Below are 70,884 nucleotides of genomic sequence, written 5' to 3' on the forward strand. Positions count from 1 at the left end.
GGGATCCATACTCTTTGGTTCTTTCGGTAAAGTCACGTAGGTAGAAATTAAATTACGTTTCGGGCGCAACACAAGCGTCCGTCATCAGGTGGGACAACCACAGCAAGAAACAATTGCCCTTTTGCCAACTTCATAGGCGCTGCGACTCGCTACGCACAGCACTTGCCACCGCAGCCTGCTAGAGGCTACACGGGGGAGCTTTGCCTTTGTGTGCGGCTCGCTGCATCCGAGTGAGGCGGCTTAGCCTGCACCAAGCCGCTCCGCGTCGCTTCGGGGTTGCCGACTCACCACGTGACTCCCCCCCCCCCCCCCCAGCGCGAGACCCCCACCCCCATTACTCAGATCGCCAGGTGCGTAGCTACAACCACTCGCTCAGTACAGCCACTCACTCACTACAACCACTCACTACAACCACTCACTCACTACAACCACTCACTACAACCACTCACTACAACCACTCACTACAACCACTCACTCACTACAACCACTCACTCACTACAACCACTCACTCCAACCACTCGCTCAGTACAACCACTCAGTACAACCAATCACTACAACCACTCACTCAGTACAACCACTCACTCACTACAACCACTCACAACAACCACTCACTCAGTACAACCACTCACTCAGTACAACCACCACTCACTACAACCACTCACTCACTACAACCACTCACTACAACCACTCACTCAGTACAACCACTCAGTACAACCACCACTCACTACAACCACTCACTCACTACAACCACCCAGTACAACCACTCACTACAACCACCCAGTACAACCACTCACTACAACCACTCAGTACAACCACTCAGTACAACCACTCACTACAACCACTCACTCACTACAACCACTCACTCAGTACAACCACTCACTCAGTACAACCACTCACTCAGTACAACCACTCACTCAGTACAACCACTCACTCACTACAACCACTCACTCACTACAACCACTCACTCACTACAACCACTCGCTCAGTACAACCAATCACTACAACCACTCACTCAGTACAACCACTCAGTACAACCACCACTCACTACAACCACCCAGTACAACCACTCACTACAACCACCCAGTACAACCACTCACTACAACCACCCAGTACAACCACTCACTACAACCACTCACTACAACCACTCACTCACTACAACCACTCACTCAGTACAACCACTCACTCAGTACAACCACTCACTCACTACAACCACTCACTCAGTACAACCACCACTCACTACAACCACTCACTCACTACAACCACTCACTCACTACAACCACTCGCTCAGTACAACCACTCAGTACAACCACTCACTCACTACAACCACTCACTCACTCCAGTACGGTCCGAGTATCCGTTCATCCTGAGGGCTTGGTGTACGTGCTCCAACTCACTAGCTAGGTGGTGCTGGTCGTTGAATTCTTCTGGGCTGGATGGTGGTGGGAATCAGGCTTTAGATAGGCATCCGTGTGGGTGGCTTTCCTGTAGACTGAATGTCCCAACGAGCCATCAGGTCTCTTCTCGATCACTACATCCAGGAATGGTAGCTTCCCATCCTTTTCCACTTCCATAGTGAATTTGATAGACGGGTGTATGGAATTGATGTGGTTGAGAAATTGGTTCAGTGCTGGAAGACCATGTGGCCAGATGACAAACGTGTCATCTACGTATCTCTTCTACAAGGAATGATGTAGGGTGGATGTCTGGATGGCATCTATCTCAAAATATTCCATGAAAACATTCGCTACCACTAGCGATAAGGGAGAACCCATTGGGGTACCCTCATCTTGTCTGTAGAATGTACCATTCCAGGTGAAGTATGTGTTGGTAAGACAGTGCCGTACCAAAGTTGGTACATCTGCATTCAGTCCCTGTTGGACCAAGTGTTCAACGATTGCAATGGTGTCAAGTACAGGTGCATTGGTGAACAGAGAAACGACATCGAAACTGACAAGCAAATCATCCGGAGAGAGTGAGATGTCCTTGATTAGATAAACCAAGTGAACTGAGTTAAGTACAGCTGAGGTGGACTTGCCAGTGAAAGGAAGCAGAGTCTCAGACAGAAATCGGGCCAGTTTGTAGGTGAGTTAATCGTGGAGACGATAAGACGGAGCGAGGTACCTTCTTTGTGGATTTTTGGAAGGCCATAAAATCTGGGTGGTCTAGCAGCCGAAGGTTTTAGGCAGCTCTGCTTGGTCTGATCGATTAGAGAAGTCGATTTAGTGATGATATTGTTGGTTTTAGTAGCTAGTCAGTTGGTGGGATCTCTGTTTATTTTGGTATATACAGTGATCCCTCGTTTATCGCGGTTAATGGGGACCGGAACCCCTCGCGATAGGTTAAAATCCGCGAAGTAGGATTGGCCCCCTAGGAATTTCCGTATATGTGTGTGTGGGTACCAGAATGTTTAAAATATGTATATTTATACTTTATATATATATATTTTACTTAAATCTATTTAATTATAAAACCTTAATATTATACACTCTCTCTCATACGATACGTATTATGGTGTTCTACACTCACCAATGACAGTAGTATCTTGAGACTTGACTCCAGTAATGACGACGATGACAACGTTGATGCGCAGCCAATCAGCTCACGGGATACATCCACTCGTGCTCTCATTCGTCGATCTCGCGCCGGGAACCAATCACGTGCCTTGTCTGAGTGCCCGTGGGTATGTACAAAGCCTCTGAGAGAGTTTCTCTTTGTCTGGCAACCTGGGAAACCGTTTCTCTCGCGCATCACGATGAAACAACGCTGCTTTCCGCAATACGGCTGCCGATATGGCGGTATTTTTGAATTTTTTTTTTTCGATAAATATTTTTGAAAAATCCGCGATGCACTGAGGCCGCGAAACTTGAACCGCGAAGTGGCGAGGGATTACTCTACTACACTACTAAACACTACACCACTATACTACATTGAAAAGTAATTTCTGAAGAACAGCTTTTTGTGTTTAATTTGTTGTCCTTCCCCCGCACGCTCCGATTAGCTATGGTTGGTTATGTACAGTGTGAAATAAGTTCAACATACATACACACATACGCTCAGGGGTAGGGACAGACGAACCCATGCTCAAACCCGTGCGCTCACCCACGCTGGAACCCATGAACCCAGTTCGGGCTATGGGTTAGCGCCAGGGTTGTGGTTGCGAGAACGGGTTCGAGCATGACACCCCTGTGCAGCAGTGTGTAAACAATGATTTTGAAGCAACTTCGGATGAGTTCTATGATCAGTTTAACACGGCTTTCGTGACCAATATTATCCATAAAAGGTTTTTGGGTTAGAGTGCGTAAATATACAAAAGTGTCGTTAAACACGCCGCCACCACCCGACAGCCAATTAGTAAGGTTTGTCACATAAATAAAACGTGACAATTCGTTGCTAGTTTACAATTATAGGTGTTGCAGGTTTATTCTCCAACACACCGGTGTGCTGTTCGTAAGTCAATTTGTTGGAAGTCCAACTTGACTCCTGTCGATTACAAACGTGTTGTACGGCATGTACACTCAACAGGGGGAATGGCTTTAAAAGTTGGAAAATCTTCCTTAGATTTAGATGCCACTGCCTCTTCATGTTCTGCAGATGTAGATGCCACCGCCGTCTATTGCGCGGCAGTTGAACTCATAGCTCTCGGTCCGTGCAGGCAACTCGACATAAGGACATGTTTGTTCGTATCTCTGAAAGTTTGTAAGTCGAATGTTCGTAAGTAGAGGAGTCACTGTACTTGGGTGGCGAAGCGTTTTTTATATGGGGGTGGAAGCATGGCCTGAAGGTCTGTGGGGCAGTGATTGGTGTGCTTTTTCTAGTTCCCTAGCTCACCCCCACGACGTCCAGAGATCTCCCCCATAACCAACACCACTACTATTCCCTCTTCATGTTCTCATTATATGGCTATCACTCATTAACCCCATTCATTCAATCTATTCGTCATCATTGACTGTCAAAATAATTATTCTCTATATGGCTATCACTTATTAAACCTCAACCATTCGATCAATTCATCATCATCCACTGTCATGAATTTTACTTTCACCGAATTCACGCATCATTAGAGATTCGCACACCACATTTTATTCATCACATCTCCCACCACCATCACATTCGCACACACGCACACGTTCTTACACCATTCTTAATTCTCTCTGAAAAGCGCCTTTGGTCAAGGCGCTGTATAAATCTATGCTAAGATGAGATATGATCATTCCGATTTGTCATCTTAGCTGTGGGAGACTTCTGGATTTACTCTCCAACACACAACCAGTTAGTGCTGTACTAGCAACTTATTGGCCACGTTTTGATTGTGTGACAAACGCCTTAACTTATTGGCTGTGTCGGGTGGTGGCGGGTTTAACGACACACATTTATATTTATGCGAGCTAACCCAAAAAAATAACCTGTTGTGGATTTCATCTGGGTAGCTTACGTAACTACATTTTTAAATTCAATATCATTAGTAAAATATTTAATAATTCTGACAGTAAATAATAAACATCGTCGTAACTTTTTTCCAGATATTCCTTCTTAGCTGCGGGAGGGGAGGTTTTGCTCGGTCGAGGGGGCCCTTTGGTGCAAGTGGAGGAGCTTTGGATGAAAGGGGAGGAGCTTCAGATGAGAGGGGAGGAGCTTTGGACAAGAAGGGAGGAGCTTCGGGCCGACGGAGAGAACGTCAGCTCTGGTGGAGGAGAGGTCCTCATGGTTGACATTAAAGCAGAGGACCTCCCTGTTGAAGGGGAGGACCCCCACATCAAATTGGAGGACACCTGGGGTGGCGGAGGAGGAGGAGGTGAGCCGCAGAATGGCAATGGTGACCTTCAGGCGAAAGCGGACGACCTTTGCGCTCGCCGGGACGGCGACGCGTGGCCGAGCGGTGACCTCGGCGTCAAGCAGGAGGACGTCCGGGCCGACGGGGATGCCCTTGGTAGGAAAGTTTCGGAGCTCACGGTGGAAACGAGGCGACCGCCGGAGCAGCTTCGCATCAAAAAGGAGGAGGAGGAGGGCCTCCTCGAGGCTGACGCAGTGAACACCGTGGTCGGCGGCGAGAAGCCGCCCATTAAACAGGAGGTCTTCGTGAGCGGTGGAAACGAGCCGCGCGTTAAGCAGGAGGATCTCCACTTTGACATCCGTATCGACGGACGCAGCCCTCGGACGACGGGGCAGGCTCCGAGCATTAAGGTGGAAGAAATTTGTACAGAGGGGGAGCAGCGTCTCGACGGCAGCGTGCTGGACCTCCCCCGGGTTAAAGAGGAGGGCGTCCAAATAAAAAAAGAGGACCTTCGAGACGACGGAGGAGAGGACCTGCGGGCCGGAGGTTCAGTTGCAAAGCGGGCGTTCCCAGATGTGGTGGAGGTGGAGGTGATGATGGAGCACGTGGATGAGATGATGGAGCACGTGGATGAAGGTAGGTAGGGAGGTAGGTAGGCAGGGAGAGAGGGAGGGGAGGGGAGAGAGAGAGGGGAGGAAGGGAGGGTGGGAGAGTGGGAGGGAGGTTTGCGGGAGGGTGGGAGGGAGGATGGGAGGGTGGGAGGGAGGATGGGAGGGTGGGAGGGAGGTTTGCGGGAGGGGGGATCACCGGGGAGGGAACGAGTCTGGCACAGAGGCTGTGGGGCACAGCTCTTCAAATCGACGTTCCATTTGCGGCCTCCAGGCAGCGGGACTGGAGTGGCTTTTGGTTTGGGTTGACCCAAAACTCAACTGTAAACCGATTATGTTTGGGCTTGTTTCAAGAGGGGCTTAAAACAGTTGGGTTCTGGCTATCCGGTTGAATCAATCGGTTTTATATCCAATTCGATATGCACAATACAATTACTAGTTTTAACCAAGAGTGGTTACGGATCACAAAATCTCAGCGGTTATTTGAAACACAAGTAAGTTGTAACTTAATGTGCCCCGTGCTTAATTTGTGTTTTCGATGATTGGCCTTCGAATAAAGAAAAATCTGGCCATGTCTCTTGCCCAGAAAGGGCATCACACACCCCCAGGGTACATGATGCACCCCAGGTTAAGAAGAACCACTGGCTCATTAAGATAGCGCGCTCGCACGTCACTGATGTCACAACGACGCTGCCCGGCTTCTGCTTTGCCACCAGAGTCGAACGGAGCGGGCGAGACGGCCGAACGGGGAAGGCACCGCTGCTCCGTGTGCGCCAGGGAGTTCAGCCGGGAGCGTGGGCTCCAGGTCCACACGTGGCAACACTCGAGCCACCGCCGCCACCGTAAGAAGGCCCTGCAGTGCGACCTCTGTGCGTACAGCACGAGGCTCAAGAGCGACCTGGAGAGGCACCTACGGACCCACCATGACGACGATGAGGATGAGGAGGAGAGTTCGGCAAACTGGGAGCCGTCGGCGCTATCGGCCGTCTTGAGACGCACGGCACCAAGTGGACCCGTCCCTCGTAACCGCCGTGCGACACGTGCTGCAGCGGAGAGTGGGCCCGTCTCTAATAACCGCCGTACGACACGTGCTGCAGTGGAGAGGGGGCCCGTCCCTAATAACTGCTGTGCGACACGTGCTGCAGCGGAGAGGGGGCCCGTCCCTAATAACCGCCGTGCGACACGTGCTGCAGCGGAGAGGGGGCCTGTCTCTACTGACCGCCAGAGGAAAGCCACAGCAGCAGAAGGTGAGTCCGTCTCGAATAACCGCCAGACGAGACACGCACCGAAGAGGACGACGGAGGCGCATGAAGGGACGGATAACGGAGGAGGCCCTGCGGAGGCGCCCCCCCGGGCGAGGCTCCACGATTGCCCCACGTGCGGCAAGGCGTTCTCGCGCGCCGCCCACCTGCGGCGCCACTCGCGCGTCCACGCGACCTCGCGCCCGCACGGCTGCCCCGTGTGCGGCAAGGCATTCGCCCACGCCGACGACCTGTCGGCGCACACCCGGGTCCATGCGGCCGACCCCGGCGGGCACCCCTACCGGTGCGCCCACTGCGGCGCCTGCTTTCGCCGGCCCTCGCACCTCCTCGCGCACGAGCGGACGCACACGGGTGAGCGGCCATTCGTGTGCGCTCACTGCGGGAGGGCGTTCGCCCACGCGGCCAACCTCCGGCAGCATGAGCGGGCGCACGCAGGCGAGCGACGGCACGCAAGTGAGCGATCGCACCGCTGTGACACGTGCGGGTCGCTGTTCTCGTGCAAGAGCCACCTGCGGCGGCACCGCGAACGGAAGCACACGCGCGGCAGGGAACGCCACGCGTGCGCGCTCTGTCCCGTTGCGTTCTACTCGGAGGCGGCGCTGGCCAGACACGAGGAGCGCCACCTGCGCAAGGGGGCGGCTGGAGGAGCAAGGGGGGAGAGGGGTTACTGCGAAGCCGTCGGAGCGTCGGAGCGGCCGCGGAGACGGAGGAGCGGCCGCGGAGAAGCCGGCAACGACGACGCGGAAACGGGAGTAGCGCCCGAGACGCTCGCTGTGCCTGGGAAGCGACCGCTCCCTCCCCTCGCCCACCCCACTGACGGAGACGAGAAGCTGGCGTGAAATGACCGGACCGGTAGCGCCGACTATCCTCAACCTTCGTGTGCATCCCGTTCCGTTGTAATGCATAATGTACTGTATGTGTGTTAAATGTCTCTTTTGCACCGCCGTACATAGCTGACCATAGCTGATTGTAGGTGCGGGGAGAAGAACAACAAATCAAACACAACAACAACAACAACAAGCAGTTCTCAAGAAACAAGTTTGTCAATCTCGATTATGACTTAACACATTCCTGCGGAGGGAGCTGGTAGGAACGTTGGGTTGCTCGGTCAATGGCCAGGGTCAACGGCGGCGTGGTGTATTCCGCAAATATGCCCGACTGTGAGGGCGGGCACAAGCCGGCATGAGTAGGTAAAACGTTGAGTTTTATAAGGGGACCACGGGGTGACCAGCCCCTCCCCACCCAGCCCCACCCCTCCCACCCCCTACACAGCCCCACCCTCCCCACCCAGCCCCTCCCCACCCAGCCCCTCCCCACCTTCCCCACCCAGCCCCTCCCCACCTTCCCCACCCAGCCCCTCCCCACCCAGCCCCTCCCACCTGTTGTATATATGAGCCTTTTTCCAAAATTCATGTTAAGAATAATTCGGCCAATATATATATTTTTTAATCAACCGCGGGGTAGCACGAGGCAAAGACAAAATTGTAACAACCACCATCACCACAGCTGCCTTTCGGAACAAAGAGCCTCCCAACCGCCTTTGTCTCCCAGCAACATGTGGTGGCAATAAAACTTCCAAAGACGAATGTGACGCCCTCCCCTCCCACGACGGAAGGAGCCAGTCATAAAATCAGAACAACACACACGTCCCGCCCCCCCCCCCCCGACGAAGGATAACGAAACAGACGTTTTTTTTGGTGAACTTTTTTCATGTTTCTTCTAACAACGGTAAAAGTTCAAAACTTGGCGACAAAGATTAAGTGAACATTATCGATCCTCACACTCCAATTAAGAACCAGGCTACAATCTACATCAGTGGATTATTATTTCCCATTCATTATTTTAATACTAATGGCATTTATTTTTATCTTTATCTACGCGACCTGACCAAAACTAACTCGAGAACAAACAGCAACCCAGAATGCAGGCTGTGGAACGAAGGTTAGTAAAACCCTATGAATATACGTGGTAATAACAATGCTAAATCACAAATCTTGAATAAACACAAACCAAATAATAATTATGAAGTATTAGACCAAGGGTCGTCCAGGAGAATGAAAGGCGAATTAAGTCCATCAGACCTAACCAAGATGTAATATACTCCATAGGAAAAGAGCCTCCCAACCGCCTTTGTCTTCCCACAGCACGTGATAGCAAGATTTGCACACAGGCAAAAAACATCTCCCCATAAAAGAGAGGGGGAAGGGGGCTGAAAGGACGCACGTGGGGGCAATCTGGGACAGCTGCTTCCATTGATGAACTTATATTACCAATAAAATCAGAACACACACACGGACACACCGGCAGCTGTTTCCACAGGGGGGGGAGCTAACACAAAGAATGGTTCCGGTCCTTTGTAAGAAGGCGTGCCAAGGGGAGAGATTTTTTTCAGATATAATCAGAGACTCGGCCCATACATTTCAGAAGCTTGCCAGCAGAAGGGGAATCCAGCAGAAGAAGAAGACTGCAATCAACCAGGATGGTGAGGCTCGCTGAGTAGCAATGTGTTACCCAGTGCGAGTTCAGCACCAACAGAAGTAGTATCGCTCGAAAGTCATTCTGCTCTGGGTACCGACTCCCACGTGCCACTGCAGTTCGAGTTGAGCTGACGAGAATTCCAGCATCGTCCTCGAGAAGAGGCGGAAAGCGCCAAACATCGACCAAGCCAGCATCACAGCACCAGCCGCGCTATCGAGCAAGAGTGTCCGCGCCAGCGAGAGCGCCGTGTGTTCGAACACACATACCGACCTGCACCAGCTGGGAACCAGGACATCCAGCAGCGGACGAGCTGTGCGCGCTGTCTGACGACGGAATCATTGCGCACCGCCAACGGCGAGCGTCGCGTCGACTCGTCATTTAACAACAAACCCGCCCGGGCGACAGAGCGAGAGAGAGAAGCCGCTGTTCGTATGCCCCTCCCCTACCCTCACAAGCTCACGACGCAGCGCCCGGCGTCTGCTTAATACAAAGCATTTATCAAGGAGACAATACACACATGAACCATTAGCTGATCGTGAAGACATTGGTGCTCATTGAGTGATAAAAAAAATACGGTCGTTTAGAAGTACATCAGTCGTTATATATACTTTTTATTTTATTTTTTAATCGCTTAAAATTACCAATAGATTAATCGATGCAAACTAAACTTTTGAAACCTTCGTTACGAATCTACACTCTCAAAGGGAGAATATTGTGTTAAACCTTTCTTTTGAACACCGAATCTTGCCCAAGAATTAATTGAGGCTTAGCCAAAAATTAAGTATCTGCGTCAGCAGACACACACCACCGCACCCCATTGTCCCAAGACATTTCGTTAATTATATAATCTTGCCGATGAATCTATTGACGTATACCTTTGCCTTCGGCATATCATAATTTGCTTGTATTGCCTTTCGTATGAATATCGTCGCATGCATGTTTTAAGGACTTTCCCTATCGCCGTATATGCTCGCGTTACTCGGAGGAATTAATCAACTGTTCGGTTGCCCAGTGAAACAACGCAATCATTGATGGTTAAATGTACTGCTCACCGAGGGAAAATTCCCCGATGATACTGTGGATAATTCCAAGCATGAGAGTTCGCATATTAGAGTGTTATGTTTTTGTTTAAAATTAAAATTGTTTAACACAGAAGAGTGCTTCCTTCCTGAGTTCATGCCTAATAATCTTATTTATAAGAACTATATCCTGCGTTGAGATTTGAATTTGGAGACCTGACATAAACACACTTAGGCATAATCAGTAAATGCTATAGCATGAATAATTGCATTATCCCGATTGATATAATACAACCCTAGACAACGAAGCTAAGCCTAATTATCACAACTGCCCACATTAGCATAAGCACATACATTCGCAGAAATTAATGAAATTAGCCGCCTAATTAGCATAATTACATAATTTAGCATAATTTTCGATAATGGCGCATTTTTTCAATCTTCATTTAATTTTTATTATGAATTTTTTTTTAAAAGACATACAACACTCCCCACCCAGCCCCTCCCTGCACGACGGACGGACACAATAATCCCCTGTGGGCTGGTGTAACCAGGAGGTTCCATATTCTTAGAAAAAACCAGGAGGTTCCAACCAGTAAAAGTTGCATAGCTCCCAGTGGCGGCCCAATATCGGAACGAAGAGCATTCCAGAAGGCCGCAGAAGCAGCGCATCTGAAAGTGCGGTTGATCATCTTTGTTCGATGGTTAGTGAAAAGCCGCTGCTACGATTATGACCGGAGTTTGCATGATGATGGTTTATGGAGAGACAATGCTCATTTGATCATAAACGAGTGACTTGATTTAGTTTTTCCAGATAAAGTTATAGTTTTTTTATCTAGGCATACTCATCACGTGACGAAGCATCCATTCAGAAGTCTCGCACAGCAAGTGCGTCACTGTGCGTGAGCCAACGGCCCGTGAAAACGAGACATCACAGACCTCATTAAGAGCCCTTTCAAGTGACCTCTTAAACATTACCTGGGGACTGCTGAAGTTTTTTTTATTCATCCTGCTCCAGAGATGTCCTGTGGAATGACGGACAAACTTTTTTTAAGTCCTCGGATACGGACGTAATTGCAAATAAAGTGAAGACGTAAATTTTATCGTGGGTTTGGTCGTGCATTTGTTTTGGTGCCTGTTTCTGAAAGTGTCAACTCTTTCGAGTTTTGATTATCGCGCTGCTACACATTTCCACATGATGATATCAGTCACTTTTGTTGAACTATCATTTGTAAAGGCCAGGTCGCTTCTAAAAGAGAAGCTACACAGCTCAGTGGGTCCTAACCTGCTAAGAAAAAAAAATAGTTTATTACTTTAGTTTGTGTTTTTTTAAGTTATTTGTTTACCTTTCCTATACTTTGCACTCCTATCGTGCTTGTGAGTATTGTGTTGTTGTTATGTTCTGACCCCGTGCCCCCTACTGGACATCTGAACAAAGAGCTTTATAGCTCATCGGATTCCTCCAGTATAAATACAAGAGTCTGATTGTAACATTGGAGTACCCGTTATAATTTAGCTGGGCGGCTGTAATTCAGTGCTGTGGAGGCCAACAGCGAGGTTCAGGGCCCGATTAAGCTTCTTGTAGGCCCCAGGCACTTGTTTCGTAGGCCTTTAGTGATAACTTTCCAACAGTTGGTACTGCTGCTGCCCCATGGTGACCACTACCGCCCCTGTCATTCCACTTGTTTCACGTGGTACTTCGTCCAGCCACTGGACAGATGTCGTAACGGCAGATTTCTCGCCTACTTCAGCAGTTTTTTCTTGCTGTGGTTGTCCCACCTGATGACGATTGCTTGTGTTGCGATCGAAACGTCGTGATCTATTATTTCTCTACCTACGTGACTTTACCGAAAGAACCAAAGAGTATGGATTCCTGCAGTCACGAAAGCTTCAAATCAAGATTCCCCACAAACTTTGCTTTTGTGACCAGAACAGTGATATTTTGAAATTGACCTATTTTCCAGAACATTCCAGATAGATTCAGTGCTGAGTAAACTTGGAGTAACTTCTAGAACATTCTAGAACTTTCCAGTAATATACATACTATAAATACAAGGGCCTTAAACCCACCAGTTCAGTTTAGTTTCAGCTGCCTAAGTGGATACATATCTGCATTTTTCTGAGATGGCATTAAGAGGCTGCAAGCATCCGGCAGACGTATTTTGCTATGTCTGCGGCCAATTTATCAAGACAAGAGCGAAAAAGTACTCTGTGGAAGCATCTGCTAAGATGTGTGAGGCCTACAAGGCATATTTTGGCATGCCTGTCGGGGATCAAGATAAAACTTGGGCACCTCATTTCACCTGCGAGCAATAAAAAAAAAAAACTCTAGAAGGTAAAATGGACAATTGTTTCTCGGAATTTAATGTTAAACAATTTGTTAAAAAAAATTAAATTGTAAAAAGTTTTTAATTTTAAAATGTTTTACAATGTTATTGAAAAAATATCATATATGAAAAACTTTGCGAGAATCTCTTACACATTAGTCATGGGTGAAATGTATTTTTGTAGGATGGTACAGAGGGGAAAAGAGAGCCATGAAGTTCGCTATCCCAAGAATTTGGCGGGAACCCACTGACCACTCAAGCAACTACTACTTTTGCATGGTGGACCCTTCCAAACGTCGAAGTGGCAAGAATGCACCGGCTATCACGTATCCGGACCTTCCTTCATCCATCACCCCGGTAACCACATTGCCATGAGCTCCCTGTACCCACTCCTCCGGAGAGAAAGCATCCGTCTTTAGAAGAGAGCCAGCAAGTCAGAGCGAGGAAGACGTAGATCCAGATGACAGTTTCAGAGGTGGAGCTGAAGAGAGAAACCCATACTACCTCAACCAAAAATACCTCAACGACTTGATCAGAGATCTTGGTCTCACCAAGTCCAATGCCGAGCTTTTGACGTCTAGGCTCAAGCAGTGGAACTTGTTGGATAAAAGTGTGCAAGTCGCAGATCAGAGGAAACGTCACCAACCTTTTTGCAGCTTCTTCACCCGCCAAGATGGGCTCTGCTTCTGCCACAATGTGACCAGTCTGTTTGAGGCAATCGGAATCGCATGTAACCAGAATGAGTGACGCCTCTTCATTGACAGCTCATCCAGGAGCCTCAAAGCCGTGCTGCTCCATAATGGAAACAAGTACCCATCTCTTCCCCTGGCTCACTCGGTGCAACTCAAAGATGATTACAGCAGCATCAAGACCTTTCTGGATGCCTTCAAGTATGATGAGTACGGCTGGGAGGTTAAAATGGTGGCATTCCTGATGGGTCTCCAAGGCGGTTTTACCAAGTTCCCTTGCTATCTTTGCCTTTGGGACAGCAGGGACACCAAGGCGCACTACCACAGGCAGGACTGGTCACAGTGGACCGAGTTCTCTGTGGGGAGGAACAACGTCAAGTCGGAGCCACTGGTGGACTCCCAGAAGGTGCCGATGCCACCACTGCACATCAAATTGGGCCTTATGAAACAATTTGTCAGAGCTGTAGATAAGGAGTTAGCAGCCTTCAAGTACCTTCAAGACTTAACATTGGAGCTTTCGTGACTGCAGGAATTATTCTTTGGTTCTTTCGGTAAAGTCACGTATAAAGAAAACATAATAAATTAAATAATAACATACGACGTTTCGATTGCAACACAAGCAATCATCATCAGGTATAATGAAATAGCGACATAAAATCTAACCAGAAAAAATTATAGACAGACATAACATTTCGATACTTTGCTAGGTTATTTAATTTTAGTGTGTCTCTTTCTCCCCCTAAGCCTGCTCACTCCTTTTTGTTGTACTCATTGACATGTAAATTTTGTCTCTAACCCCTCCCTCTCGCTGCCTCCGCCCCCCTCTGTCTATTTAAGGCCACCCCACAGAGACGATCACCCCTCTCTGTACCTGTGTTGCCCGCTGTGTGTATCTTGGTGATATCTGTCTGCTTGTATGTCTGTCTATAATTTTTTCTGGTTAGATTTTATGTCGCTATTTCATTATACCTGATGATGATTGCTTGTGTTGCAATCGAAACGTCGTATGTTATTATTTAATTTATTATTTTTTCTTTATACGTGACTTTACCGAAAGAACCAAAGAATACCTTCAAGACTTCTTCGCTAAGCTGTCTGAGGCAAAGGTCAAAGCCGGTGTCTTCGTCGGACCACAGATAAAGAAGATCCTGGAATGCAATGAATTCCCCAATAAGCTCACTAGTAAGGAGAAAGCGGCTTGGAACAACTTTGTCGCAGTGGTTCGTGGCTTCCTGGGCAATCACAAGGTCGAAAACTATGTAGAGCTGAATCTTAATTATGGAGCTTTCGTGACTGCAGGAATTATTCTTTGATTCTTTCGGTTAAGTCACGTCTAAAGATAAAATAATAAATTAAAACAAAAGCATATTACGACGTTTCGATTGCAACACAAGCAATCATCATCAGGCAAAAAAAAGAAATAGCAACAAAAAATCTAACTAGAAAACTATAGACAGACATACAAGCAGACAGACATCACAAGGACACACAGAGAGAGGACACATATCGGCACAAAGAGAGGGGTCGTTTCTGTGACGGTCCCTTAAATTTAGAGAGGGGGGCAGGGACGGAGAGAGGGAGGGGGCAGAGAAAATTAGCATATCAATGAGTGGACGGCAAAGTACTGCTGCTGCGCGAGTAAGATGACGACGTGGCACGGCACGCAAGCTTGTAAATTAGGAGAAAGGCACACTAAAATTAAATAACCTCGCAAAATATCGAAATGTGATGTAATACAACACAGAGAGTCGGTCAACACACAATTAACGCATAGCCTGGTTGATTACGTATCTCAAAGATTGCTAAGTTAGAATTTAAGTGTGAAACCTCCAAAGAGAGGACACATGCAGAGAGAACAAATAGCCAGAGAGAGAATAATTCCTGCAGTCACGAAAGCTCCATAATTAAGATTGAACCACTTCTACGGGGAAGTTTTAAGCTTATCTCTTTTTTTGTCCGTATTCAGCCGGCTGGCGTTGGCGGCCGGAGCGAGCGTTTCGTGACCAGTAGGGCTGAACAACGCAGCAACGGCCCACTGCGGGTACGACTGCCGAAAGTGAAGGGAGCGGATCGCCCATCCAAACGTCGATTTGGCGGCCGCCAACTCGCTATCTCTCTAGGGCCAATGAAATAAAACAAAATCACTCCCACTTTGTCCATCCCCCCTCCGCCTGCACTCTTCCCTCCCCCGTGCTGCCCCCCCCCCGCTCATCTCTACTTCCCCCACTCGCTCCCCCCCACTCCTCCCTGCTCCCCCAGCTCCTCCCAGCTCCCCCGGCTCCTCCCTCCCCACCCCCTGCCCCCACGCTAGCTGAGATCGCCGCAGTGCGTGCACTCCTGGTTGCGCCGGAGGAGCCCGGGCAGCTCAAACGTCCTCCCACACCGGCGGCATGAGCGGTTGCACTGGCAGGCTCGCTCCTCCGCTCCTCCGGCGTCTCTGGCGTCGTCGTTGTCATCGTCCTCGTCACGGTGACGACGGGGCTCGAGAGGGTGCGGCCGCTCTCCCGCGCCCTGCCCCCACTGGTGGTGCTGCCCGAGCCCCGGCACGGAGACCCCACCGCACAGCAGGCAGTGCCACTCCCCCGCGGAGCCGCCGACGGCCGCGGCCGCGACACCGCACCGGGCGCAGCGGCGATGGTGCCGTCGCGTCGCGGCTGAGGGACGACGCCGGATCAGCGCGTGGCTCCGAGAGTCGAACCGAGGCCTCCCCGGGTCACCGGCCGGTGCCGGCTGCTGCCCACACGCGGGGCACGGGAAGGCGGCGATCGCAGACCCTGCCGCAAACAGCCGAGTTCCCCCGGGGGTAGGGGGAAGAGGAGTTGGAGGGTTTAACCGTGTCAGCACGAGCGGTTCCAGCATGTGTATCTGTCCGAGCTAAACTATGAAATATTTTTTTATGTTTTATTTTACCAGATCTAAAGAAGCGACCTGGCCATCACAAAATGATAGCTCAAGGAAGTGGGCTTATCATCGTCGTCACATGGAGATGTATAATACTCTCAACGTGGGTTTCTACACTCAAGAGACTCAGCATAGAGAACCACAGACACCCATAGAGAATGAACATCACGCGTTTAGAGTATTTCGCTGCTGCTATAAACGATCATGATCATAAGCCCACTTCGTTGAGCTATCATCTTTGCGATGGCCAGGGTCGCTTCTGACAAAAGAGCGAACACAGCTCAGTGTGGCCTTACATCTTATGACCTTTGAGCTACACCCATTTCAAACCTGATGACGATTGCTTGTGTTGCGATCGAAACGTCGTGATCTATTATTTCTCTACCTACGTGACTTTACCGAAAGAACCAAAGAGTATGGATTCCTGCAGTCCCATAAAGCTTAAAATCAAGATTAAAATAAAACAAAATTGTGGTTTTTAAGTCTCAATTCAGATCGAGTGCGATCGGGCGGCGGTCGCTACGAAAACGACGTCGCAGTTCATCCATCGCTCGGCCGCGCCGGGGTCAGATCCTCACCGTCGCTGCTCGGATCCTGCAGCTCCACCTTGGCCTCGACGCCTGGGGCCGTCGCAGCCACCGCCACGTCTCTCCGCGTGGCCACAGTCACCGCCCCCGGCCTAGCGCTGAGTCCAGCAGACTGGAGGTCCCTTCCATAGGCCTGGAGGTCTTCTCTGTCACCCAGGAGGTTGTCTCCTTCCGCGTGGACGACGTCCACCCAGGGGGTGCGCAGCTCTCGACCATCCGCCTCTTCTCCGTCGCGCGGAAGGCCCCCTTCTTCCGCCCGAAAATCCTCGGCCACGTCTGAGGGTGAGACGCGCCGGGAAGGGGTGGTGGAGGGGGGGGGTGGCGTTAAAGTGCCGGCGCGCGGCACCCTGGCAGCTGCGTGCTCCGTCGTCGTCACCTTCCGCGATCACAGTCATCGATTACAGCTGATCATCGATAATTATCCAGCACAGATATAACGGCGGCCACCGTTCACCGCTAAGTGGCGGCGACGTCGCCACGGTGCTTGTGCCATACTCTTTGGTTCTTTCGGTAAAGTCACGTGGGTAGAAAATAAAATAAATCACGATGTTTCGATTGCAACACAAGCAATCATCAGGTGCAATCGAAACGTCGTGATTTATTTTATTTTCTACCTACGTGACTTTACTGAAACAACCAAAGAGTATGGATTCCTGCAGCCATGAAAGCTTTAAATCTAGGGGTTTGTGCCAGTCGCGGTGCACTTTTTAGGCTATCGCGTGAATTGTTGGAAGGCTCCCCACTGCCGGCAGGAGGTCACGGGACAGACCCAGGTGGTGCCATGGGTTGACTGACTGAGACGTCTAGCAGACGCTCCACCTGTGCTCCCCACCGTGCCAACTTGCTGCGTTTTATACACACATATATTACACACAGTCATATACATATACGCAGACATAGTATCGATTATCCAGTGCACAATTATCCGCCTGCTTCCAACATATCCGGCGGTCCCGGGCTGTAACCAGTCCAGCCATTGGCACCACCGCGTGTGTGCATGTGACAAAAAAGTTGCTATGCGCTTGATTCAAATATTGTAAATACGGTACATTATACACAACCGTACGTACAACTTAAACAGTGAAAGTACTGCATGTATATACACATTTTGCGTGACTTTTCATCATGCGGCGAAAAGTGCGCCGTGCAATTCGGTGTCCGCATCAGTCCGGCGATCGTCAAACACGCAAGAGCGGAGAAGTACTACTTGCTACATCACCCCGTGATGCAGACTCTTCGTGATTGGAGTGGTAGGTAGGGTGCAGTAAATGAAGCAACTTTTAACAGTAGGATGTTTACTTGTGTCTATTTGTACGTTTATTTACGACAAATTTGACATTGCAAACAAATTAAAAACACTAAAAAAACACACACAACGTCTACTAACATAACGTTGTACAAGAATGTGCAAAATTAAACTGTTATAAATAATGATTGGTGATTATCCTCCGGATAATCGACTGTATCCCCAGGGGCTCCCAGTGGTAAGCGTTATACCTCCCGGCTTCTCTTCCCGTTTGGGGGGCAGCCGCTGCGCAGAAGCAGAAAGCATCCAGGGATGCAGGTCTGGGGAGAGGAGAGACGAAATCCAACATAACAACGACGATGATAAGCTCACTTGTTTATGCACGCTAACAAATCCGTTCTTGTGTGGTGCAATGCACTTAAATTATTGGTTAACTGCGCAATGTATGAAATTCGTGCGTAAATGCGAGCGTTTGTTGGGCCGCACAAGTTTGACAAGATAAACAAAGTCCTTGCTTAACGCGTGGCTGTGCTCACACTTGAACCTGTTTTTCGCTATAAAGAGATTCTTCCATTAGAGAACACTTTTAGCGGAACGCAGAACACTTATAACACAGCACACACACCGTTATACCGTGGTACACACACAGTCACAACGCGGTACACCGTCACAATGTGGTACACCGTTACAACGCGGTACACACACCGCTACAACGCGGTACACACACCGCTACAACGCAGTACACACAACGCTACAACGCAGTACACACACAGTCACAACGCGGTACACACACTGTCACAACACGGTACACACACCGTCACAACGCAGTACACACACAGTTATACCGCCGTACACACACCGTTATACCGCGGCTGCTGAGCGGTCGACGATGAACTACTTTCTTGAGCTGCCACGCGGCTGAGCGGCAAAGCGATATAGTAACGCGGCGACGTACCCTCAGTCATTTCTCCCGCTGTCCCACTGCACGGTGTGCGTAAAATACCGTATCTCGCCAAACTCTACCGTCAAATTATTTACGTGGAAACTGGGCTAATCGCTCCACGCCTCACTTTCCAGGAACTTATCTCCTCCCGCGTTTAACGGGGACTGCCTGCGCACTGCGTTAGTCAGGCGGCGGGGCACACCGGCTCCCGCAAAATCAACGTTGCGAGTGTCGTCATCGTCACCGCTGCCCCGCTGTTGTGAACCGCGCGCACCCGTCGTGTGGCTCTCCTCGCTCGTAATGTCGAGCGGCGGCTCCGAGCAGCTCGCCCTTGTCGACTGCTTGAAGCTCGCTGCGGACACTTCAACACGAATCTCTGCAACCGCTGGACCATGCCTGCCTGTATGCCTGAGCCATCTACCTGCCTGAGTGGCCTTCCTGCCTGCCTGAGCTACTTGACCCAGCTGCCTGCCTGAGCTACTCGTGAGCTGCTGCTCCTTGGGCCTGCCTGGGCCGCTGCTCCCTAACCGTGCATGAGCCGCTGCTCCCCAAATATACTGGCGTCGGGTTCGGGATCGAACCCACGACCTCCTGCACACCTGGCGAGGGTGATGACACCTCGGCACCTCGGCACATCCATTCACATATCCTACCAGGGACTGCACTCAACCGTGTTAGATCTACACATCGGAGGTGGGGTCTGGTGCGGCTACCGCCTCTATAAAGTGTGGGGTTGAGGAGTCGCCTGATTGTGACTGCGGTGAAGTGCAATCCATCGCCCGCATCGCACAGATCAACGTTCGTCTTCAGGGACGTGCAAAATGGAATCCATCCGCTGACCCCGGATGCCATCAAACCGCTTGAGAAAAGTCTAAATGCAGTTATAGATAACTGATCTGTTGTGTTTCAAGCGCTGTACGAACGAAAATTAGCAGGAGGATTGAACAAGAGAAAAATAAGTAATATTTAAAAAATACTTTTTAAAAACACGCTTACATAAAATGTACCGTACGAGTAATGGCAGAACTCCACGACTCCAGGAAGTGGCCCCGAGGCTTGCCATAACGTAAGGGGCCGTGATGATTTAAAGCCAACGTGAGTTGAGCGTGGACAATTAGATCCCAGGCGAAACATAACATATAAAAAAGAATGTTTAAAATATATACTTTTTTATGATAGAATATAGTTTTGTCATCAGAATGACATAAGTATACCAAGTTTGCAGTCGATACCACATTGGGAAGTGGGTAAAATTTTAGTTACAAGATTTGCGGATACGACAACGACAACAACAGACAGAGTGAGTTCAATAAAAGCGCGTAATAAAATACCTCCGCTCGCCTCCATCTTCACCGCCATCGTCTCCCACCTGGGATCGGCCTCCAAGATTTCATGCGTCGGAGCCTCCCCCACCTCCTCTGCAACAAAAGCCGGATGCACGGCATCAACTGAGTGGTCTCTCTCTCTCCGCACTGATGATTCTGACTAAGGGGCCGTCCATAAATGACGTCACGCGATTTTGGAGGATTTTTTACCCCCCCCCCTCGTCACACGGCGTCACAAAAAGTCAAACCACCCCTGAAATATGACGTCACAAAGCTCCCCCCCCAAAAAAAAAACATGCTTCAAATCGCTTTAAACTATTGTCATTGTAGTGCGTACTCTGATGTTGTAGGATAAAACATTTATTAAAAAGTCTATTTAATTAAATAGAACATGTTGTCTATATTTATTTAAAGTTGCGCATTTTGATGTGACGTCACATTTCTCACCCCCCCCCCCTCCCTCGTCACACATTGTCACAAATGTCTGACCCCCTCCCCCCCCCCCTAGATGCTTGACGTCATTTATGGACGGCCGCTAATTGCGGAGATGATTCTGCGTGCGCGAGAGCCAAGTGACTGATTGTGGGGATGATTCTGCGTGCGTGTGATCCAAGCGACTGATTGTGGTGATGAATCTGCGTGCGTGTGAACCAAGCGGCTGATTGCGGTAATGATTCTGCGTGCGTGTGAGCCAAGTGACTGATTGCGGTGATGATTCTGCGTGCGTGTGAGCCAACTGACTGATTGTGATGATTCTGCGTGCGTGTGATCCAAGTGACTGATTGCGGTGATGAATCTGCGTGCGTGTGAACCAAGCGGCTGATTGACGTGATGATTCTGCGTCAGTGTGAGCCAACTGACTGATTGTGGTGATTATTCTGCGTGCGTGTGAACCAAGCGACTGATTGTGGTGATGATTCTGCGTGCGTGTGATCCAAGCGACTGATTGTGGTGATGATTCTGCTTGCGTGTGATCCAAGTGACTGATTGCGGTGAGCGGTAGTGTTGGTCGCTGTGAGCATGACTGCGCTATGAACCCGGCGACCCGAGCTCGATTCCCGCTCATGGCCAACACCGGCGATAGCGATTATCTGAACCATTCCTGGGCCTCCCCTAGGTCGACTCTGCCTCAAATGAGTACCCAGTGCGGTGTGTAAACATCGACAACTGGGAGACAAAGGCGGTCTGGCATGGTATTGGTCACTTACCGCCCTTGTGTGCCACAGTGCCAACCTTCATAGGTGCTCGCTAACAGCACTTGCCCCTACAGATCATCTTCTGTGTTGGGTATTTCACAAGATATGTTTGTTTACGAGTTTTTTTGAACTCGATTCAGCTCTGCAGGCTTCATTGGGGTTGAATTCACATTGTTTACGGTTAAGCGCTTGGGTCCAAAAGGGCTTGCGGCGTGACTTCGAGTGATGACGAGGAAAGTTCCTGAGGTCCGGAGTTGCCTACATCTGACTGTCTGCGCTACTCACCACCCCTCGCCCTGCGCTAGTCCATACGCAAGACTTTTCTATTCTCCGGAAACGGGAAAACCACATTTACAAAACTACATTTTTTTGTTTGTCATGTACAGCTATTGATGACCAGGCTTATGCAACTTTTAAATCATCATCTAGATTGACAAACTCACTTCTTTACAGAACTGTTTTGTGTTTGGTTTGTTGTCCTTCCCCCCGCACCTCCGCTCAGGTAGGGTTGGCTACGTATGGTGCAAAAAAAGTTCAACATACATATACTATACACTACACCACTCACGACTATGCACTACACTACACTACTATACACTACACTAGTCACTACTACACACTACTATATGTATGCAATCGAGCATTAACTCACCGTGCTCCGTGTGCCACTCCACGTCGCAGCCGCCCCCGGGGCTCACAGCGCCGCCATCCGGGGCGCACCGATGGCCGTACAGCGCCCCCAGGCGCTCCGCAGAGAGTAGCAGCTCGCGGCTGAGGCCGCCAAAGAGCGCGAGGAGCGCCTCCACGAGGCCTCCCAGCAGCGTCGCCCCTGCGGCGTCTCCTCCCGCTCCTCCTTCCACTCCTCCTTCCACTCTTTCTCCTCCCGCTCCTCCTCCCGCGATTCCTGCTCCCCCTCGTTCCGCTCCTCCTCCTTCCGCTCCTCCTTCCACTTCTCCTCCTGCTCCGTCTTCATCGTCGGGCTGTCGCAGGGCCTTCACGGCGCGCCTCAGCGCCGCGTAGAACCCGAAGGGCAGGCGGTGGCGAGCGGCGGCCAGCAGCTCCGCTCGCACGCTCCCGTCGTCCACGCAGGCGCGCAGGAGACCGTAGTCGCGGATGCCCAGCTCCGAGTCGAGGGCGCGGGCTACCTCGGCGCTCACGCCCTGCGTCTCCAGCCATGCCGGGAAGCCGCTGCCGTTGCCGGTCGCCTCCAGCGGCAGCGGCACCTCCTCCTCCTCGCAACAAGACAGCATCTCCTCTTCTTGGGGCTGCGATGGAGATGGCATTCTCTAAATATTTCACGTCCGGTTTTTTTTGGGTGATACAGAGACTCCCTCTACTTAGGGACATTGGAATTACGAACTTTCAGAAGAATGAACAATCCGGTGTCATGTGTCCAGTTGCCTGTTCGGACCGAGAGTCGTAAGTTCAACCGCCGCGTATTAGATGGCGGTGGTGGCATCTACATCTGCAGAACGTGAAGAACCAGTGGCATCTACATCTACAGAACATGGAGAACCAGTGGCATCTACATCTACAGAACATGAAGAACCAGTGGCATCTACATCTACAGAACATGAAGAACCAGTGGCATCTTACATCTACAGAACGTGAAGAACCAGTGGCATCAACATCTACAGGATATTATACAACTTTTAAAGCCATTCCCCGTACATAGTGTACATGCTGTACAACGTTTGAAATCGACAGGAGTAAAGTTGGACTCACAAACAAATTGGCTCACGAACAGACCTTTGGAACCTGACTCGTTCGTAATTAGACGAGTCCACAGCTCTCAGAGCTCTGGCTCAGTTATCTACACGCTGAAGACTGAAGACCGGGCTGGAGAATAGAACCCTGGACCCCAAGCTCCGCTGTCCTTCTAAGGGCCGGAGCTCAGTGAGGCCAGTGGTCAGGACCCATGGACCAGGAGGTCGGGTCAGATAGCCTCTCCTAGGTCCCAACCGGAGGACTATAGGGAACGGGTTACCCAGTGATAGTCCGGGGGCCATACCTCCCCAGGTATCGGCTAAAGGGACCGATACACCCATTGTGTTAGGGACCGTGTAGTAGAGACAATAAAATATCGTGTTGCCTCATAAGAAGTGTATTCGTCAATATATACAACACTACACAACTATCAGAGCACCTATCGCTCGGCTAGCGCAGTTATATCTTTGGGACCCTTTTGCCAGTATCATCATGACAAAAATAAGAATAGCTTTTACTCTTTCATCCAATGATAGAGAGGGTGTTCAGATGTTCAGACACCAAATTGACACACCTATTGCGAGGCATCAAGTCTGCATTCACCACGTAACACGCTCCTATAATAATAATGCACGCATTGTCTTTGAAACTGATGGGCCTACACCAGAGACAGCAGCCTTCTTTATGGCCTTGTCTCACCACCGGTGTCAGACCAGAGACCGCCAAAAGGCGAACAGAACAAAGGAAATGTAACTATCAGAGCATTCACAGCTCAGGGGTTGAGCAGTGCGCATTAACCACACGAACTTGCGGCAAAAACCACGCGAAACATCGGTCCTCCGACCCTTTTTTTAACTTCCTACGACATCCCTCCCACCCTCCCTTCCCTCTCACCTCTTCCTTGAGGTCTGACGAGACGGGCGTCACGAACGTGGTCTCCGGAAGGCCATGACCACTGCCGCCGCCTTGCCCGCCCCGCGAGATCACCATCTTGGCGTGGCTGTCACTGCCCACATGCCTCCTGACGTCCGTCTCGCCCTGGTGGGCGCAGGAAAGCACCTTGGCGCAGACGCCGCAGCGGTAGAGGCACGGCTCGCCCCTCACGGCACTGATGAACGGGTAGCGGCTCGTCCAATCGGCGTTGAACTTGGTGCGGTAGCGGTGGGCACCCGTGAACTTCGTCTTCTTTGCCGGAGGTTGCCCGGCGGCAGAAACGGCGGCGGCGGCAACGGCGGAGGAGCCGGCGTTGGACATCGCAAGCCGGTGGTGGCGGTGGCAGTTGCTGCCGAAATTCAAACGCGATGAATCAGACGGGCGAGTGGCGCACCATGACACCGAAGAAAGAAAAAAAACAGCCCGGCACGTTTCTTAACCCTTTCCCGTTCCCATGACGTACGTCAAACGCAAACATGCCGTGCAGCCTACATCATCAGCTTTTGTTCCGATTCCATTCCCATGACGTACGTCACACGCAAACATGCCGTGCAGCCTACGTCATCAGCTTTAGTTCCGATTCCGTTCCCATGACGTACGTCAAACCCAAACATGCCGTGCAGCCTACGTCATCAGCTTTAATTCCGATTCAGTTCCAATGACAGACATCTAACGCAAACATGCCGTGCAGCGTACGTCATCAGTTTTAGTTCCGATTCCATTCAGATGATGTACGTCGGTACAAAGACTTTTGGCGTTATCTGGTCTGACACTGCTGGTGAGACTAGGGCATGAAGAAGGCCGTTGTCTCTGGTGAAGGCCAGTCAGTTTCAAAGACAATGCGTAGATTAGTATCAGAGCCATGTTTGTTTGCATGTTCACCACAAGTAGCGTGTGGGGTTAATGCAGACGTGATGCCTTGCAAAAGGTATCATCCATTTGGTGTTTGAACGTCTTAACACATCTCCTTGTTTATTGCCAGAAAGGGTAAAACACCCATTCTTATTCTTTCGGTAAATAATGGCATACTATGCTATTTTTTAATTTATTATTTTATCTTTATATACGTGACTTTACCGAAAGAACCAAAGAGTAATTCCTGCAGTCACGAAAGCTACAAAATACCCATTATTATGTTTCATACTTATACACCATTGGTTGTATTTTATAATTCCGTTTCGATGACGTACTTGCACATCATCAGTACGCGTTCTGGGCGCCATCGGAACGGAATCGGAATTTAAAAGGGCCGCGCCTGGGAGGGTTGCAGTGTGCCACATTTTGTGGCGCCGGCTATCGCGTCGTGGCGGCGGTCGTGTCTCCTGCGGTTCTCTGCGGTGAGTAACATTGCCCGGTTGCCAGCGGCCGTGCCGGTGACCCTCGATTGCTCTGGATTTGGAGCTGTGCCTTCCGATTTCAGCCGGGTGCCGTTCTGTGCAATACTACTACCAAAAGGCGAAGATTCGGAATACGAAGTGTCAGTGTAATGAACTTTGGATGTATTATCATTACGTTAATGGTAATAAATGTTTTTTTTATACATCTAATCACTTTGTCTCTCACCACTTCTTTCTCTCGAGATGCAGCAGTCGTATTGAGTTCTAGATATGATTCGCAGATACAGCCAAAATCACGAATAGCAAATCTGTGAATAACGAAGGAATTACCGTGAGACTCACCGTGAGCCTCGCCGCGAGACCCACCCTGAGACGAGACTCAGCGTGAGACTCGCCGTGACACCCGTGAGACTCAGACTCACCGTGAGACTCACCCGTGAGACTCGGCGTGAGACTCGGCGTGAGACCGTGAGACTCAGAGACTCAGCGTGAGACTCGCCGTGACACCCGTGAGACTCAGACTCACCGTGAGACTCACCCGTGAGACTCGGCGTGAGACTCGGCGTGAGACTCGGCGTGAGACTCGGCGTGAGACCGTGAGACTCAGAGACTCACCGTGAGACTCGCCGTGAGATGAGACTCACCGTGAGACTCACTGTGAGACTCGCCGTGAGATGAGACTCACCGTGAGACTCAGAGACTCACCGTGAGACTCACCGTGAGACTCGCCGTGAGTCCGTGAGACTCAGAGACTCACCGTGAGATGAGACTCGGCGTGAGACTCGGCGTGAGACCGTGAGACTCACCGTGAGACTCGGCGTGAGACTCACCGTGAGACACCCGTGAGACTCAGAGACTCACCGTGAGACTCGCCGTGAGATGAGACTCACAGTGAGACTCGGCGTGAGACCGTGAGACTCACCGTGAGACTCGGCGTGAGACTCGCCGTGAGACACCCGTGAGACTCGGCGTGAGTCGAGGTGAAGGCGTTGAGGCGGAAGTGAATTCTCACTCCAGGGTCCGCGGCGATTTGAGCGCAGGGCCTCGATGGGTGAGTGGGGGGAGTGGGGGAGGGGTGAGTGGGGGAGTGGGGGGAGGGGGGGGAGGGGTGGGTGGGGGGAGGGGTGAGTGGGGGGAGTGGGGTGAGTGGGGGGAGTGGGGGGAGGGGTGAGTGGGGGGAGGGGTGAGTGGGGGGAGGGGTGAGTGGGGGGAGGGGTGAGTGGGGGGAGGGGTGAGTGGGGGGAGTGGGGGGAGGGGTGAGTGGGGGGAGGGGTGAGTGGGGGGAGTGGGGTGAGTGGGGGGAGTGGGGGGAGGGTGAGTGGGGGAGGGGTGAGTGGGGGGAGGGGTGAGTGGGGGGAGGGGTGAGTGGGGGGAGGGGTGAGTGGGGGAGGGGTGAGTGGGGGGAGTGGGGGGTGAGTGGGGGAGGGGTGAGTGGGGGGAGTGGGGTGAGTGGGGGGAGGGGTGAGTGGGGGGAGGGGTGAGTGGGGGGAGGGGTGAGTGGGGGAGGGGTGAGTGGGGGAGGGGTGAGTGGGGGGAGGGGTGAGTGGGGGTACGGGAGCGGTGGTGCAGCGGTTAGCGCTACGAACCTGGAAAAACACCCGAGTTCGATTCCCGCTCACGGCCACCAATCACGGCGCGATTATCTGAGCTGGTACCTGGGCATCCCCTAGGTCGACTCAGCCTCAAATAAGTACCTGGTGAGGTGTGAAAACATCACCACTGGGGAGACAAAGGCGGCCGGGCATGATGCTGGCCACCCATCTCCTCGTGTGTCGTACCGGCGTTGATAGGTGTTCACTAACAGCACTTGCCCCAACAGTCTGTTAAGGCTATACGGGGATCTTTGTCATTGAGTGAGTGGTGAGTGGATGGGTGAGTGAGTAGGTGAGTACGTGGGTGTGTGAGTGATTGAGTGGGTGAGTGAGTGGGTGAGTGAGTGGGTAAGTCAGAAAGTGAGTGAGTGGGTGAGTGAGTGGGTGGGTGAATAGGTGCGTGGGTGTGTGAATGATTGAGTGAATGAGTGGGTGAGTGAGTGAATTAGTAGGTGAGTGGGTGAGCGAGTGGGGACTGAGTGGGTGAGGGAGTGGGTGAGTAAGTGAGTGAATGAGTGGGTGGGTGAGTGAGTCAGTACGTGAGTAGGTGGATAAGTTGGTGAGTAAGTGGGTGGGTAAGCAGGAGCGTGAGTGTATGAATGAGTGGACGAGTGACTGAATGAGTGAGTCGGTGGGTGAGTGGGTACGTGGGTGGGTGAGTGAGTGGGTGAGTGAGTGAGAGGGTGAGTAGTTTGTCGATTATGTTTCACAAAATGAAAACTTTGATGAAACAATCAGAATAGGCTTCATTACCCTTTGCAAGGAATCAAGTCCGCATTAACCACAACATATAACTTGTGGAAAAACATCCAAACAAACATTCTCATACTAATAATGATGATGAACGCATTGTATTTCAAACTCATTTGCCTTCTGAATGGCCTTGTCTCACCAACAATGACAAAAGGCGAACAGTAGAAAGGCGATGCAAGTGTAGTGAGGCCAACAGAGTCGCACACGTTATGCGTGAGAGGCAACACATTTATTGTAACACGTAAATACACAAAGGGGTAACTGCCCCTTTGCCAGATACAGCCGAGGGTGGTGACCACCCAGCTAACTACACTGCACAGAGGAGTTACCGCTACGAAAGGTCGGACCCTCACTCGGGTCCCCGGCCACGTGTTGGTGCATCTTCAGACGTAGAGCTTCCAACTTAGATTTGACGTTTTCGTGCCTGCAGGGATCCATACTCTTTGGTTCTTTCGGTAAAGTCACGTAGGTAGAAATTAAATTACGTTTCGGGCGCAACACAAGCGTCCGTCATCAGGTGGGACAACCACAGCAAGAAACAATTGCCCTTTTGCCAACTTCATAGGCGCTGCGACTCGCTACGCACAGCACTTGCCACCGCAGCCTGCTAGAGGCTACACGGGGGAGCTTTGCCTTTGTGTGCGGCTCGCTGCATCCGAGTGAGGCGGCTTAGCCTGCACCAAGCCGCTCCGCGTCGCTTCGGGGTTGCCGACTCACCACGTGACTCCCCCCCCCCAGCGCGAGACCCCCACCCCCATTACTCAGGTCGCCAGGTGCGTAGCTACAACCACTCGCTCAGTACAACCACCATTCAGTACAACCACTCACTACAACCACTCAGTACAACCACTCAGTACAACCACTCAGTACAACCACCACTCACTACAACCACTCACTCACTACAACCACTCGCTCACTACAACCACTCACTACAACCACTCACTCACTACAACCACTCACTCACTACAACCACTCACTCACTCAGTACAACCACTCACTACAACCACTCACTCCAACCACTCGCTCACTACAACCACTCGCTCACTACAACCACTCGCTCACTACAACCACTCACTCACTACAACCACTCACTCACTACAACCACTCACTCACTACAACCACTCACTCACTACAGCCACTCACTCACTCAGTACAACCACTCGCTCAGTACAACCACTCGCTCAGTACAACCACTCGCTCACTACAACCACTCGCTCACTACAACCACTCACTCACTACAACCACTCACTCACTACAACCACTCACTCACTACAGCCACTCACTCACTCAGTACAACCACTCGCTCACTACAACCACTCACTCACTACAGCCACTCACTCACTCACTACAACCACTCACTCACTACAACCACTCACTCACTACAACCACTCACTCACTACAGCCACTCACTCGCTCAGTACAACCACTCGCTCACTACAACCACTCGCTCACTACAACCACTCACTCAGTACAACCACTCGCTCAGTACAACCACTCAGTACAACCACTCACTCAGTACAACCACTCAGTACAACCACTCACTCAGTACAACCACTCACTACAACCACTCACTCAGTACAACCACTCACTACAACCACTCACTACAACCACTCAGTACAACCACTCACTCACTACAACCACTCACTCAGTACAACCACTCACTACAACCACTCACTACAACCACTCACTCAGTACAACCACTCACTCAGTACAACCACTCACTCAGTACAACCACTCAGTACAACCACTCACTCACTACAACCACTCACTCAGTACAACCACTCACTCACTACAACCACTCACTCAGTACAACCACTCACTCGCTACAACCACTCGCTCACTACAACCACTCGCTCACTGCAACCACTCACTCAGTACAACCACTCACTCGCTACAACCACTCACTCAGTACAACCACTCAGTACAACCACTCACTCACTACAACCACTCACTCACTACAACCAACCAGTACAACCACTCACTCACTACAACCACTCACTCACTACAACCACTCACTACAACCACTCACTCACTACAACCACCACTCACTACAACCACTCACTACAACCACCCAGTACAACCACTCACTACAACCACCCAGTACAACCACTCACTACAACCACTCACTCACTACAACCACTCGCTCAGTACAACCACTCAGTACAACCACCCAGTACAACCACCCAGTACAACCACTCACTCACTACAACCACTCACTCACTACAACCACTCACTCACTACAACCACTCACTCACTACAACCACTCGCTCAGTACAACCACTCGCTCAGTACAACCACTCACTCACTACAACCACTCACTCACTACAACCACTCGCTCAGTACAACCACTCAGTACAACCACCCAGTACAACCACTCACTCACTCCAGTACGGTCCGAGTATCCGTTCATCCTGAGGGCTTGGTGTACGTGCTCCAACTCACTAGCTAGGTGGTGCTGGTCGTTGAATTCTTCTGGGCTGGATGGTGGTGGGAATCAGGCTTTAGATAGGCACTAGCTTTACTACCCGGCTTCGCCCGGGTCTTGGATCCACGACGCTAGGCCGCCTTTGTCTCCCCAGTGGCGATGTTCATACGCCACAGCAGTTACTCGTTTTGAGGCTGAGTCGACCTAGGGGAGGCCCAGGACCGGTTGAAATAATCGTCACCGGTGGTGGCCGTGAGCGGGAATGGAACTCGGGTCGCCGGGTTCGTAGCGCGGCGTGCTAACCACGACACTACAATGCGTAACGCTACCGTTGTAGGGTTTGTGTAAGGCGCGCCGATCCGTTGTAGGATTTGTGTGAGGCGCGCCGATCTGTTGTAGAGTTTTAGTGAGGCGCGCCGATCCGTTGTAGGGTTTTAGTGAGGCGCGCCGATCCCCCGCGCTACAATAATACTGTGTAATCGCTATAATTTTATTATCTATCGAGCCTATAATAGTAATTGCACACATTGGGGTGGTGGGGGAGTGAAGAGGACGTGAAAGTTTGATGAATTTACCTCAGAGTGGCGTGGTGGGTGTCGAGGCCTAGCACCGTGCAGAGCCTCCGGCCTCGCCTGATTTTCCCACCCGGCTGACGCTGGGTACGGGTGCCGTTCCCCCCCCCCCCGCGCTACAATAATACTGTCTAATGGCTATAATTTTATAATCTACCGACCCTATAATAGTAATTGCACACATTGTGGTGGGGGGGGGAGTGAAGAGGACGTGAAACTTTGATGAATTTACCTCAGAGTCGCGTGTTAATGCGTGCGCCTATTTTTAACGGGAATTAAAAATGGCGAATGCGTCGCTACCCGTTGCCAGGGGCAACCGCCGGACCAATCGTGTGTCGCAAATCCCTGACATTTCGTCCAATGAAATTGCGTATGGTCCGGCGACACACAGACACACAGACAGATTCACGATTTTATATATAGATCTGTGTGGGTGGCTTTCCTGTAGACTGAATGTCCCAACGAGCCATCAGGTCTCTTCTCGATCACTACATCCAGGAATGGTAGCTTCCCATCCTTTTACACTTCCATAGTGAATTTGATAGACGGGTGTATGGAATTGATGTGGTTGAGAAATTGGTTCAGTGCTGGCAGAACATGTGGCCAGATGACAAACGTGTCATCTACGTATCTCTTCTACAAGGAAGGATGTAGGGTGGATGTCTTGATGGCATCTGTCTCAAAATATTCCATGAAAACATTCGCTACCACTAGCGATAAGGGAGAACCCATTGGGGTACCCTCATCTTGTCTGTAGAATGTACCATTCCAGGTGAAGTATGTGTTGGTAAGACAGTGCTTTACCAAAGTTGGTACATCTGCATTCAGTCCCTGTTGGACCAAGTGTTCAACGATTGCAATGGTGTCAAGTACAGGTGCATTGGTGAACAGAGAAACTACATCGAAACTGACAAGCAAATCATCCGGAGAGAGTGAGATGTCCTTGATTAGATAAACCAAGTGAACTGAGTTAAGTACAGCTGAGGTGGACTTGCCAGTGAAAGGAAGCAGAGTCTCAGACAGAAATCGGGCCAGTTTGTAGGTGGGTGAGTTAATCGTGGAGACGATAAGGCGGAGCGAGGTACCTTCTTTGTGGATTTTAGGAAGGCCATAAAATCTGGGTGGTCTAGCAGCCGAAGGTTTTAGGCAGCTCTGCTTGGTCTGATCGATTAGAGAAGTCGATTTAGTGATATTGTTGGTTTTAGTAGCTAGTCAGTTGGTGGGATCTCTGTTTATTTTGGTATATACAGTGATCCCTCGTTTATTGCGGTTAATGGGGACCGGAACCCCTCGCGATAGGTGAAAATCCGCGAAGTAGGATTGGCCCCCTAGGAATTTCCGTATATGTGTGTGTGGGTACCAGAATGTTTAAAATATGTATATTTATACTTTATATATATATTACTTAAATCTATTTAATTATAAAACCTTAATATTATACACTCTCTCTCATACGATACGTATTATGGTGTTCTACACTCACCAATGACAGTAGTATCTTGAGACTTGACTCCAGTAATGATGACGACGACGATGACAACGATGATGCGCAGCCAATCAGCTCACGGGATACATCCACTCGTGCTCTCATTCGTCGATCTCGCGCCGGGAACCAATCACGTGCCTTGTCTGAGTGCCCGTGGGTATGCACAAAGCCTCTGAGAGAGTTTCTCTTTGTCTGGCAACCTGGGAAACCGTTTCTCTCGCGCATCACGATGAAACAACGCTGCTTTCCGCAATACGGCTGCCGATATGGCGGTATTTTTGAATTTTTTTTTTTCGATAAATATTTTTGAAAAATCCGCGATGCACTGAGGCCGCGAAACTTGAACCGCGAAGTGGCGAGGGATTACTCTACTACACTACTAAACACTACACCACTATACTACATTGAAAAGTAATTTCTGAAGAACAGCTTTTTGTGTTTAATTTGTTGTCCTTCCCCCGCACGCTCCGATTAGCTATGGTTGGTTATGTACAGTGTGAAATAAGTTCAACATACATACACACATACGCTCAGGGGTAGGGACAGACGAATACATGCTCAAACCCGTGCTCTCACCCACGCTGGAACCCATGAACCCAGTTCGGGCTATGGGTTAGCGCCAGGGTTGTGGTTGCGAGAACGGGTTCGAGCATGACACCCCTGTGCAGCAGTGTGTAAACAATGATTTTGAAGCAACTTCGGATGAGTTCTATGATCAGTTTAACACAGTTTAACACGGCTTTCGTGACCAATATCCATAAGAGGTTTTTGGGTTAGAGTGTGTAAATATACAAAAGTGTCGTTAAACCCGCCGCCACCACCCGACAGCCAATTAGTAAGGTTTGTCACATAAATAAAACGTGACAATTCGTTGCTAGTTTACAATTGTAGGTGTTGCAGGTTTATTCTCCAACACACCGGTGTGCTGTTCGTAAGTCAATTTGTTGGAAGTCCAACTTGACTACTGTCGATTACAAACGTGTTGTACGGCATGTACACTCAACAGGGGGAATGGCTTTAAAAGTTGGAAAATCTTCCTTAGATTTAGATGCCACTGCCTCTTCATGTTCTGCAGATGTAGATGCCACCGCCGTCTATTGCGCGGCAGTTGAACTCATGGCTCTCGGTCCGTGCAGGCAACTCGACATAAGGACATGTTTGTTCGTATCTCTGAAAGTTTGTAAGTCGAATGTTCGTAAGTAGAGGAGTCACTGTACTTGGGTGGCGAAGCGTTTTTTATATGGGGGTGGAAGCATGGCCTGGAGGTCTGTGGGGCAGTGATTGGTGTGCTTTTTCTAGTTCCCTAGCTCACCCCCACGACGTCCAGAGATCTCCCCCCTCATAACCAACACCACCACCACTACTCTTCCCTCTTCATGTTCTCATTATATGGCTATCACTCATTAACCCCATTCATTCAATCTATTCGTCATCATTGACTGTCAAAATAATTATTCTCTATATGGCTATCACTTATTAAACCTCAACCATTCGATCCATTCATCATCATCCACTGTCATGAATTTTACTTTCACCGAATTCGCGCATCATTAGAGATTCGCACACCACATTTTATTCATCACATCTCCCACCACCATCACATTCGCACACACGCACACGTTCTTACACCATTCTTAATTCTCTCTGAAAAGCGCCTTTGGTCAAGGCGCTGTATAAATCTATGCTAAGATGAGATATGATCATTCCAACACACAACCAGTTAGTGCTGTACTAGCAACTTATTGGCCACGTTTTGATTGTGTGACAAACGCCTTAACTAATTGGCTGTGTCGGGTGGTGGCGGGTTTAACGACACACATTTATATTTATGCGATCTAACCCAAAAAAATAACCTGTTGTGGATTTCATCTGGGTAGCTTACGTAACTACATTTTTAAATTCAATATCATTAGTAAAATATTTAATAATTCTGACAGTAAATAATAAACATCGTCGTAACTTTTTTCCAGATTTTCCTTCTTAGCTGCGGGAGGGGAGGTTTTGCTCGGTCGAGGGGGCCCTTTGGTGCAAGTGGAGGAGCTTTGGATGAAAGGGGAGGAGCTTCAGATGAGAGGGGAGGAGCTTTGGACAAGAAGGGAGGAGCTTCGGGCCGACGGAGAGAACGTCAGCTCTGGTGGAGGAGAGGTCCTCATGGTCGAAATTAAAGCAGAGGACCTCCCTGTTGAAGGGGAGGACCCCCACATCAAATTGGAGGACACCTGGGGTGGCGGAGGAGGTGAGCCACAGAATGGCAATGGTGACCTTCGGGCGAAAGCGGACGACCTTTGCGCTCGCCGGGACGGAGACGCGTGGCCGAGCGGTGACCTCGGCGTCAAGCAGGAGGACGTCCGGGCCGACGGGGATGCCCTTGGTAGGAAAGTTTCGGAGCTCACGGTGGAAACGAGGCGACCGCCGGAGCAGCTTCGCATCAAAAAGGAGGAGGAGGAGGAGGACCTCCTCGAGGCTGACGCAGTGAACACCGTGGTCGGCGGCGAGAAGCCGCCCATTAAACAGGAGGTCTTCGTGAGCGGTGGAAACGAGCCGCGCGTTAAGCAGGAGGATCTCCACTTTGACATCCGTATCGACGGACGCAGCCCTCGGACGACGGGGCAGGCTCCGAGCATTAAGGTGGAAGAAATTTGTACAGAGGGGGAGCAGCGTCTCGACGGCAGCGTGCTGGACCTCCCCCGGGTTAAAGAGGAGGGCGTCCAAATAAAAAAAGAGGACCTTCGAGACGACGGAGGAGAGGACCTGCGGGCCGGAGGTTCAGTTGCGAAGCGGGCGTTCCCAGATGTGGTGGAGGTGGAGGTGATGATGGAGCACGTGGATGAGATGATGGAGCACGTGGATGAAGGTAGGTAGGGAGGTAGGTAGGAAGGGAGAGAGGGAGGGGAGGGGAGAGAGAGAGGGGAGGAACAGAGGGTGGGAGAGTGGGAGGGAGGTTTGCGGGAGGGGGGATCACCGGGGAGGGAACGAGTCTGGCACAGAAGCTGTGGGGCACAGCTCTTCAAATCGACGTTCCATTTGCGGCCTCCAGGCAGCGGGACTGGAGTGGCTTTTGGTTTGGGTTGACCCAAAACTCAACTGTAAACCGATTATGTTTGGGCTTGTTTCAAGAGGGGCTTAAAACAGTTGGGTTCTGGCTATCCGGTTGAATCAATCGGTTTTATATCCAATTCGATATGCACAATACAATTACTAGTTTTAACCAAGAGTGGTTACGGATCACAAAATCTCAGCGGTTATTTGAAACACAAGTAAGTTGTAACTTAATGTGCCCCGTGCTTAATTTGTGTTTTCGATGATTGGCCTTCGAATAAAGAAAAATCTGGCCATGTCTCTTGCCCAGAAAGGGCATCACACACCCCCAGGGTACATGATGCACCCCAGGTTAAGAAGAACCACTGGCTCATTAAGATAGCGCGCTCGCACGTCACTGATGTCACAACGACGCTGCCCGGCTTCTGCTTTGCCACCAGAGTCGAACGGAGCGGGCGAGATGGCCGAACGGGGAAGGCACCGCTGCTCCGTGTGCGCCAGGGAGTTCAGCCGGGAGCGTGGGCTCCAGGTCCACACGTGGCAACACTCGAGCCACCGCCGCCACCGTAAGAAGGCCCTGCAGTGCGACCTCTGCGCGTACAGCACGAGGCTCAAGAGCGACCTGGAGAGGCACCTACGGACCCACCATGACGACGATGAGGATGAGAGTTCGGCAAACTGGGAGCCGTCGGCGGCAATATCGGCCGTCTCGAGACGCACGGCACCAAGTGGACCCGTCCCTCGTAACCGCCGTGCGACACGTGCTGCAGCGGAGAGTGGGCCCGTCTCTAATAACCGCCGTGCGACACGTGCTGCAGCGGAGAGGGGGCCCGTCCCTAATAACTGCCGTGCGACACGTGCTGCAGCGGAGAGGGGGCCCGTCCCTAATAACCGCCGTGCGACACGTGCTGCAGCGGAGAGGGGGCCTGTCTCTACTGACCGCCAGAGGAAAGCCACAGCAGCAGAAGGTGAGTCCGTCTCGAATAACCGCCAGACGAGACACGCACCGAAGAGGACGACGGAGGAGAAGAATCTGCCCCAGGCGCACGAAGGGACGGATAACGGAGGAGGCCCTGCGGAGGCGCCCCCCCGGGCGAGGCTCCACGATTGCCCCACGTGCGGCAAGGCGTTCTCGCGCGCCGCCCACCTGCGGCGCCACTCGCGCGTCCACGCGACCTTGCGCCCGCACGGCTGCCCCGTGTGCGGCAAGGCATTCGCCCACGCCGACGACCTGTCGGCGCACACCCGGGTCCATGCGGCCGACCCCGGCGGGCACCCCTACCGGTGCGCCCACTGCGGCGCCTGCTTTCGCCGGCCCTCGCACCTCCTCGCGCACGAGCGGACGCACACGGGTGAGCGGCCATTCGCGTGCGCTCACTGCGGGAGGGCGTTCGCCCACGCGGCCACCCTCCGGCGGCATGAGCGGGCGCACGCAGGCGAGCAGGCGCACGCACGCAAGCGACGGCACGCAGGTGAGCAATCGCACCGCTGTGACACGTGCGGGTCGCTGTTCTCGCGCAAGTGCCACCTGCGGCGGCACCGCGAACGGAAGCACACGCGCGGCAGGGAACGCCACGCGTGCGCGCTCTGTCCCGTTGCGTTCTACTCGGAGGCGGCGCTGGCCAGACACGAGGAGCGCCACCTGCGCAAGGGGGCGGCTAGAGGAGCGAGGGGGGGGAGGGGTTACTGCGAAGTCGGAGTGTCGGAGCGGCCGCGGAGACGGAGGAGCGGCCACGGAGAAGCCGGCAACGACGACGCGGAAACGGGAGTAGCGCCCGAGACGCTCGCTGTGCCTGGGAAGCGACCGCTCCCTCCCCTCGCCCACCCCACTGACGGAGACGAGAAGCTGGCGTGAAATGACCGGACCGGTAGCGCCGACTATCCTCAACCTTCGTGTGCATCCCGTTCCGTTGTTATGCATAATGTACTGTATGTATGTTAAATGTCTCTTTTGCACCTCCGTACATAGCTGACCATAGCTGATTGGAGGTGCGGGGAGAAGAACAACAAATCAAACACAACAACAACAAGCAGTTCTCAAGAAACAAGTTTGTCAATCTCGATTATGACTTAACACATTCCTGCGGAGGGAGCTGGTAGGAACGTTGGGTTGCTCGGTCAATGGCCAGGGTCAACGGCGGCGTGGTGTATTCCGCAAATATGCCCGACTGTGAGGGCGGGCACAAGCCGGCATGAGTAGGTAAAACGTTGAGTTTTATAAGGGCACCACGGGGTGACCAGCCCCTCCCCACCCAGCCCCACCCCTCCCACCCCCTACACAGCCCCACCCTCCCCACCCAGCCCCTCCCCACCCAGCCCCTCCCCACCTTCCCCACCCAGCCCCTCCCACCTGTTGTATATATGAGCCTTTTTCCAAAATTCATGTTAAGAATAATTCGGCCAATATATATATATTTTTAATCAACCGCGGGGTAGCACGAGGCAAAGACAAAATTGTAACAACCACCATCACCACAGCTGCCTTTCGGAACAAAGAGCCTCCCTACCGCATTTGTCTCCCAGCAACATGTGGTGGCAATAAAACTTCCAAAGACGAATGTGACGCCCTCCCCTCCCACGACGGAAGGAGCCAGTCATAAAATCAGAACAACACACAAGTCCCGCCCCCCCCCCCCCCCCCGACGAAGGATAACGAAACAGACGTTTTTTTTGGTGAACTTTTTTCATGTTTCTTCTAACAACGGTTAAGTGAACATTATCGATCCTCACACTCCAATTAAGAACCAGGCTACAATCTACATCAGTGGATTATTATTTCCCATTCATTATTTTAATACTAATGGCATTTATTTTTATCTTTATCTACGCGACCTGACCAAAACTAACTCGAGAACAAACAGCAACCCAGAATGCAGGCTGTGGAACGAAGGTTAGTAAAACCCTATGAATATACGTGGTAATAACAATGCTAAATCACAAATCTTGAATAAACACAAACCAAATAATAATTATGAAGTATTAGACCAAGGGTCGTCCAGGAGAATGAAAGGCGAATTAAGTCCATCAGACCTAACCAAGATGTAATATACTCCATAGGAAAAGAGCCTCCCAACCGCCTTTGTCTTCCCACAGCACGTGATAGCAAGATTTGCACACAGGCAAAAAACATCTCCCCATAAAAGAGAGGGTGAAGGGGGCTGAAAGGACGCACGTGGGGGCAATCTGGGACAGCTGCTTCCATTGATGAACTTATATTACCAATAAAATCAGAACACACACACGGACACACCGGCAGCTGTTTCCACAGGGGGGGGAGCTAACACAAAGAATGGTTCCGGTCCTTTGTAAGAAGGCGTGCCAAGGGGAGAGATTTTTTTCAGATATAATCAGAGACTCGGCCCATACATTTCAGAAGCTTGCCAGCAGAAGGAGAATCCAGCAGAAGAAGAAGACTGCAATCAACCAGCATGGTGAGGCTCGCTGAGTAGCAATGTGTTACCCAGTGCGAGTTCAGCACCAACAGAAGTAGTATCGCTCGAAAGTCATTCTGCTCTGGGTACCGACTCCCACGTGCCACTGCAGTTCGAGTTGAGCTGACGAGAATTCCAGCATCGTCCTGGAGAACAGGCGGAAAGCGCCAAACATCGACCAAGCCAGCATCACAGCACCAGCCGCGCTATCGAGCAAGAGTGTCCGCGCCAGCGAGAGCGCCGTGTGTTCGAACACACACACCGACCTGCACCAGCTGGGAACCAGGACATCCAGCAGCGGACGAGCTGTGCGCGCTGTCTGACGACGGAATCATCGCGCACCGCCAACGGCGAGCGTCGCGCCGACTCGTCATTTAACAACAAACCCGCCCGGGCGACAGAGCGAGAGAGAGAAGCCGCTGTTCGTATGCCCCTCCCCTACCCTCACAAGCTCACGACGCAGCGCCCGGCGTCTGCTTAATACAAAGCATTTATCAAGGAGACAATACACACATGAACCATTAGCTGATCGTGAAGACATTGGTGCTCATTGAGTGATAAAAAAATACGGTCGTTTAGAAGTACATCAGTCGTTATATATACTTTTTATTTTATTTTTTTAATCGCTTAAAATTACCAATAGATTCATCGATGCAAACTAAACTTTTGAAACCTTCGTTACGAATCTACACTCTCAAAGGGAAAATATTGTGTTAAACCTTTCTTTTGAACACCGAATCTTGCCCACGAATTAATTGAGGCTTAGCCAAAAATTAAGTATCTGCGTCAGCAGACACACACCACCGCACCCCATTGTCCCAAGACATTTTGTTAATTATATAATCTTGCCGATGAATCTATTGACGTATACCTTTGCCTTCGGCATATCATAATTTGCTTGTATTGCCTTTCGTATGAATATCGTCGCATGCATGTTTTAAGGACTTTCCCTATCGCCGTATATGCTCGCGTTACTCGGAGGAATTAATCAACTGTTCGGTTGCCCAGTGAAACAACGCAATCATTGATGGTTAAATGTACTGCTCACCGAGGGAAAATTCCCCGATGATACTGTGGATAATTCCAAGCATGCGAGTTCGCATATTAGAGTGTTATGTTTTTGTTTAAAATTAAAATTGTTTAACACAGAAGAGTGCTTCCTTCCTGAGTTCATGCTTAATAATCTTATTTATAAGAACTGTATCCTGCGTTGAGATTTGAATTTGGAGACCTGACATAAACACACTTAGGCATAATCAGTAAATGCTATAGCATGAATAATTGCATTATCCCGATTGATATAATACAACCCTAGACAACGAAGCTAAGCCTAATTATCACAACTGCCCACATTAGCATAAGCACATACATTCGCAGAAATTAATGAAATTAGCCGCCTAATTAGCATAATTACATAATTTAGCATAATTTTCGATAATGGCGCATTTTTCCAATCTTCATTTAATTTTTATTATAAAATTTTTTTTAAAGACATACAACACTCCCCACCCAGCCCCTCCCTGCACGACGGACGGACACAATAATCCCCTGTGGGCTGGTGTAACCAGGAGGTTCCATATTCTTAGAAAAAACCAGGAGGTTCCAACCAGTAAAAGTTGCATAGCTCCCAGTGGCGGCCCAATATCGGAACGAAGAGCATTCCAGAAGGCCGCAGAAGCAGCGCATCTGAAAGTGCGGTTGATCATCTTTGTTCGATGGTTAGTGAAAAGCCGCTGCTACGATTATGACCGGAGTTTGCATGATGATGGTTTATGGAGAGACAATGCTCATTTGATCATAAACGAGTGACTTGATTTAGTTTTTCCAGATAAAGTTATAGTTTTTTTATCTAGGCATACTCATCACGTGACGAAGCATCCATTCAGAAGTCTCGCACAGCAAGTGTGTCACTGTGCGTGAGCCACAACGGCCCGTGAAAACGAGACATCACAGACCTCATTAAGAGCCCTTTCAAGTGACCTCTTAAACATTACCTGGGGACTGCTGAAGTGTTTTTATTCATCCTGCTCCAGCGATGTCCTGTGGAATGGCGGACAAACTTTTTTTAAGTCCTCGGATACGGACGTAATTGCAAATAAAGTGAAAACGTAAATTTTATCGTGGGTTTGGTCGTGCATTTGTTTTGGTGCCTGTTTCTGAAAGTGTCAACTCTTTCGAGAAAATGTTTTGATTATCGCGCTGCTACACATTTCCACATGCTGATATCAGTCACTTTTGTTGAGCTATCATTTGTAAAGGCCAGGTCGCTTCTGAAAGAGAAGCTACACAGCTCAGTGGGTCCTAACCTGCTAAGAAAAAAAATAGTTTCTTACTTTAGTTTGTGTTTTTTTAAGTTATTTGTTTACCTTTCCTATACTTTGCACTCCTATCGTGCTTGTGAGTATTGTGTTGTTGTTATGTTCTGACCCCGTGCCCCTACTGGACATCTGAACAAAGAGCTTTATAGCTCATCGGATTCCTCCAGTATAAATACAAGAGTCTGATTGTAAAATTGGAGAACCCGGTATAATTTAGCTGTGCGGCTGTAATTCAGTGCTGTGGAGGCCAACAGCGAGGTTCAGGGCCCGATTAAGCTTCTTGTAGGCCCCAGGCACTTGTTTCGTAGGCCTTTAGTGATAACTTCCCAACAGTTGGTACTGCTGCTGCCCCATGGTGACCACTACCGCCCTTGTCATTCCACTTGTTTCACGTGGTACTTCGTCCAGCCACTGGACAGATGTCGTAACGGCAGATTTCTCGCCTACTTCAGCAGTTTTTTCTTGCTGTGGTTGTCCCACCTGATGACGATTGCTTGTGTTGCGATCGAAACGTCGTGATCTATTATTTCTCTACCTACGTGACTTTACCGAAAGAACCAAAGAGTATGGATTCCTGCAGTCACGAAAGCTTCAAATCAAGATTCCCCACAAACTTTGCTTTTGTGACCAGAACAGTGATATTTTGAAATTGACCTATTTTCCAGAACATTCCAGATAGATTCAGTGCTGAGTAAACTTGGAGTAACTTCTAGAACATTCTAGAACTTTCCAGTAATATACATACTATAAATACAAGGGCCTTAAACCCACCAGTTTAGTTTCAGCTGCCTAAGTGGATACATATCTGCATTTTTCTGAGATGGCATTAAGAGGCTGCAAGCATCCGGCAGACGTATTTTGCTATGTCTGCGGCCAATTTATCAAGACAAGAGCGAAAAAGTACTCTGTGGAAGCATCTGCTAAGATGTGTGAGGCCTACAAGGCATATTTTGGCATGCCTATCGGGGATCAAGACAAACCCTGGGCACCTCATTTCACCTGCGAGCAATAAAAAAAAACTCTAGAAGGTAAAATGGACAATTGTTTCTCGGAATTTAATGTTAAACAATTTGTTAAAAAAATTAAAATTGTAAAAAGTTTTTAATTTTAAAATGTTTTACAATGTTATTGAAAAAATATCATATATGAAAAACTTTGCGAGAATCTCTTACACCTTAGTCATGGGTGAAATGTATTTTTGTAGGATGGTACAGAGGGGAAAAGAGAGCCATGAAGTTCGCTATCCCAAGAATTTGGCGGGAACCCACTGACCACTCAAGCAACTACTACTTTTGCATGGTGGACCCTTCCAAACGTCGAAGTGGCAAGAATGCACCGGCTATCACGTATCCGGACCTTCCTTCAACCATCACCCCGGTAACCACATTGCCATGAGCTCCCTGTACCCACTCCTCCGGAGAGAAAGCATCCGTCTTTAGAAGAGAGCCAGCAAGTCAGAGCGAGGAAGACGTAGATCCAGATGACAGTTTCAGAGGTGGAGCTGAAGAGAGAAACCCATACTACCCCAAACAAAAATACCTCAACGACTTGATCAGAGATCTTGGTCTCACCAAGTCCAATGCCGAGCTTTTGACGTCTAGGCTCAAGCAGTGGAACTTGTTGGATAAAAGTGTGCAAGTCGCAGATCAGAGGAAACGTCACCAACCTTTTTGCAGCTTCATCACCCGCCAAGATGGGCTCTGCTTCTGCCACAATGTGACCAGTCTGTTTGAGGCAATCGGAATCGCCTGTAACCAGAATGAGTGGCGCCTCTTCATTGACAGCTCATCCAGGAGCCTCAAAGCCGTGCTGCTCCATAATGGAAACAAGTACCCATCTCTTCCCCTGGCTCACTCGGTGCAACTCAAAGATGATTACAGCAGCATCAAGACCTTTCTGGATGCCTTCAAGTATGATGAGTACGGCTGGGAGGTTAAAATGGTGGCATTCCTGATGGGTCTCCAAGGCGGTTTTACCAAGTTCCCTTGCTATCTTTGCCTTTGGGACAGCAGGGACACCAAGGCGCACTACCACAGGCAGGACTGGTCACAGTGGACCGAGTTCTCTGTGGGGAGGAACAACGTCAAGTCGGAGCCACTGGTGGACTCCCAGAAGGTGCCGATGCCACCACTGCACATCAAATTGGGCCTTATGAAACAATTCGTCAGAGCTGTAGATAGGGAGTTAGCAGCCTTCAAGTACCTTCAAGACTTCTTCCCTAAGCTGTCTGAGGCAAAGGTCAAAGCCGGTGTCTTCGTCGGACCACAGATAAAGAAGATGCTGGAATGCAATGAATTCCCCAATAAGCTCACTAGTAAGGAGAAAGCGGCTTGGAACAACTTTGTCGCAGTGGTTCGTGGCTTCCTGGGCAATCACAAGGTCGAAAACTATGTAGAGCTGGTTGATAATGGTAAAGAACTACGGCACAATGGGCTGTAGGATGTCCCTAAAAGTCCATGTCCGTGATGCTCATCTTGATAAATTCAATGAGAACATGGGAGCGTACTCGGAGGAGCAAGGCGAGCGCTTCCACCAGGATATACTGGACTTTGAACACCGCTACAAAGGGCAGTATAACGAGAACATGATGACAGACTGCATTTGGGGGCTGATTCAGTATTGAGTCTATGAGCAGTATTAGTCTATAGGCAGTGTTGAGTCTATGGACAGGTTTTTTCGTATTGTTTGTTGTTGTAATGTCCTTACCCGGCCCGACTGGACATCTGTGAAAGAGCTTAATAGCTCATCGGATTCCTCAAGTGTAAATAAATATTCTGATTCTGTTTAATCTCAACCAGGCCTTAATCTCCACTCTTTATGTTTCTTTCCCTGCACTCTCGATGAACAAACTTCTCTGCCATCATCTACAATTCCAAGTCTTTTCATAACCCTGGCTCGATTGCAAAAAATTGTATAAACACACACTTATCCCCTTACACCTGCTTTGATTTTTTTAAAATTTGCAACATAACGGCGAGCCCGGCACGATATGCCAATTGCTAAGACGGAAGGGAACAGAAACTGAGGGGGAACAGGGGAGTTCATTTGGACTCGCTGCCCCACCTCAATGTTTTTTTTTGGGGGGGGGGGGGGCATGTACAGGGCCGTGAGGGTTGAAGGGAGGAGGGATATCTCTTACACCTTTAAACTTGCGGTCGGCACCGTTCACTTTGGCATTTTGGGCTCGCTTAGCAACCGGTAGAAAAAAATCTCAACAATTGCCAAATAGTCACTCGCGACTGATAACTGAAATCGGCAGAACATTTTCAGTTATTTTTTTATGATGAAAAATATGTTCTGGTTTTTGTTTTTCCTCGGGAATTCAATGTGGTTGCTTGTGTGTTTGTGGATAGCAAATTTGGGGAGCGGTAGTGTAGCGGTTAGCACACTGCGCTATGAACCTCGCGACCCGGATTCAATTTATGCTCACGGCCAACACCGATGACAATTATCTGAACCGGTCTTGGGCCTCCCCTAAGTCTACTCAGCCTGAAATCAGTACCTGGTGCGGTGTGTAAACATTGTCACTGGGGAGACAAAGGCGGCTGGGCGTGGTTGTTGGCCACCGACCCCCTCGTGTGCAGTGCCAGCCTTCATAGGTGCTCGCTAACAACACTTGCCCCAACAGTCTGTCAAGGGCTACATGATGGACCTTCGTTTTTGTACTTTGTGTATAGTAAATAGTTATTAGATGTACGGTACGGTGGCTCACACCTGCGATCTAATATTTTTTTGGAGGCGAGAGGTTGGTTTATTATGCAAGATGCACGACTACCAGTGCCGGATTATCCTAGTAGCAAAAGTACCATATGCTATGGGCCCCGCACCTTCAAAGGGCCCCTCACTAAATGCTTTCAAGCTATACATTCTGGTTCAGTGATTCTGTACTTGCTCTATTACTATTTTAATAGACTGCCTTCAACTTTTATGAACAACTAGGTGTTTAAGGTTAGCGATTTGTCATATTATCTGGCTGTATAGCAAATGAAAACATACAATGACTTTACTCTGCAAGTTAAAACATTATTTTAATGTTTTCTTTATGTATGGCTCTTTTATAACATACTAGCAGTAAGTACACGGCGTTGCCCAGGCGAAAAAGGCAGACACACACATCGACTTAAACACAGACTTCGACTTGAGACACACACACATGGAGATACACACACATATCGACTCACACACATACATACATAGACTCACACATTGACCTACACACACACATGGACTTACAAAGACACACATATCGATTAAGAGACACATGGACTTACACACACACATGGACGTACACACACACATATCGACGCGCACACACACATGGACTGTCACACATCGACTCACACACGCACATAGAGCCACACAACAACAACCGCCATTCGCCACTAAGTGGCGGGCGGTGACGTCACGACGATGCCTGTGCCAGGCGATGTGCACCTTGAGGCCACGTGAAGTGTCGAACGTCCGCTGGCAGGTCACGGGGCAGACCCAGGTGCCACAGGTCGACTGAGATGACTGACTGATGCACCACCTGTGCCCCCTACTGTGCCAACTTGCTGTGCTTTAGCCACCCGGCGCTCCGCTCGTTGTTGTGAGCGTCGCTCCTCCGCCCTCCGTTGTTGTTGGAGGGCGACTGCCTCCAACTGCCCAGTAGCGTCCTTCATGAGCCTTCTCCACAGAGGCCGATCTTAAAACTGCTGGTACCAGTCATCGGCAAGTCCACTCAGCTCCACGTCCTCCTGTACCACATCACTCCATCTCTTCTCCAGCCCGCGCCGCGCCCGCTTAACCCCCTCGATCCGGCCGAACAAAAGCTGTTTAGGCATGCGGTGACTGGGCATGCGGGCTACATGACCCAGCCAGCTCAGCCATGGCTGCCGGAGCTCACCGATGGGACTTTGTCCACATATTTCAAGGATTCGTGAGCTCCTCACACAATCCAGCATGGTTAAACCCAAGATGGATCGTAGGCAGGCCAGCCTAAATGTTTTTAACCAGCGAAGATGTTCCATTAGGGGGGTCCACGTTTCGCAAGCATAGAGAAGGGAGGGAATGAAGCTTCGTGCGGAGTGATAGACCAGGTAGCTTCCACACAGCGTTACGCAACCGATGAAAAGATAATGCCGCTCGACTGATTGGGAGTGAGACCTCTGCTGTTAAACCGGAGCCGGTCATGAGCACACTGCCAAGGTATGGGAAACTCTCCACTCTCTCCACAACTGCCCTATCACCAATTGGGAGTTGTGGGGGTGGAGTGTCCGATGGTACAAAATACCCAGGCAGGTGCTTAGTTTTGGTAGGGCTGATGGTAAGGCCCCACCTCTTTTTGGCAAGCTCCAGGTTCAGCAACAGCACCTCCTACTCCTCCTCCGAGTGAGCAGCAATTACCAGATCATCGGCATACATAACATGGTTGAGCAATAGGGAGCCATCCTTTGACCACACCCGGGCATCGATCAGCCTCCCATTTTATCTGTAGCAGATGGGAATTCTTCCGGTACAACCATTGAAGGCTTCACGAATGACGTGGTCCAATATATGTTAAATAATGTGGGAGCCAGAAGACATCCCTGTCACACCCCAAGGTGTAGAGGGAATGGCTCTGACTCACGGCCACGTAGTTTGACGCGGGGACGCGGGGCCGCTCACCATCATGAAGGTCCTTAAGGATCGTGAGCAGTGGGTCAGGGACTCGGAAACCACGAAGAACAACCCAGAGCCCAGGCCTACTGATGGGTATCATAGGCCTTGACCAGGTCAATAAAGCACACACATGGACTAACACGCAGACATGGACCTACAGACACGCAAAGAAATGGACTTGCACTAACATAGAGCCACGCACACACAGCGACTAACACACACGCACATGGACTGACACACACACCTATCGACTCACACACACAAACACATCGACTTACACACACACATATATGGACTCACACACACATAGACATCCACTTGAATTACACACACATGGAGTTACACACACATATAAACTCACACACGCATTTACTTACACACACATCGACTAACACACACACACACATCGACTAACACACACACACATCGACTAACACACAAACACATCGACTTACACACACACACATCGGGCGTTGTCCGTTCGAAAAAGACAGACACACACATGGACTTACACACATGGACTTACACACAGACGCATAGACCTACACGCACACACATGGACTCACACACATCGACGTGCACAGAAATCCCCGATGATGTCACAGCTATCAGCATCGCAGTAATACGTATCAGTAAATAGCGGGACGTGAGCAATGGAAACAATAGAAATCCATAGAATTAAGCTGAAATAAGTGTACATTAAATAGCAGCAGTACGCACAGGTAAGTTGAGAAGCAAGCTACAGTCTAGATTATAGACTGGCAGTACGCCGACTCAATGACATAAGCATTGCTACAGTGGACATAAAAAAACTGGCAATACAGGCAGCAGCTGAAAAAGCAGGATACAGTCGACATGAAAGGCTGGCAGTAGTACACTGAGTGAGGTAAAGAAGCAGGCAAGAGATTATAGACTGCCATACACTGATAATGGGCAAAAGCAAACTAAACAGTGCAGATAATAGAGTGGCAGTGCACTGACGTTAATGAATCAGCAGGCAGCAGTCCACAACACAGACTGGCAGTACACCGTCGCAGCATCATAAAAAAACACCGAAAAAAAGGAAATATTTAGCAACCTAATAATAAAAAAGGAGTTTTCTGCACACAAACAATAATATTAATATCTATGGACTTTATAGCAGTAACTGCACGCATCGTGTTGGGGGAGCGGGGTCGAATAGGACATCAGACTGTGAAGAAATAGTAGCAGCGTTATGTGTATATTTATTGCATGTTAAACGCGTAACAAAATGTCCCCCGTGAGCTCGACCGAACGCACTTTCACTTGGCAGGGTCCGCCCCCCCCGCAATTAGCGTGAGTTGGTATGGTCGATGTTGCGCAATAAATAAATATCGGCAAATCACACGAAATCGCTAATTTAACTAATTTAAAGGTGACGGACACGAAAAAGGAATAGCCTATTCCCACCGCGGAGCCGAGGACGTGCCGGCCGCCCCAAAATGTTCGACATATACCCCACCGTCCGAGAGCCAAACCCCTCACAAGCGTGCGCGCGGAGACTTTTTATATATAAAAAAGAGAAGAGAAAAGAAAAGAAAGATATGTTTTGCCTTGGGTCTAATTATCCACGCTCAACTCACGTTGGCTGTAAATCAGCACAGTCCCTTAAGTTATGGCAATCTTCGGGGACACTTCCTGGAGTCGTGGAGTTTTGCCATTACTCGTACGGTACATTTCATTAAAGCATGTTTTTTTTTAAAGTATTTTTAAATATTACTTATTTAGAAGTGACCTGGCCATCACACACGGTAGCTCAACGAAGTTGAATTATCCTCATCAGGCGTAAATGTTTAGCAGTAGCAAAACACTCTAAACGCGTGATTCTAAATGTGGAGGGGAAAAATCAGAGGACCCGAAGAAAAATAATCCATTCGACCACGAGGAGAGAGAGAGACGCAAACTCCAAATATATAGCAGCAGGCATCGTCAGGTCGTGGGCATACATGGTAGTTAACATCTCCCTCGCCACCGTAAAAGCATAACCGTTTAAGTGTCGCTTCTCATCCTTCATCTCGCCTCCCGCGTCTCGCTTCGGTACCCCCCCACCCACCAATACCCGTGGTATTGGTGGCTGGTTCCAAGGCCTCTCCACCGCTATGCTGGTTCCAGGGCCCCGCCACCGCTATGCTGGTTCCAGGGCCCCGCCACCGCTATGCTGGTTCCAGGGCCCCGCCACCGCTATGCTGGTTCCAGGGCCCCGCCACCGCTATGCTGGTTCCAGGGCCCCGCCACCGCTATGCTGGTTCCAGGGCCCCGCCACCGCTATGCTGGTTCCAGGGCCCCGCCACCGCTATGCTGGTTCCGGGGCTCCAACCCGTCGCTCGCTTCCTTCTCGCCGCCTCCTGTTGCTGCTGCTGCTGCAGGGAGGCGACTCCGCTCCCTGCTGCTGCCTCCTGCTGCTGCTCGTCCTGCTGCGCAAGGTCGGGCCTCTCCCTGTGGAGCCACTCGGCTGGGTTCGCCTCTCGCTCTGCTGCTGCTCCTGGCGCTCCTTCGCCTGCTCCCCCCCTCTGATGCGCCTTCTTCCATTGCTCTTCCTGCTCCTTCAACTAAATATTGTGTGTTGTTGTGTTACCGGGTGCAAGGCCCCCTACTTAGCTGTTGTGCAGCCTCCTCTCTGTTGTGAGAGGAGACCCTGGGGCCATCGCCGACTACAGCATCTCCTACCAAGTTGGGCCCTTGCCTGCTACAACACAAATCGAGCTGCAGACAAACATTGTAACAGCTCTGCATCGTCACTCGAGGGGTGCCGGTGCAGCTGTTCACTACCTCGCCTGGTGTACAGGAGGTCGTGGGTTAGATCGTGTTCCAGACGCCTGCTGCTGTGTATTTGGAGTTTGTGTGTGAGCCACTTCGTTGAGCTGTCATTTGTGGCCAGGTCGCTTCTGAAAAAAGAACTACACAGCTCCGTGGGCCGCACCTGATGAAATCAAGTTTAGTTTTATAGATTGACTAAAAGCAAGATGATCTTGAAATGAAAATAGAGTGTTTATAATAATTCTGCACTGAGAGATGTGTCTTATTTGAGAACCCCACGGTGGCTAGGCAATGTTAACTACCTCGCCTGGTATACAGGAGGTCGTGGGTTAGATAGTTTTAAATCGAACCCAAAAAACACCAGTTATGGAATGCAAATGTGATTTGCTGTTTATTATTCTTTGAGTCTTTCGGTAAAGTGACGTAGATAGGATCAAATAAAATAACAAAAAACTACGTTTCGATCGCAACACAAGCGGTCGTCATCAGGAAAATGGGGTTAACCTCTAAAGGCAAACTGTTTATAAAGGTTTAAAAAATTAACCCGTAAAAACAAAGTTTTTCACTATAAATCCTTTATATACTTTCAAGAACCTGGCGGCTTCAATTTAACTGCTCTATAAATAGTCTCCATTGTACAGCGTGGGGGCAGGGATTTCATGCCATATGGTTAGTCAACATTTGGGTCATCATGAAACGGGCGGCTAGAGTCCTCTCGTCCTCTGGCTTGAGATGGCTGCCACCTATGGGTCAGATGATTGTCTGCCACCATTAAGCAATTGGTAATTAATTTTTTTTTTCCCTAAACTGTAAAATTTTGGAATTTTTTTTTACGAAAATTAATTGTCACGCACAACGAGTCTGTGTGCAAAATGTCAGCTCGATTGGATCACGGGAAGTGGGTTAAAAAACGACCGAAAGATTTGCACGGTCGTAAGCAAGCAAGCACGCAAGCAAGCAAGCAAGTGAACTTAATATAAAGGATTTAAAAATGGGTGTAGCCCAAGTGTCCTCAGCATGGGCGGGGCAGCTAATGTTAATGTAAGTGATGGTACTCGTGGAGGGCAACGACGGCACTGGTGGTGGGCTTCCACCAATAAAGGGCTACGATTAGTGGTGATTGTAGTAGTGGGCAGTGATGGTCCCGGTGGTGGGCTTCCACCAATTAAAGGGCTGACAGGTCTAATATGGAAACATTATAGCCAGTTACTTTTTGGTTCTTTCGGTAAAGTCACGTAGAAAGAAAATAAATTAAATAATAGAATACGACGTTTCGATTGCAACACAAGCCATCGTCATCAGGTACAAATGAATGAGAAAAAACAAACTTAGTAAACTTAGAAATATAATGCAATACAACACAGAGAGTCGGCTAACATAACAGTCAACACCCTACCTGGTTGATTGCGTTCTTCCAAAGAGTGCTAAATTTGAGAGAGAGACAAAACACAGACACGGTGACACATAGAGAGACACATAAGCATAGAGAGACAACACAGAGACACACACATAGGCACACAGAGAAACAATGCCTCTGTGTCGAGGCCTTCAGTTTTCAGTTTCATTTATTTAATATCGCCCTGTGAGCCATTCGGCTCTTGAATCGGGTGCAACAGCAACAAACAAAAGACAAAAACATGAAAAAAACATCTTAAAGTGACTAAGTGAAAACAGAAAATTCAGGAAAAAACAACAAAATATTCCAGAAAAAGCACCGTACACCAACGCTGTGTGCAAAAATCCCAGTGGGATGCAAGCCAAACAACAACAACCACAAGACAACTTAGATTAAGGCCATCAGTCTAACTCCGTACTACAACAAACAAACATGGCTAAACCAAAAAACTTTTCGAAATCAATCACCAAAATAAAGCCATAAAAGCAATGTAACAGTGATCATAGGAACTGTAACCGAATTTCACAATAAACGACATAAACAACATGTACCACCAAACCCTGCAGCCATAGCTGGCTGCATGAGTCACTCTTCAACAGCAGGAGCATCAGTCGGAGTATCAAACATTTTCAATGCACCTTTAAGATCAGCACACTAAATCAAAACACAGATCATACTTTGCAGCGGTCATCCGGAGCGAAACATTTTATTTTACCCTTAAATAGAGAGAGAGGGGTTCAGAGAGGGGGGGCGGGTAGAGAAATTTGCATGTCAATGAGAGATTTGGAGCTTTCGTGACTGCAGGAAATACTAGAGAGACAACACAGAGACAGAGAGAATTAACTTAATAAAACAAACTTAGTAAAATTTGGGAAAGTAATGCAATTCAACACAGAGAGTCGGTCAACACACAACGCATAGCCTGGTTGATTACGTTCTTCCAAAGATTGCAAAATTATAACTTAAGTGTGACATTTGAGAGAGACAAGACAGACACGGAGACACAAAGACAGACACACAAGCAGAGAGAGACAACACAGAGAGAGAAAACTAACTTAAATCCTCTCCGTAGAGGTGTTTTAAACTTGATTTGGAGCTTTCGTGACTGCAGGAATTACTTTTTGGTTATTTCGGTAAAGTCACGTTGACAGAAAATAAATTAAATAATACAATACGACATTTCGATTGCAACACAAGCAATCATCATCAGGTTAGAGGCCAACTGAAATTCGGTTTCGGCGCCGAAAGTTGGCAAATGGCCACTTTCGGCATACTTTCGGTTTCGGCCGAAACTGATATTGACTTTCGGTCGTCAACTGAAGATCTATTTAATGTGTGGATCTGGTTACACAATCCGTAAAGCTATCACCCCAACCATTGGTAAAGAACCATTTGAGGACCCAATCAAAACCATCACCTTGCCATACATGGCAGGGGTCACCAAAAATATTTCCAAAATCATTAGCGAACAGGAACCAGGTTAAATTTAACACAGTACATTAAATTCGTGATCTGATCCCATCTGTGAAGGATGTAATCCCTGACATGCAATACCCCGGTGTCGACAAACGGAGCTGTGTCTGCGGCAGTAGTTACATTGGGGAAACTAAGTGACATGTCTCGGACCGTGTTCGTGAACATAAGGCAGATCTGAAACACGGTAGGACCAATACCTCGGCCGAGGCTGATCATTGTTTTAATGCGGTGGGCTCGTACAAAATGTATTTCTCTAAGACGAAGGTACTTTGCAAACCCACTGGCTATCAACAAAGATTCGTTCATGATGCCATCCATATATATACAGACATAGACACAATTTCAACCGCGAAGATGGGTACAAACTCAGTAATTACTGGAAGGACGTTATCAACCAGTTGAAGTCATAACTGGCTATAATGTTTCCATTTTAGACTTGGCAGCCCTTTATTGGTGGAAGCCCATTACCAGTGCCGCCGTGGACCTCTAGGAGTACCATCACTACATTAACATTAGCTGCCCCGCCCATGCTGCTGACATTTGGGCGACGTCCATTTCAAACCTTTATAAACAGTTTGCCTTTAGATGCTAACCCCCTTTTCCTGATGACGACCGCTTGTGTTGCGATCGAAATGTCATCGTTTTTTTTTATTTTCTTTGAACCTATCTACGTCACTTTACCAAAAGACCCAAATACAGTAAAACCTTGGATTGCGAGTATAATTCATTCCGGAAATGTGTTCGTAATCCAAAGCACTCGTATATCAAAGCGAATTTCCCCATAAGAAATAATGGAAACTCAGATGATTTGTTCCTCAACCCAAAAATACTGTATTCATATAAAAATTATTAATACAAAATGCCTTTTTATAGTTTTATTATTTAAATTTAATATAAAGAAATCAAGTTTATTAATTTAATTTAATCGTGGCTGGTGTGAGGGAGACGAGAGAGGAGAGGAGGGTTTCGATTTAAAGCTTTCGTGACTGCAGGGATTCATCTTCTTGGTTCTTTCGGTAAAGTCACGTTAATCCTGCATAATGCACATGCATATGCAGTACTAATCACATTCCTGCATTTCCCATAAATATGCTAAATTTCTTTTGATATACAAATTCCTTTGTCAATGCGCCCAGCTTATATATATGCTCCAAGCTCGTGTGCTGTTTCATTCAGACTCTGTCGCCTCGACGGACCTGGTTTTCACCTGAGGACGGCTGCTTGCGTTGTGGCCGAAACGTCGTGAGAATTGTTTTATTATGTTTTATTTTTATTATTTTATTACTTCCCTTCTACGTGACTTTACCGAAAGAACCAAGAAGATGAGAGGAGGGTTATTGTGTAGGAAAACTTTCACTTGCAGTACAGTTACTAAAGAACAGTCACTATACTTGGACACAAAATAAAAAAAAAATTTACGCACACACTCGTGGTCACAACACTATAGTAAACAGTATACGCTCGCATGGATGTTGACTATACGGGTGAGGCACGCCGACTGAGACCGAGCATGGGAGACGATTACCCACAATCCCACAGCGAGAGAGAGAGAGAGAAGAACCATCGGCTCAGTTGTGATCACGTGACGCTCGGCAGACAAAGCGTATACTGTACGTACTACAGTACTCGTATTGCAAGATCTTGTTCGTTTATAAAATGAATATTTATTTAAATTTTTTGCTCGTCTTGCAAAACACTCACAGACCAAGTTACTCGCAATCCAAGGTTTTACTGTAATATGAATTCCTGCAGTCACGAAAGCTATAAGTCAAGATTTGCTGTTTATTCCCTCGCTCTGCCATCTCTCGGTGAGCAACAGGAGCAGCAGCAGGAATCCCCCATACTGCCGTGTCTTCCTTGGGACGGACGACGACGAGGTGGTAGAGGAGGTGGTGGTGGTGGAGCCCCCTTTTCCGCCCATGGAGTCATTCATTAAACGAGAAGAAGACGACGGAGAGGCTGGCAGTAGGATCTGGCTGGCAGTGAAAGTGGAGACGCAGGGGGAGGAGAGCGGCGGCGACGACGACGACCACGGTGAGAATTTGTCTCCCCCACCCCAGCAGAGACCGCCCATGTGCTCTGTGAGCCCACTCGTTGACAGATCGACATTAAACGTTCGTCTTAACACCCCCCCCGCTCCGTCTTTTTCCCCGTTTCTGAGGCGGCTGCAAGTCGTAGGGCGAGTGGGTTGGGTCGGTGGGTTAGTGCGGTGGAGTGGGTGGGTTGTCCCCGTTCACCACCGTATACACGACTACACACTACAATACTATACACTACTATATACTACACTACACTACTACCCTATACATTACACAACGACACACTACACGACTCTTTGGGTCTTTCGGAAAAGCCACGTCGATAGAAAAATAATTTTAAAAAATATCGCGACGTTTCGATCGCAACACAAGCAATCGTCATCACGTGAAAAAATACAGCAGGAGAATTGCTGAGGCAGGAAAAAATATTTAAATAATTTTTCTTTTCCTGCCTCAGCAGTTCTCAGAGTATGAATTCCTGTAGTCACGAAAGCTTTAGGTCAAGATTTACACACTACACCACTACACACTACACTTCTACACACCACTACTATAGACGACTATATATGACACTACTACCCTATACACTACTATATTATAAACTAGTATACACTACACTATACACTACAATACGCTGCAATATACACTACACTATACACTACACTATATACGATGCAATAAACTACTACGCTATACACTACTACACACCACTCCTAAATACTACACTTCTATACACTACACCATACACTACACTAGTATACACTACACTAATATACACTACACCACTATGCTAACATTGAAAACTAATTTCTTTAGAACTGCTTGTGGTTTATGCTTTAGTTTGTTGTCCTTCCCCCCTTTCCCACGCACTTTCGAATAGCACGGTTCAACAAACACACACGTGTACATTTAGAGAGAGGCATAGTACTAGGAGTGCCGTTGTGCAATTTTAAAGAAGTTGTTTACTCACCGCAGATAATCGTAGTGACACGACCGCCGCCACTCTACGGCAGATGACGCCAAAAGCTGTGCCACACCACAACCCTCCCGTGTGGCCTTGTCGGCAGGAGCCTCGTTACCGATAAAAGTTATTTCACTTTTCGATTTTCTTCCGGCTCTGTTTTTATGACGTACGTAGTGATGTACACGTATATACACATGCGTACACACACGTACGTACACATACATACGTGCACTTACGTAAGTCATTGGTTTTTGTTCCGATTCCGTGTACGATTCCGTGTATGTCATGACATACGTGTACACACACACGTCACCCGCGTTTGGAAGAAAAACCGATGATGTACGTCACGACGTACGTGGACGTGCACGTACGTAAGTCATCGGAACTGAATCGGAAGAAAAACTGATGAAGTACACGTACGTACACTTACGTCATCGTTTGTCTCTCAGTAAAACTCCCGAGTATGCATCTCTTGCGTACGCTTTGTGTGCTGTTGTTGTTCCATCTCTTCATGGGTTGAGAGAATTAGATGACATTTAAGAAGAAGAGCAGCAGTAGGTGGATTATGAGGAGGACACGTCAATCGGAGGGATGACGGCCTTCTGGTCAAGGCTCACATCACAGTGGCATCCATGACAGGGGTTTATTTTTTCGTTGTTGGGTTAGATCGCGTAAATATAAACGTGTCGTTAAACCCGCCTCCGCCACCACCTGACACAGGCAATCAGGAAGGGGATTTGTCACGTTAACAAAACGTGGTTGTTGCGTGTTGGAGAGTAAACCCACAGCACAACATTTACAATTCGAGTAGCCGTGACATTTCGCCAGTAATTACAACAACAACCAGCTTCATCCAGTGATGGAAATTATTGATCGCGAAAGCCTACTACTACAGTCGAACCTCTCTTAACGACCACTCCTGTTAACGACTAATCACTTAATGACGGGGCTCCATGGAGCCCAATGTGTTTGCTTGCCGAACATGCCCCTGTTAGCGATGGGCAGTTGTATGTACAGTCAATATCAATTAATGTATTGATTAACCATGTTTATTTTAATATGATGTCTTTATGTTTTAATGTCAATATTATAAAAGTACGTTTTTTTGGGTGAAAAAGGGTATCGGAACTAATTAAGTCTTTAGCGTGTATCTCCTATATTCACTTAATGACCAAATCACTGACTACATGTTAAAACTGTCACGGTGACAGCCAACAACGCCCGTGAGAGTGGTCACGCTAAACCGTGGAGAAGGAGCGATTTGAATCGGCTCGGCACGTGTTGGTGTCGGATGGATTTTAACATCGCAGGGTCATGAGAGGTGGTCGCGGCTTTGGAAGGACTATCACCCAACAGTGGATTGACCGTGGATGATGATGATGACAGATGGGTTAGATTACATAAACATATGTATCGTTAAACTCACCAACCACCCGACAGCCAATCAGTAAGGGGTTTGTCACATAAACAAAACGAGGCCAATGTGTTACTAATACAGCACTAACCAGTTGTTGTGTGTTGGAGAGTAAACCCACAACGTTACGTGCAACGAGTGTCCGTGCTCGTGAATCTGATTGTGATAAAAAATAAGAATAGGTATTTATTTTGGATACAATTTTGGATACTGGCAAAAAAGGTATCCTATAGATAAAACTGCTCCAGCCGAGCACACAATATGTGTTCTCCTACTTGCTTTGTCTTTGTACTGTTCACCTGTTGGCATTCGCTGTCTCTGGTGTAGACCAATCAGCTTCAAAGACAATGCGTATATTATCAGAGCATGTTTGCACGTGTAGTGTCAGCGGAGCGGGAGACAAGGTTCTTGAGGAGGCACCTTTATTCAACACTTTCAGGTTCACAGATTCGCCCTCGCTTCTCCCAAGTCGTCTAGCCTAGCCTTGACACAATCCTCACCGTGTTACACCGACGGCGCCGACCCAGACAGCCAACAACTATCCAGCCGCGCAATATCTCGCGAAGACGGCAGTGATGAAGGCGGCGAAGACGACAGCGATGACGAGACGAGTCCACTTCCCAGAACCGGCAGCCACGAGCTCCCGCTCTCCGCTGCGTTTATGCTACCCGGCACAGCCTGGCTCTTCCCTGGCCACGCCTCCCTTCTCACTAGCGGGTTCCAGGGGCTTACAGATGGGGTCCTCCCTGACCCTTGCCCCAGTTCCTCCGCCTTGGCGACACACCCGTGTATATGCTCACCGGCGTGTGTACTGCTCGGCCACCGCAGTTGCCATTGCTGGACAACAGACGGCGCTATTACACTACACATGTATCGACACGAGTATGTATGGTTAATGCAGACTTTATGCCTTGCAAAAAGGTATCTCTCCGGTGTTGGAACATCTTTACACAACTCCTATTTTATTATTGCCAGAAAAGGTAATTTTTTTTTTCTTATTTTTTCTTTTCATCTCTTTTTTTTGTATACTGGCAGAAAAAAAGGTATCCCGTAGGTATATAACCTGTTCATTGTTCGCCTGCGATGTTTCATCTCTCGGCCGAAGGGGCGGACGTGCGTGCCGGAGAGGAGGATGGTCGAGAACTTCAGGTCAAACGAGAGGCGCGGGAGGTTGAACGAAGGGACCTGCACATTGTGGAGGTCGACCCTCAAGATCCGCTGGTTGGCGACGGTTCATCTGTGAGACCTGGAGAGTCGCGGGGGGATTGTTTGGGATCGTCAGGCGTGGCGGAGATCGAAGTGGAGGTGGGCGACGACGACGATGGTGACGGTGAGGGAGGGGAGGGAATTCCGATGGATCTTGGTCGCTGTGAGGGGTGAGGTCTGGTACAGAGGCCTCTCCAAGCTGTCGATGTGGTGGTAGAGATGGAGATGGCTTTGGGGGACTTAAGTGATAAGCGTACAGAGGAGCTCCATGTGTATGTTTGGGGGTGCTGTGGTGACTTAGAAATGTTAACTTCCTCGCCTGATATACATGAGGTTGTGGGTTTGATCCCGACACTGACGCCTGCTGTATATTTGGAGTTTGCCTGTCTCTCTCTCTGTGGTTGCATGGATTTTTAGCCGGGTCCTCCGGTTTTTCCCTCCACATCTAGAATGATCCACATGATGATAAGCCACTTCGTTGAGCTATCACTTGTGATAGGCAAGTCACTTACCTGGTAAAATAATGAAAAATGGTTTAATTTAGTTTAAGTGTCGTAGTATGATGTTCACAGCCCCCTCACCAATGACTGCATCAACAACAAAAATTAGTCGCGTAAAATGTGGGTCTACAACAATTAATTTGGCCACACTACATCTCTGGTAATGTAAATATTGGTTTTACCATCAGGAAAAAAAACGTTACTCTCACGTGGCAGGGCAGGTAGAGAAAGTGCTTCTCCTTTCCACGTGCTATATCAGAGGTCATTTTAAAAGGCTCTTCAAACGGTGGTTTGGTGATAACTGCTTCCGTGGGCCTTTCTCTCATGTTAACTCTGCGAGGGGGGGGGGGGCATCCAAACGGATTCTTCCGTCTCACGGCGTGACGACAAATAGGTGTGGGGAAAAAAACAACAACGGTCTGAACGTTTGTGTGACAGGGATGGTCGTGGACGGTGCCCCGGAAACGCTCTCCCATGTGAAAAAATCCACCGGGACGACCGCCACAGCGACAACGACGACCCGCGCCGGAGAGAGATCACACGGCTGCTCGGTGTGCGGCAAGAGCTTTGTCCGCCCGTCGGACCTCAGGAACCACGCGATGAGCCACACGGGAGAGAAGCCGCACAAGTGCTGCGTGTGCCAGAGGGCATTTGTCGCCGTGTCCAACCTCAAGAACCACATGAGGGTCCACAGGGGAGGGAAGCCGCACTCGTGCTCCGTGTGCGGCAAGGAATTCAGCCGCCCCTCGGCCCTGGCGACGCACGCCGCGATTCATGCCGTGCAGAAACCGAACGTGTGCCCCGTGTGCGGGAAGGGCTTCAGTCGCCCGTTCACCCTCAAGTGCCACTTGGCGGTCCACTCGGCCGACTGCCCGCACGAGTGCCTGGTATGCGGGAAGGGGTTTGGCAAGGAGACGCAGCTGAGGAACCACGAGATGATCCACACGGGCAAGTGGCCCCACGTGTGCACCGTGTGCGGGAAGGGCTTCGGGCGCCCGTTCGCGCTGAAGGCCCATGCGATGATCCACACGGGCGAGAGGCCCCACGTGTGCACCGTGTGCGGGAAGGGCTTTGGCCGCCTGTCCACCCTTCAGAACCATGCGGCCTCGCACACCGGTGAGAGGGCGCACCGATGCCTGGTGTGCGGCAAGGGCTTCAGTCGCCCGTCGGCCATCAGGGGCCACATGGCGCTGCACACAGGTGAGAGCCCGCACCGGTGCCCCGTGTGCGGCAAGGGGTTCACCGAGTCGACGCAGCTCAAGAGGCACGTGAAGAGCCACACGGGAGAGTGGAGCCACCGCTGCTCCGTGTGCCAGAGAGGGTTCTTCCGCCCATCGGAACTGAAAACTCACATGATGAACCACACGGGGGAGAGGCCGCACGAGTGCTCGGCGTGCGGGAAGGCCTTCAAGCAGTACGCAGCCCTGAGGACCCACATGATGAGCCACACGGGAGAGAGGCCGCACAAGTGCTCGGTGTGCGAGAAGGACTTCGTGCATCACGCAGGCCTCAAGACCCACATGCTGACGCACACGGGAGAGAGGCCGCACAAGTGCTCGGCGTGTGGCAAGGACTTCGTCTACACCGCATCCCTGAAGAGCCACATGAAGACGCACACGGGAGAGAAGCCGTACAAGTGCCCCGTGTGCGAGAGGGACTTCCGGCACTCCACGACCCTGAAGAATCACGTGAAGACACACGTGGGAGAAGGAACTTGCGCGATCGGTGAGCAGGAGTAGTTTTGATTTGTCAAGCCCTTTGTGAGAGGTGCACATGGTACACGGCAAGTTGTATACAATTGGTGTCAGAGGCTGTGCGTGCTCCATGCTGTGGGATAGTCAGGGCTCATAGTACCGATCATATCACAGAATCCGAACATTTATTTAAACGGCAGGAGGAATCCGATGAGCTATAAAGCTCTCTTTCACAGATGTCCAGTAGGGGCACGAGGGCATAACGTTATAACAACAATACACAGTACACACAAACACGATATGAGTACAAAGTACAAGACAGGTAAACAAATCACCCAAACACATACAAATAAAACGAAACCATCCCGATCCTACCAGGCAAAGCCCACTGGTATTTACTAATTTTTCAGAAGCGACCTGGAGAACACAAATGATATCTAAACAAAGTGACGTCATCTGCAAAAAGCAACGACGCCGCCTCCATGCCCCTGTACTGGAAACTCTCCCTACCTCGGCTGCACCTTGATATCCTCCCCATGAAAATCACAAACCGGGGTGGAGACAAGATGCACCCTTGGCGTAACTTTGCCTCGGTTATTCATGAGCCTGTGAATCCAATGGAGGTGAGAACTCAATTGTTCCCAAGAAGCCACCTTCCTCTTTCCCCCACTGGAAATACATCAAAATTGATGCTCTTGATTTTGGTAAACTTCATGACCTGCTCTCGAAAAGGACAACAATATGCAACTTTGTCAGATGCGGCTTCAGCCAAGGAGCTACAGGAGAGCTCGAACTGGACGGTCACGTCAATGACGAGTGTGTGGTCACCTCTGGCAACAATCAGATAAAGTTTCCCGTAGATCACGTTTATCAATTCTCAAATAGGGCTCCTTGTAGATCGACCAACCCATTTCCACCGCTTCTACTGCCAAGGTGTCACATTTTATTGCGGAGTGCATTCCTGGCTTTCTGGACCGCTGGACACTGTCCAAGTATGTGTGAAAGGGATTCAAGTCGGGGCGAGCATTTCCTACAGGACCGCAGGGCTCCTTCCCTGCCTCTCTTCAGGCTCTCCCTTATTGGGTATATATTACTCCGCAGTTGTTATGCAGCGATGTTGTGGCACTCTGAAGTGACGCATTGCTGACTTTACCCTCTGCAAAGTTCACAATACCTATACCTTCAACTGGTCTTTCACACCATCTTCAAAACTTCACGCTGCCTCTAGTCGCATGGTATCGACCAAATGGGTTTTTTTGGTGCCTTGAAATTCCACCCCTCTCAGCTCATATTGGGATATGGAATTTGTCTCTTTTCCTGGCCCATACCCACACCTTGAGTGGACACTATATTGCGGGTGACCTTGTCCGAGGATTTTTTTACACCGTGCAGCCTCAAATGAACCGATGGGATCATACTCTCTAGTGTAATAATGCCTAGACCTCCGTCTCAGGTCCGAGAGTCCAAACCCCATCACAGGTGGAGGCAGAAAGGTGTAACAGTTGGTTTACCCCATTTATATTCTCCTGATCTAGCGTGAGGAGAGTAGACGATTTATAATATCAATGATCGTTCTGCTGGGTAGATGAATCTGGGGGGTACAGGCATACCCCGTTTAGCACGGGAGATGCTTGCCTGGAAAGCGCTTGGTGAATGGGCGCTATATACGGGGTCATAACATAGGCCCTATGGAGATGTGTTTCCGACATCGTAATTTATCACCTACAACCAACACACTTGATTTGAGGCTTTCGTGACTGCAGGAATCCATACTCTTTGGTTCTTTCGGTAAAGTCACGTAGAAAGAACCAAAGAGTATGACCAACACATTAGGGGTTCATTGGGTTATTGGAACAATATTACGGATGATAAACATGACTTATAAATACTGTTAATGGTACAAAATTTTTAAATAACCACCAGTGCATGGTGCGACCCCGATATGGTGAACTTGGCAGCGCTGGGAGACGAGATGGGAGTTGCAGCATCCGCCCAGTTGCGCAGTCCAATCTGTGACTTGGCTTCCACGGCCCCCACCCCACCCCGGTTTTAGAGGAAAGCGCTCATTGGCGGAGAGCGAACACCGCGCTAACTCGACTATGATAGCACTCGCTCATTGGCTGAGGGTGGAGAGCGTGAAAGGGCACTAATACTGAACAGGATTTGGACGAGAGCCTACACCGCGCTAACTCAAGCACGGCTTTTTATCTTTATTTAAATTTACTGAACGTTAAGTATGTAATGTTTTTTTGTAATAAACACTGTATATATTTCGTTAAAATAAAAATTTGCCCGAGAACAAATAGCTCTATAACGAATCAGTGCTGTACGCAGTAGCGCTAAACGGGGTGTGCCTGTACATACACGTTAAGAAGCTCCACTTTCTGGGCGGGTTTAAGTGGAGCTTAATCAATCTTGGACATCCAGTCCTTCAATTGCACTGTCATACCTGGATTTTAAAATACATGTCCATGGACTGATGTTTACACCCAGGTATTTAATAGCCTCATCAAGTGGAGTGTTGCATCACAGACACTCCATGGCCTACAATTGGTAACTGTGTATGAATCTTTCGTTGGAGTAAGCATAAAGCCATGGAATTTCTTGGCTTGAACAACTAGCCCAGGTAATTTGCATAAGGATTCCAGGATGCCGATATTTGTGGCCATTTCCTCACAATTTACTCACTCGCATCAGATCATCGGCAAACAGGAGTGAAGTAACTGTTAGATTTGATTGAATATCCAACTCCGTATATTTCTAGGGCAGATACCAGCGGGTCCATAGTCGGGTTAAATATCAGGGGTGACATGGCGTCGCCCTGCTTCACACCAGCTTTGTTGTTGATGTCTGGTGTCCAGACCCCTTTGATCTCAAATGATGTGGCATTCTCATCGGCGTTTTGAATGATGCCAACCATGTGCTCATTGACTTTCATGTACCTCAGAACCCACAAGATGTGGGCATGGGACACGGAATCAAACGCCTTTGCTACGTCAACAAACTCCACTTCAAGCGACTTGCGCGTTATCTTTACATGCTTCATAAGGCCTTGCAACACCTTAACATTTTCCGAGCAGCCTGGTGCAGCTAGGAATCCACGTTGTCGAGCATTCAGAGGACAGGCATGTTCCAGCCTCGCTGTCAGAATCCTGGAGAACAACCTCAGGATCATACACACAAAATCGTTATTGGTCTCCAATTACCGAGGTATACCGAAGTACTTAAGTTCTTCCTCATTCGTGACCTTGGGAATTGGGATCGATCTGTTCCTCTTTGCATTTTGGGGGATGACACCAGTGATCAGCCAGGCATTAAATAGGGCAGCCAATGCTCACCCTTCAGGATCCACTTTAATTATTGATTACTTAAGAATGCTATCTGGATCTGCTGTGGAAGACTATGTAATAGCACCCATGCACGGCCAGCAATTCTTCCTTTGAGATTAGGGATTCAAAGGGCAAATTTTTCGCTGACCTTGATGACTTAAAGTGACCCAGCCCTGGGAATGGAACAATAGTTTCCCACTTATTACAATGACTCGTAAATGTCACTAAGTGGTACTTTGCAACTCTGATGTTCCGTGCCAACAAGGACCAAGGAGGCGAGCTGAGAGCAGTTCTTTGAAAATAAGCTTTGGTATTTCATGTACCTATCTCTCTTCTCAACCATATTCTTCATTCTAGACTCTGCATCGGTGGGGTCCTGGAATGTGGCGTTTTTGGTTTCCTCAACCTCATCGCTCGTAGTACTGCTGCTGTGGCCGAGTTAACGAAGTCATCATACTGCCCGATCACATTCGATGCTGGCTTTTCTTGGTGCCCAATCCTACTGGCACACAGCTGCTTCACTGAGCTTAGCCCCTATCGTCTCACTCGGTGGGGCCGACATTGTTCGAAGCTGGCTTCAAAGGAACCTTTTTCCGCTTATTCAGGTTTCGTCTCTTATCCGAGATTTGCCGGCTAGTTTTAGTCACCAGTACCTCAGCAAATAATATTTTTGATTTTTATTTTCCCTTGACAATGTATGTCGAGTCGAGCTATGTTTGCTCTTTTTCAGAAGCGACCTGGCCACAAATAATAGCTCAACGAAGTAGCTTCTGAGGAAATTTATAGCAGCTAAATTATCTTAAACGCGCATTTCTAAATGTGGAGGGGGAAACCGGAGGACCCGGAGAAAAATCCATGTGATCACGGGGAGATCATGCAAACTTCAAATATACAGCAGGCGTTAAGGGTCAGAATCGAACCCACGACCTCCTGTACACTAGGCGAGATAGTTAACATCTAGCCACCATTCCACCACGTTACAGGAGAACAGACTTTCGATTAGACGGGGGGAAATTATTCCCAACACAGGACACCGGGTGCACCCAGAGAAAATCCAAACACACCAGTGGCCTAACACTCAACTGCCCCACGCGGATGAGTTCAACGCATGTGTTCTTGTTGTAGTCCCACCGCCGATCCGCCTTGTGGCCCAACGGGTTCCGGGTTCGGGTAGTCATCAGTGCCGGATTAAGCTAGTGCGGGGCCTGTAGTATCTTTATCTTCCTACTAGCCAGTGGCGGCTCGTCAATAGAGGGCGCAGGGGCGCCGCCCCCATCAATATTCAAGAAATATATATATACAAAATTTATATAAAAATACATAAATAAAATATTTTTTTCATACGATGTGCCGGCTGGTAGTAAGAAAAGCATCAGCATTTAATAAAAACTGGCTTTAATCGGTCAACTATTTTCTATGTTTTTCAATGTGTTTCATGCGGGGCGCCGGACAAATGGATGTCTATGTGAGACTTTACATTTTCGGACAGCATGTGACCTGAAGCTGGTCTCTAATTGGTTTCTTAAAGATTCTCCTCGGGGCGCAAGTCGTTGCGTCCCTGGCCAATCAGAATTGGATACATGTTATTTTATCCAATCTGATTGGTTCTCGTCACCTGTCATTCAAATTTACGCTGTAGGCCACTACTGCGAGTGCGAAGGCGACACCACTTTGACACTTGCTAGGCTGATCAAATTTTTTGTGTAAACAATGGCAGCAGTTCATCCAAATTCTGTAATTTATTTACAAAAAAACCCTTTCACAAGGCTTTCGCTGGAAGAAATAAAAAAGATAAAGGATCTCGGACCGGACCAACCCGATTTACAAATCCAGCAGCAGGCCAGTGACAGAGGACGAAGCTACACACGAAGCTTCACCCGCGCTTGTTATGAGAAACGGAGGTGGCTGGCTGGATGTGATGTTAGCAATTCTCTTTTTTGTTTTCCCTGTCTTTTATTTCAAAGTGTCGGCACTGAAGTTTTGTGGACAACGACGGGGGTAAGAGACCTCAAACATCTCTCTGACAAATGCAAACGTCATGAAAGTAGCCGCAGCCATATTGATAATAGCATGAAACTAACGTTTTTATGTTCAAGTAGGAAACATGCTTTTTGGTACTTTGGTCTGAAATGTATATAAAAGAGAAACATTTATGTTCAAGTAGGAAACATGCTTTTTGGTACTTTGGTCTGAAATGTAAATAAAGATCATCAAAATTTATATTCAAGTAGTCAAAATGGTTTTTGGTACTGCTTTATATTTATTTGCCCCCCTCAATAAAATAAAAAAAATGCGCCCCCCCAAAAATAAATATCACCAGCCGCCACTGCTACTAGCGGTAAGTACCTGGCGTTGCCCGGGCGAAAAATACAGACACACACATCGACTTACACACACTTTCAATGTACATGAGTTTAGCGGAAGAAGCAAGGAACAGAAATATTATTTGTCCGCACGAAAAATAATTATGATTGTAATATTAGCAAGGTGATTATTTGAGAAATAGGTTTATATCAACTTGATTTGACACAATAACAAATATATCAACGCAGAGCAAGGTATAAATAAATTATGAGTTGTGAGCACACAAACGAAAATATGAGCACACAAACGAAAATATGTGAATATTTGCAAGGTGATTATTAAAATACCAGGTTTGTGTGTACATGAGTTGAGCAAAAGAAGCAAGGAATAGAAAAATTCGTTGTCTGCAAACAAACAAATGTACATTCATTGTGTCTTTCGGTTAAGTCACGTAGATAGAAAAGAAATTAACAGTGTAATAAATCTCAATACCATACAACAACAACCAGCATTCGGCACTAAGTGGCGGTGACGTCACCACGACGCTTGTGGCAGGCTCTATGCACCTTGAGGCCACGAAGCGTCGAACGCTCGCTGGCAGGAGGTGACGGGGCAGACCCAGATACAACAAGTCGACTGACTGAGACGACCGAGATGACTCGCTGATGCACCACCTGTGCCCCCTACTGTGCCAACTTGCTGTGCTTTAGCCACACGGCGTTCCGCCCATTGTTGTGAACGTCGCTTCTCCGCCCTCCGTTGTTGGAGGACGACTGCCTCCAACTGGCCAGTAGTGTCCTTCACGAGGCTCCTCCACAGAGGCCGATCTTTATAGAACTGGTAGCAGTCATCGGCAAGTCCACTCCGCTCCACATCCTCCTGTATCACATCACTCCATCGCTTCTCTAGCCCGTGGCGCGCCCGTTTAGCCCCAACGATCCGGCCAAACAAAAGCTGTTTAGGGATGCGGTGGCTGGGCATGCGGGCTACATGGGCCAGGCCAACGCAGCCTTGCCTTCCGGAGGAGCTCACCGCTGGGACTTTGTACACATCTTTAAAGGATTTGTGAGCTAACAATCCAGCATGGTTAGACCCAGGATGGATCGTAGGCAGGCCAGCCTAAATGTTTCTAACCGGCGAAGATGTTCCATTAGGGGGGTCCACGTTTCGCAAGCGTAGAGAAGGGAGGAAATGACTGTGGCCGAGAACACCTGAAGCTTCCACACAGCGTTACGCAACCAATGAAAAGATATTGCCGCTCGACTGATTAGGAGTGAGACCTCTGCTGTTAAACTGGAGCCGGTCATAAGCACACTGCCCAGGTATGGGAAACTCTCCACACTTTCCACAACTGGCCCATCACCGATTGGGAGTTGTGGGGGTGGAGTGTCCGATGGTATAAAATACCCAGGCAGGTGCTTAGTTTTGGTGGGGCTGATGGTAAGGCCCCACCTCTTAGTGGCACGCTCCTGTCTCAGCAGCAGCATCTCCAACTCCTCTGAATGAGCAGCTATTACCAAATCATCGGCATACATAACGTAATTGACCAATAGGGAGCCATCCCTTGATCGCACCCGGGCATCGATCAGCCTCCCATTATATCTGTACCAAATGGAAATTCCCCCAGTACAGCTATTGAAGGCTTCACGAACTACTTGGTGAAAATAGATGTTAAATAATGTGGGAGCCAGAGGACATCCGTCACACCCCAAGGTGTACAGGGAATGGCTCTGACTCCCGGCCACGTAGTTTAACCTGGGCCCGCTCGCCATCATGAAGGTCCTTAATGATCGTGAGCAGAGGGTCAGGGACTCCGAAAGCACGAAGAACCCAGAGCCCAGGCCTACTGATGGTATCATAGGCCTTGACCAGGTCAATAAAGCAGAGATGTAGTTCTTGTTGGAATTCCCTACACCTCTGCTGTAGCAGACGGACAGAAAATATGGCATCTGTGCAGGACCGCCCTTTCCTGAAACCGCATTGGAGCTCTGCAAGCCTCTCCTCAGCGTGCCGAGCAAGGCGATGTTGAATAATCCTTGCCAGGACCTTTCCCGGCACACTGAGGAGTGGGATGCCCCTGTAGTTGTTACAGTCTGTGCGGTCCCTCTTCTTAAAGAGGGGGACCACCAGGGCATCCTTCCAATCCTGCGGAACCCGTCCAGTAGTCCAGACTGTTATGATGTCATATTGGGCAGTCTGTGCACAAATGCCACCCTCCCTCAGCATTTCGCTTAGGAGATCATCTCTGCCTGGTGCCTTTCCTGGTCTCAGACTTGCCTTCAGTACTTCCTCAGCAGATGGCACCTCAGCCAGCCACTCACACGGGGTGACTTCTTCCAATATACAGGTACGAACAATGTTCCATACTGCCCACCAGGGATTTTTTGTCTGTCTGTCGTGCATAAATAAATATATAATACAAACAGCTCTTTGATTGGTGGAGACCTACTGCCGGGTATGGAGAGGGGCCGAAGGGAAGCGGGGTCAGGGGAGGGGCCTAAGGATATGGGGGGGGGGTGGTCAGGGGAGGGGCCTAAGGGAGGGGGGGTCAGCGGAGGGTCCTGAGGGAGGGTGGTAAGGGGAGGTGCCTAAGCAAGGGGGAGGGGCCGATAGTTAAGGAGGTTGAGGATGTCGGGGAGGGTGGGGGGAAGGTAAACACGCCCACTCATCCAACTGCCCCCCCCCCCGAACGCCGCGCTGAGTGTGTGTGTGAGTCTGAGAGTGTGTGTGCGTGAGTCTGAAAGTGTGAGAGTGAGTGTGTGTGTGAGAGTGAGTGTGTGCGAGTCTGAGAGTGAGTGTGTGTGTGAGTCTGAGAGTGAGTGTGTGTGTGAGTCTGAGAGTGTGTGTGTGAGTCTGAGAGTGTGAGATGTGAGTGTGAGTCTGAGAGTGTGAGATGTGAGTGTGTGTGTGAGTCTGAGAGTGAGTGTGTGTGTGAGTCTGAGAGTGTGAGCGTGAGTGTGTGTCTGAGAGTGTAAGAGTGAGTGTGTGTGTGTGAGTCTCAGAGTGTGAGCGTGAGTGTGTGTGAGTCTGAGAGTGTGAGAGTGTGTGTGTGTGCGTCTCAGAGTGTGAGCGTGAGTGTGTGTGTGAGTCTGAGAGTGTAAGAGTGTTTGTGTGTGTCTGAGAGTGTGAGAGTGTGTGTGTGTGTGAGTCTGAGAGTGTGTGTGTGAGTCTGAGAGTGTGAGTGTGTGTGAGTCTCAGAGTGTGAGAGTGTGTGTGAGTCTAAAAATGTGAGAGTGAGTGTGTGTGCGTGAGTCTGAGAGTGAGTGCATGTGTGTGTGAGTCTGAGAGTCTGAGAGTGTGAGAGGGAGTGTATGTGTGTGCAAGTCTGAGAGTGTGACATTGAGTGTGTGTGTGTGAGTCTGAGAGTGTGAGAGTGTGTGTGTGTGAGTCTGAGAGTGAGTGTGTGAGTCTGAGAGTGTGAGAGTGAGTGTGTGTGTGTGAGTCTGAGAGAGTGAGAGTGAGTGTATGTTTGTGTAAGTCTTTGTTACCTAGAGTGTTATACAGGTAGGAACAACAGGTTCCACACTGCCCACCAGGGATTATGTGTCTGTATGTCGTGCATATCCGGAAACCCGCCCACCCATTCACCTCCCCACCGAACACCAAGCTACGCTGCGATTGGTTGACGATGTCGGGGAGGGTGGGGGGGAAGGGTCAACATGCCCACTCATCCAACTGCCCCCCCCACCCGAACGTCGCACTGTCCAATCAAGTTCCTACCTGCCCACTCCGAAGGAACGTGTTTTGAGGCATCGCAGCCTCAGCAGGGTCATCCCCACTTTGTGCCATGATGTTTTCCTGGCTGAGAGATTTCCCCTCCCACAGGAACTCACAGAAATGCTCAGCAAATCTGCAAACCTGTTCCTGGGGGTCGGAGATTGGATCACCGTTTTTTCCCCTAATGATGGTTAATAAGTATGGCGCTGCAGGTTACTTTTTTGATGGAGTTAAATAGGGATTTGTGATCACGGGCCACTGAGGCAGACTGCATCTCCTCAGCAACCCGCGACCACCACCCATCCTTGCAGCGCCTTACGGCTCTCCGAAGCTCCGAGCAAAGGCTGCGGTAAGCCTCCTCATTCTCTGATGTGGGATGCTGTAGCCGATGAGAGTGGGCCTGTTGCTTTTTCTCAACTATCCTGAACACCTCTTCTGTCAGCCAGGGTCTCTGGGGAGGTCTGGACCACGTACCCAAAGCAGCCGTTGCAGCTGCATGAGTCACAGTCCTAAACCTCGCCCATTTACCCTCAACATCAGGAGGAGTGGGGGACGATGCCAACCCCAGCTGCAAGCGATGATGAAATTAACGCTTGCAACTTTCATCAGCTGAGACCAGGCCACTTTAGGTTGGGAAGGGGTCCTGGGTGTACACCCACCACCGGAGTGGAAGAATGGCAGGCGCATCTTACAGATGAATAGTCGAAGGTCAGAGGGCAGATCAGCTCCATGGTACGTCCTGGTGTCAAGGACATGGGCTCGCATCTGCTGGTCCGTCACTATGTAGTCCAGCAGATGTTCTTGCTTGGACCCGGCATGCATCCATGATGGTGTGGATGCGCCGATGCCGGAAGAGCATGTTGGTAATTACAAGCCCATGGGCTGCACAACAATCTAGCAGCCTCCTACCGTTGTTATTGAGCTGATCTGGCCCATGCCTTCCAATCACTCCAGACCAGGTGCCAGCATCATGACCAACTCGGGCATTGAAGTCACCCAACAAGATGACTCTATCCCGAGTGGCCACTTTAGCCAGCACCTGTGACAGTTCATAGAAGGCATCGGACTCATCGGCTTTGCGTGCATCCCTCCACAGATGTTCGTCTTCGGTGGGAGCATAAGTAACCACTACCACCACTCCTCGCCTCCGGTTGATGGGAAGGCGAGCCCAAAGTAGCCTGGGCCTTACAGCTTCCCACACCTCACTGCCACACTCCCACGCCCCCTTCATCCTTTTGTTTAGAATTAGAGCCACACCCTGTTGTTTGGCAGTTTCCTGCCCCGAGTAGAGGGCTGTACACCCCTCATGGTGGCAGGAGCCAGAACCGGTCCACCGGACCTCCTGAATGCCACAGAGATCCAAGCAGTACCGGTCCAGCTCCCGACAGAGGAGTGGGAGCCTCTCCTCCGCAGTGAGCGTTCGAACATTCCACGTGGCCACACGAAGTGGCGTTTCGTTGTTTATGGAGGAGCCGAGGGTAA

At 49.4% G+C, this 70,884-nt stretch overlaps 4 protein-coding genes across 13 annotated transcripts; 3 read left to right on the forward strand and 1 right to left on the reverse strand.

Annotated features, from left to right (window-relative positions):
- Positions 1–332: 332 nt before the first annotated feature.
- LOC133360609 (zinc finger protein 777-like) lies at positions 333–10,274 on the forward strand. Of its 5 annotated transcripts, none has more exons than XM_061579404.1 (3): positions 333–350; positions 4,521–5,407; positions 6,096–10,274. In XM_061579404.1, the coding sequence occupies exons 2-3, from the start codon at positions 4,597–4,599 to the stop codon at positions 7,478–7,480; spliced, it is 2,196 nt and encodes a 731-aa protein (XP_061435388.1). In that variant the 5' UTR covers positions 333–350; positions 4,521–4,596; the 3' UTR covers positions 7,481–10,274. The 5 variants fall into 5 exon arrangements, with proteins under 5 accessions (XP_061435388.1, XP_061435387.1, XP_061435386.1 ...); XM_061579403.1 differs by lacking the exon at positions 333–350 and adding an exon at positions 1,103–1,376; XM_061579402.1 differs by lacking the exon at positions 333–350 and adding an exon at positions 1,434–1,543.
- Positions 10,275–10,390: 116 nt separating this feature from the next.
- Positions 10,391–26,351, reverse strand: LOC133360611 (uncharacterized). The gene is made up of 7 exons (XM_061579406.1): positions 26,252–26,351; positions 23,954–24,341; positions 22,005–22,617; positions 20,163–20,249; positions 18,140–18,208; positions 16,634–16,918; positions 10,391–15,928 (listed from the first exon to the last, which is right to left on the reverse strand). The coding sequence occupies exons 2-7, from the start codon at positions 24,311–24,313 to the stop codon at positions 15,462–15,464; spliced, it is 1,881 nt and encodes a 626-aa protein (XP_061435390.1). The 5' UTR covers positions 24,314–24,341; positions 26,252–26,351; the 3' UTR covers positions 10,391–15,461.
- Positions 26,352–28,090: 1,739 nt separating this feature from the next.
- LOC133360726 (zinc finger protein 16-like) lies at positions 28,091–37,849 on the forward strand. Of its 4 annotated transcripts, none has more exons than XM_061579515.1 (3): positions 28,091–28,447; positions 34,128–35,011; positions 35,637–37,848. In XM_061579515.1, exons 2-3 carry the CDS (start codon positions 34,204–34,206, stop codon positions 37,049–37,051), a joined length of 2,223 nt encoding a protein of 740 aa, XP_061435499.1. In that variant the 5' UTR covers positions 28,091–28,447; positions 34,128–34,203; the 3' UTR covers positions 37,052–37,848. The 4 variants fall into 4 exon arrangements, with proteins under 4 accessions (XP_061435499.1, XP_061435500.1, XP_061435503.1 ...); XM_061579516.1 differs by lacking the exon at positions 28,091–28,447 and adding an exon at positions 29,785–30,123 and having other exon boundaries at positions 35,637–37,849; XM_061579519.1 differs by lacking the exon at positions 28,091–28,447 and adding an exon at positions 30,177–31,174 and having other exon boundaries at positions 34,142–35,011; positions 35,637–37,849.
- An 11,068-nt stretch (positions 37,850–48,917) lies between these two features.
- LOC133360629 (zinc finger protein ZFP2-like) lies at positions 48,918–64,986 on the forward strand. Of its 3 annotated transcripts, none has more exons than XM_061579423.1 (4): positions 48,918–49,029; positions 54,055–54,269; positions 57,758–57,982; positions 58,797–64,986. In XM_061579423.1, exons 2-4 carry the CDS (start codon positions 54,155–54,157, stop codon positions 60,095–60,097), a joined length of 1,641 nt encoding a protein of 546 aa, XP_061435407.1. In that variant the 5' UTR covers positions 48,918–49,029; positions 54,055–54,154; the 3' UTR covers positions 60,098–64,986. The 3 variants fall into 3 exon arrangements, with proteins under 3 accessions (XP_061435407.1, XP_061435409.1, XP_061435408.1); XM_061579425.1 differs by lacking the exon at positions 48,918–49,029 and adding an exon at positions 52,736–53,845; XM_061579424.1 differs by lacking the exon at positions 48,918–49,029 and having other exon boundaries at positions 53,864–54,269.
- Positions 64,987–70,884: the final 5,898 nt, after the last annotated feature.

The sequence above is a fragment of the Lethenteron reissneri genome, chromosome 69, assembly GCF_015708825.2.
Source record: "Lethenteron reissneri isolate LAM-NWPU_2019-01 chromosome 69, ASM1570882v1, whole genome shotgun sequence".
In the NCBI taxonomy this organism is placed as follows: Eukaryota; Metazoa; Chordata; class Hyperoartia; order Petromyzontiformes; family Petromyzontidae; genus Lethenteron; species Lethenteron reissneri.

Bases quoted from the DNA above. Each gene is read 5' to 3' on its own strand.
- LOC133360609 (XM_061579401.1), top strand. From the start codon at position 2,562: ATGACGACGATGACAACGTTGATGCGCAGCCAATCAGCTCACGGGATA. The intron at 2,681-4,520 runs GTATGTACAAAG...ACTTTTTTCCAG, and splicing joins CCTTGTCTGAGTGCCCGTGG to ATATTCCTTCTTAGCTGCGG. The intron at 5,408-6,095 runs GTAGGTAGGGAG...CTTTGCCACCAG, and splicing joins GATGGAGCACGTGGATGAAG to AGTCGAACGGAGCGGGCGAG.
- LOC133360611 (XM_061579406.1), bottom strand. From the start codon at position 24,313: ATGTCCAACGCCGGCTCCTCCGCCGTTGCCGCCGCCGCCGTTTCTGCC. The intron at 22,618-23,953 runs GTGAGAGGGAAG...TCTCCATCGCAG, and splicing joins CGTCAGACCTCAAGGAAGAG to CCCCAAGAAGAGGAGATGCT. The intron at 15,929-16,633 runs GTGAGGATCTGA...TGTTTGCGGCAG, and splicing joins GCAGGATCCGAGCAGCGACG to GGTCTGCGATCGCCGCCTTC.
- LOC133360726 (XM_061579515.1), top strand. From the start codon at position 34,204: ATGAAAGGGGAGGAGCTTCAGATGAGAGGGGAGGAGCTTTGGACAAGA. The intron at 35,012-35,636 runs GTAGGTAGGGAG...CTTTGCCACCAG, and splicing joins GATGGAGCACGTGGATGAAG to AGTCGAACGGAGCGGGCGAG.
- LOC133360629 (XM_061579423.1), top strand. From the start codon at position 54,155: ATGGAGTCATTCATTAAACGAGAAGAAGACGACGGAGAGGCTGGCAGT. The intron at 54,270-57,757 runs GTGAGAATTTGT...TCTCGGCCGAAG, and splicing joins CGGCGACGACGACGACCACG to GGGCGGACGTGCGTGCCGGA. The intron at 57,983-58,796 runs GTGAGGGAGGGG...TTTGTGTGACAG, and splicing joins CGACGACGACGATGGTGACG to GGATGGTCGTGGACGGTGCC.